Below are 72,089 nucleotides of genomic sequence, written 5' to 3'. Positions count from 1 at the left end.
ATTTATCCACCATTGATTTAACACTCACCCCTTCTCCTCCCACACACAGGGCCGGGAAACAACTTCTCCCTCCCTCTTACATACTCCTCACATTTTCACCACCCGCCGTAACCTGAAATCTCTCTCCCGCTACGTTTGCCTCATCTGTCCTGTCGTCACTACCATCTCTCGTACCATCTTCCCAACTGTCCAACGAGGAAGCCTCTGACACCATACTATCCTTCCTCTCTTCCTCCTTGGACTCCCTCTGTACCTTCCACTCCAGACCTTCGCAATACACACAACTCCCTCCTTGGCTGATAGAGCAGAGTTGCAAGCAGCTGAGAGGAAATGGAAGAGATCAGACTATCCTAATGATCTATCTCACTACCTTCACCTCCTCTCAGACTTCACTTCCACTGTGTCAACAGCCAAATCTGCCTTCTACTGGCACAAAATCATCTCCTCCGTCTCAAACCCATTTTCCATGTTCTCCCCCCTTCACCCCTCCCCCACCTCCCCTTCCTTCCTCCCTCACTGCTGATGACTTTGTTATATACTTTACCCATGGACCTATAAAGAAAAGCACAGCGGATAAAAACATGGCGCCCATTGATTCCTATGAAAACTATTCATTGGTGCAGGGCAACATCAAGGAGAGAATTGCTTCTGCATCATGGGAGCCTAGCCACGCCCTAGTGCATGACGTTCCGGATGCAGAAATATTCTCATTCTCTAGCATTGTTAGCATAGCATCATAAGCGATGCTATGCTGAGCGGGCACAGTCGCATTGTTTACCAACCATTGAAGAATAAGTTACTAATCCCTCCGATGATTCTCTATATGTGATCTTTAAATTACACTCTTCCTGCCATCTGGGCAACAATTATTAATTATCAATTATTATTATTTAACAATTACCATTTATGTTATTATTTTGGATTAGTTTGTCCCTTTTTGACCTTGTATTTATTCAAGAGAAAAATACCTTGTATTTAAATTTTCATTTTTGTATTTTAAAACAAAAATATTAAATATATGTAGTCCTAGAAAAAATGCAGTTAAATGTTACTGCTTAAGAAACAGATTGCTTCCAACAAACTATTAACGAAATATGCAATCAATAATTTATAACTGAAATGCATAGATTAGAGTACTAACAATATTATACAAATGACGTAGATCTCCCATAATCATTCAGGTAATTAATACGTCCGTGCCATTTCAATGATATGTTTGTTTTAGGGTTTCCACACTGGGTAGCGCAAATGGCCTATGGGACCCACAAGAGGTTATTAGAGCTCATGAGCACAGGTGGAGGTGATTGTGAGGCTGGATGAGCAAACAGCAGCGCCCTTTGGAATTCGACATTGGGACAGCCCAGAGCTATAGAGAGAGAGAGAGTTGCGACACTTCCATTGGACCAGAGAATGTCTAATATGAGGAGAACTGGCACTCGCGGGTTAGTTCCGGTTTTCTGGACTGGTTGCAGTAATAATCTTTGACCACGCGGGGCGCTCGTAGGCGAGTCCAGAATGAATGGGAGCCAACGGGGTTTTATCCTCAGAATCCACTTTTCTCACGATGTAATTTTTTGTCAAGTAATTTTAAAGTTGCTATCAAAGGGTGGGGCTAAGATAATAAACTCAGCTGAATATTGCATTTTTTAAGGTCACGTATCTGTTCTAAAAAGGCGTTAAAAACATGCGATGACGTCACACACTGTAATACTGTCAGAGGTACTGCTTTACGGCAGTTTCTAAAGCACTTCCCTTGTCCCGCAACGATAACACCAGCTGTTGGAGGTAAGGCTTTTTTTTTTTTGCCCTAGTTAGAGTTTTAGTGAGCTAATGTAAAAAAAAAGAAATGCGCGAATGTTTTACATATGTATGTTACTTACAGAGAGTGTTTTTTCTAATCCTCACTAGTGCCGATGATAAAGCTTCTTTTTTTTTGTAACGATTATGAGCCATTTCTTTCTCCTAAAATAGAAACCTGGATTAGAATCATAATTTTAAGACTGCATCAATTTAGTTTACATCAGTAAACAATCTGCTAGAGAGCAGTGTTGTGTTGTTCTCCTCATGCCTCTTCCTTTCTTGATCTCTACAGTCGGACCTTGATGCTGTGACAACGGAAAAGTCTTCTTCCTCTGTCCTTTTCCCCTGCCTCTGTTCAGTATGTTCAGTGTTGTTAAATCATTTCTCTTTTTTTTTTATTAGTTACTGTTCTTATTGTGTTCTTGTTAGTGTGATGTTTGAATAAACTTGCCTGTTGCAATGTTGGTATAATGTTTGTATAATTACTGTTATACTACTGTTACTGTTTCAATGTGACCCAGACCATATTTCTCATTTAACAAACATGTGTAGCTTATAATGTGTTGCATGGCAGAGCAATTACGGTATATTCAATGGCTTAAAAAAAAAAAATCTGTAAAGATCAGTGAATGCATAGAAATCAATGACAAGTGGTGTAGATGGTTTTCCCTCTGTGCAAGGTCATTAGCCCAAGTCCTACAAAAAAATAACGACTGTAATAGCAGATGTTGAAGTTGTTAAATCGTTAACTAACCATTTGTATGGAAGAATCGGTTAAGGTAAGTTAAGTGCTTGAGTCTCGACACTTCAGACAATGTCTAGCGCGCAACTTGAATAAGCCAGGTGAAGCCAGGACCATTCATACAGGAGCAAGCAAGAACGTTACCTTTTTCTGTCCTTGGTAAACGAAAAGACGGACAATCCGTTTCCACTGTAAGTGCAGTTTATCATTGCACATTTACGAGGCATTTCTTTTTTAAACTATCTTTATTTTCGAAAATTAGACAATGACATTGAGCGGGATATTGACTGTATTATTTAAGGTGGTCATACCGTACCTACCATGTATATAACACATTGAACATTGAACACAAGAAATGGAAGAAATTCCATTTATGCCCATGTACTTTCACCATACATACTATCTAAAAAATAAAAGGACCTGCAGGAAAACATAAATACAGTACTCAAAAATTGAGTTAACACGTTTCTGATTGCTCTTCAGCTTCAGATGCCGTAAGAGGGGTCTCTGGTCGTAATCAGTCGCAAGTCCGTCCCTGACCAATCAGCATTCATTAGCAGAATGCTAGCGTATATGGCCAACAACGGCCCAAACTGTAAGAAATCGAAAGGACATAAGTACTCACTCATTTGACTTTTGAACCATAATCTATATTGAACTTGCGGAATCTACAATAAAATTTGCGATATTTCAACGACAAGCAGGTGAAAGAGGCATAATTAGCCGTTTAGCCCCATAGACTCCCATTCAATCTGGACTCGCCCGCGATCACCCCCAGTGGATGTCTCATGGAACTACAACCACAATGGGGCGTATAGGGAGTGCCCAGGCTCTTCGTAGACGGGCTCTGATTGGACTCCGTTGTAGCTTTTGAATTGTCAACTGTCTATATTGTATCAGAGGCCCTTTATGATGCATATACTGATCTTTATTTGTAAATGCACAGCGTAATTATATATATATTCATCTTGGTAGACGACCGATTGCTTGCTAGTTTGTTAGCTCAACTTCACCATCTGTGAAGGTATCTCCAGGGGTAAATTGATTAAATAGCTGCCTCTTTTGAATTGTCAACTGTCTATATTGTATCAGGACCTTTATGATGCATATATTGATATTTATTTGTATATGCACAGCGTAATTATATATATTTTTATCTTGGTAGACGACCGATTGCCTGCTAGTTTGTTAGCTCGACTGCACCATGTGATGGTATCTACACCAACAATTACAAAGTTCAGTACTAGTGAATCCAACTTTTATTTAGTTAGTTATTTATGTTGGATTACTAGGATAATTTAGGTTGATTTAAGGACGGGTTTTATGATGCGATAGCTAGTAGAAATAACTGTTTGTTTCATTATATCCTGGAAAGGGTGATGTTCAGCACATGAAGCCCTACAGATGCCGCCGATTCAACAATGCTGATTATGATGGGCGGTGAATTTAACCTGTATGGCTTTTTCGTTTTAACTTCTTGTTGACTGAATTGTTTCTCTTTCTTAGTGCCAAATTGATTCTCTTTCTTAGTGCCAAATTGATTCTTTTTTGTTTTGCAATAGCCGTCTCTGCTCTCCTTCTCATTAATTTTTCCTTTTCTAGTTGCCTTATTATGTCCTCCACAGTCGCCCCATCAGTCCCTGGCAGTCTGGTCCCTGGAGCAGCTGGCCCTGGCAAAAGTTATTCCTTCACTGTTGACCCCTGACTGACTGGCCCTCGGCACACAAATCCCTGGATCACCCGCCACTGGATCACCTGCCCCTGAATCACCTGCCCCTGGCAAAGTGGCCTCTTGATTGCTCTCTCTGTCTCCTGTGATGTCCTTTTCAACGCTCGTGAAATCCACCTAAATTTCTCCCTCAATCTCTGTAACAATTACAAGGTAATGTTGTTGTTATATGTATTTTGCCTTTGCATTTGCAACTACTGTCATCTCCAATGTAAGAAAATGAATTAAAGCTAAACATTTCTGTAATGTGAATTAAATCATCTGCCACAATCAGAAACCAATACAATTTATAAATGGATCTAGCGGCAATTGTTAATTGGGTAGAAATGTGTCGATTATCTACATTGTGTGCAAATCCTCAGAGAATCCCTGCCTTCGGGTTTTTTAAACTGAATGTACAAATATGAATTATGTAATCTCATTAGGAGTGTAGTCTATCCTTGAATTACATGAAATGGGGAATATTGTTAGCTGCATGGATCATACCGAAGTTTAATTTGGCGCAATATGTGTGGTCCGTTGCACTTGGTTCCGGAGGCACCCTCACAGAAGGGGGTTTCCTCCTCTTCGGTTTAGGGCGATGGATGACAACTGTTGGGCCTGCATCGGGCCTCAACTTCAACATCCTATCTACTTTTGTGGCTTTGAATTGGTCATTTCCAAAGTGTACCTGTAGGTAGGCTTTAATATCAGTTTCCATTGCACTTCAAATATCATTGGAAAGTCATAATTCTCTACACTTAGAATTATTATGCCCTTTGAAATGCTAGCAAGTGATCTGAACTTTACGTTACATCGTTTTTGACTGTTGCTGACTGACAATAAGTTTTGACGGCTGACCATTGCCATCCATTTCTCCCTGCGCTCTTGGTCCTTGGGGAAGCCGTGATAACCTTTCTCGGACCGATTGGAGCATCCAAATGCTGCACAGCCAACCATGGTATGACCATTGATCTATAAAATGTTAGTTGTAACCAATGAACAATGACACCATTGAAGATCACAGAGCGGGTAACAACTGTTCCTCAACCACTTATGCCCCGACTTTTGAGAATAGGTTAGAGGTCAGAGTTCATGACCAAACGAGGATCCTCCCTCCTAAATCCATTTTGAATTTCCTAGGGCTATTCTAAGTATTGTAATGGCATAAAGTATAGTCTATTTGCAACGTTATATGTTAATGGTTTGCCCTAAGTATATAGTGTTCCCTGCTGTGTCCATTGTTGAATCTGTTCACACAATCGCAATCACTTGTTCTTGTCACACTAATTGTTTAATAAAAAAAAATACAATTTCATTCATCCAAGCATAATGAGTTGTTATTCTTTAATATATTTGATACTTTGTGTGGCTTATATCTTTAAATGATCATGGTAGAACATCTTGAATACTTTGATTTCAACACAGATGTAAGGTACAAGTTAAGGTTAGGCCAGTATGCTAACACGAACGTGAAGCTTTCCCTCCAAAACTTAAAAACGTATCTAAGTAATAGTACTTATAGATAGCTTTCAGTTGCCCCCCTACCGCTCTAAATGTAAAACTGACATTTACAAATATGCAATAATGCAATAACAGTCAGACAAATACTTGTATGTGATTTTTTCATTCATATTTACCATTTAATATTGAAATCTCTGCTGTCGTCCCAAAGAATAACATTGAAAGCGCGGCGTGTTTGGAACTATTGAGGCTTACATGAACCACGTGACAACCACGTGACCACCCTGTCGGCGAGATCATAGCGTGTCGCAACTCTCTCTCTCTATAGCTCTGGGACAGCCCTAAAGCCTTAATCATTTTGGGAGAACGCGCAGCAAAGTCTGTGAGTCCATGAGTCCGGACATTGCGATTGGGCCATTGAGTGAAAACGTCCAATAACTGAACTAGTCTACAAAATTCCTCTGCGACTTTAAGTGATAAAAAGTCACCACAATGCCAAAAAACAATCAAGGTCATCCATCTTAAGTAAAAGGAAAAACCTCGGACACGAGAAGGTAACGGAGCCGTGCACTGAGCCCTCTCGGATGCCGGGCCAAAACAACATTTGTTTCACTATGACTCCTTTCAGCTGCCCACCCCTCTTTCTCCTGCAAAAAAAAGAAAAAGAAAAAGGCTAATAAAACGCTTGAGGTGGCGTTTTGAATAGAGAAAACTTTCCTTTTATAGTACATGGTATAAATATTACAACAAGTCCGCAAAATTTTACGACCGTATAGGTCGTTTGTACTGCCACGGATTACGACCCACTAGCCGCGTTTACATGGCAGATCTATGCCGCATAGATTTCTATGCGGCATAGATGTGTTCCGAATGAACTGTATACATGGCAGTAACAAAGTGTCCGTTATGTCTCTCGCGCACACCTGACACGTCTCTGGACCGGCGGCGACATAATGGATGTCTTATCACTATCGGGGATTTTAAATTTGATTTTAATGAAAGCACAGCAGGATAGAGCTTTTCTCTGCCTGCTCCTTCAATTAAGAAGGAGGAGGACAGCGCAGCAACGTCAATTTCTCGTCAGATCTTTATGTTTACCCTAAGCGCCGCTGCAAACAAGAGGAAGTTGGATGCGAGTCCGCAGCCAAGACTGGTGGGAGAGAGTGGTCTTACGGGAATTTAGTGACCAGGAATCCTCGAAGGTCCAATTGCGCACTACTGCAGCTGCCATCTCTCTAAGTTAAGAAGTATTTTAACGTTCAGCCTGCAAAAGTACTAGTAGTAGCCTACTCATTTACAGTTATCTCGAGCCATGTCCCGTCGCTTAGCAACCGGACACGCTTACCGGACTACTTTTACGGAGTGATAACAAAGACGTGAATCAGGCAATAAATCCACTTTCCTTGACAGCGGTGAAGTTCGGTGTGCTTAAAAGTACCGACGGAGCTCAGTGAACTACTGCGGCTGCTCTAAATTAAACCCCAATCTATGCGGAATAAGTGAATACATGGCGATTTAAAACGGACTACACCACCTATTCTATGCGGCATAGAATCTATGCCGCACAGATAATTGTATTCCGAATGAGGCGTATACATGACCATTTTCTATGCCGCATAGAAATCTATGCGGCATAGATGTGTCCATGTAAACGCGGCTACTGGAGCGTATCAAAAACGAGCGCCTCTACAGGTCGCGGGAGGTAAGTATGCCACATATATGTTTTTGCTCTGTGCATTTAGGGTTTTAGCCATTTTATTCAGGTGTAAATGATTTAAGATCAAAACTCAAATCAACGGTTGGAAAAAATAACTCACATTTTTTGCTAAATCTATTCATTTGATGAGTAGGCTATAAGGATATAAGGATACAACCCGGTATAAGGACAACGCCCATACACTTCATTATACTTACATTACATACCCGGTATCACGCCAAGGCGTAAAATAGATACGTCTGTCCACATCGCAAGGCATGTTCAGGGTCACGCTTTGCCTGACCAAAGCGTCACCCTGAACACGCGTCCTTCTCCATTCGAAATGAATGGGGGAATAGCACCAACAGGGGGCGATACGTTCTCCTAGCATTTGGTGAAATTGTTACGCAGCCATATTAATCGTTATTATCTGAATGGGAAATGCAATATTTTAGGACAGATACACCATTAAACGTGTTTCTAATGACATTTCTAGCGAGAAATGTACATTTTCCTTGCATAATCTTCAGTCAGTGAATGTGTATGATCTTTATTAATCTTTATTATCTGAATGGGAAATGCAATATTTTAGGATCGATTCACCGTTAAACGTGTTTCTAATAACATTTCTAGCGAGAAATATACTTTTTACTTGCGTAATCTTCAGTCAGTGATTGTGTCTGATCTTTAGTTTTATAGTTATTAGGAAGATTTAATCGGCTCGCTCGCATGTTTCAACAACGTCAGGTTGCTAGGGACGCTGCTTTCGCTAAACTAGCAGCTCACGTGTTTCCTGCGTTTGTGTTAATAAACCGTTACTTTATGTAACTTTTAATGATATTGTGATAACCACAGGCAAGGTATTGAGCGAAGTAAGCTTGATAGCAGGTTTATTGGATTCCACAATCGGACAGGCTGGCACAGCTCCACCGGAAAACTACAACAACCAAAACTCCCGCCCGGAAGGAAACCCCCGGGACCCCCTCTCAGAAGGCCCGCCCCTTCCTCCCAAACCCTGTGACGCTACAATATCATCTTGTTAGAAACACGTTTATCTGAGAGCCAACCCAGTCGCCAAAAGCATACGTTGACAGTGTACGTTTTCGTGAACACATGGTGGATCCAGATCTGTTCCGGAGCATTTCTGCACCTCGGGCAACAGCGCAGGGTTGCCAGGTCCTGCCTGCAAAAAACGTCCTGCCCACATACCGTTCAAAATCCACCCAAAATGTCCTAGAAGCAGCCCAATAACTATAAAACTAAAGATCAAACACAATCACTGACTGAAGATTATGCAAGTAAAAAGTATATTTCTCGCTAGAAATGTTATTAGAAACACGTTTAACGGTGAATCGATCCTAAAATATTGCATTTCCCATTCAGATAATAAAGATTAATAAAGATCATACACATTCACTGACTGAAGATTATGCAAGGAAAATGTACATTTCTCGCTAGAAATTTCATTAGAAACATGTTTAATGGTGTGTCTGTCCTAAAATATTGCATTTCCCATTCAGATAATAACGATTAATATGGCTACGTAACAATTTCACCAAATGCTAGGAGAACGTATCGCCCCCTGTTGGTGCTATTCCCCCATTCATTTCGAATGGAGAAGGACGCGTGTTCAGGGTGACGCTTTGGTCAGGCAGAGCGTGACCCTGAACACACCTTGCGATGTGGACAGACGTATCTATTGTACGCCTTGGCGTGATACCGGGAGAGGGTTAGCTAGGCGCGTCCCGAGCAACCACGAGCGTCCACGAGCGGCCCCGAGACTTCAGAATGTCGTTATTTGCCTGACCGCTAGAGGCGCTACATTTTGATACGCTCCAGTGGGTCGTAATTTGGGGCGGCACAAACGACCTATGCGGTCGTATTTTCTAGGAGGACAGGCTGAAATATTATTATGAGCCTTTGATTGATATCAAGATTGTTTTTGCGGAGACTCATTCCTGTCCCCCGCTTGCATTGGAGTGAACAGGGATCTCTACTTCTGGGCCCCATGAATCGAGTGACAGCCTTCTAAAACAACAGCAATACCAGGCTTGGCCACTTTTGGATTGCGGAAGTATGCACTGCTCCTGGGGGCCTGACCTTACCCAGAAGGTGAAGAACATCAGCTCCTCCTATACCCCTGCCACCATTCTCCCTCCCCCTATCCCCACCCCTGTTTTTACCCACTTTATCCCTCTCTCCACCGAAGATGTAAAATATGATAAGGGGCCATGTGGTGGCATGGTTAGACGTCACTATTAGAATAGTGACGTCTAACCACGCCACCATATTCCCCCTTGACCCGATCCCCTCCTCACTCCTCTTGGCCGTCTCGAGCGAAATCCTGCCATTTCACACCACCCTTATCAACTCCTCCCTCACTTCAGGCCTTGTTCCAGCGTCCTTCAAGATTGCGAGAATAAAGCCGCTCCTATAGAAACTGACCCTTTACTCTTCTGACATCCAGAACTACAGAACGATATCTCTTCCTTCATTCCTTTCTAAAAGAACTTGAACGTGCCATCTTTAACCCAACTGTCCTCCTATCTCTCAAAAAAAATCTGCCTGATCCTCATCAATCAGGCTTCAAGATTGCACAGTCCAATGAGGCAGCTCTGCTCGCGGTGACAGAGTCGCTCCGTGCTGACAGAGCCTTGTCCCTCTCATCGGTTCTCATTCTCCTGACCTGTATGCAGCGTTTGACACCGTGAACCACCGAATCCTCCTCGGACTCTTGCCGAACTGGGCATTGCTGTCTCTGCGCTATCCTGGTACACATCCTACCTGACAGGTCACACCTATCAGGTCACATGGAATGGCTCCTTGTCCAAACCCTTCACTCTTGACATCGGTGTCCCTCAAAGCTCTGTACTGGGATCCCTTCTGTTCTCCCTCTATACCAGATCCCAGGGCTCTGTAATCACATTTCACGGTTTTCCCAATCACTGCTATGCTGACGACACGCTACCTATTCCTCTCCTTCCCCTCCAACACCCTGATTGCAACACGCATCTCAGAATGTCCGGCAGACTTCAGCACTTGGACGACTGCTTATCACCTGAAGCTTAACCTCAACAAGACTGAGCTCCTCCTAATGCCAACGAAAGATTCCCCTCACATGGACTTACTGGTCACCGTCGAGAACATTACTGTATCTCCATCACCAACTTCCAGAAACCTCTGTGTAGTACTGGACAATAAGTTATGCTGCCCCGCGGACATCACCAGGGCCCGATCCTGCAGGTTTGCCCTCTACAAGAGTGATTTACCAGTGTTACCCTCTACCAGTGTGCCGCGGCACACTAGTGTGCCGCGAGAGATCGTCAGGTGTGCCGTGGGAAATTTTCCATTGTCGGGTGTCTGTGCTGTAATAAAGTGTCGCAGATGATGTACCGTAATTTTCTATAAGCCGCGCCTGTTGCAACTTATAATGTAATAAAGACTCATAATGTAATAACGGCTCATAACGGCTCATAATGTAATAATTTCAATGCAATAAAAGTTCATAATGTAATAATCGGCTCATAATGTAATAAAATCACGTACGCATAACGTAATAAGGGCTTTGCGCATAATGTAATACTGTAATAACTTATTACATTAAGAACCTTATTGATACCGCTCATAATATTATAACAGTTCATAATGTAATAATAGCACATATAGTGAGAAAAGTGTTGCATTATCATAATTCTTACTTCTGCCATCCCTGCCGGAGTGGAAGGAAATGCTTTCACCTGTGTCTGTCTCTCAGCAAGATCACACATTTCTGCAAACATGCTGGAGCATTAGCCAACTTAGATGCCATATACTGAACCTCACTCCCAATAAGTGGCAGGCCTCATAAAAAGGAAGAGAAGCCTTATTCTTTAACGCATCATCCTCCATAGGTAAAATACATGGTATAAAGGCAACAACTGCAAACACTGACAACTAATGCACTTTTGGGGAGAGGTTTGTTTTTGAGTTTGACTATGATTTGTACATAGGTTGCGCTACATTAACCAACTCAAAAGCTGTCAGGAGAAGAGGTTGGATTAGGGAAGAAGGAGGGGGACTGTAGTTCATGTAGTTTAATGTTCTTTGCTACAATAACTAATAACTCCTGCAATGAAAACACATTTTAAATTTTACTTTTCAAAAAAGTAAGTAAACACTCTTTCCTTCCATAAAACCTTACGAAGACCTTCCAATAAAAACGTAGCAGTTTTTTTTTGTTGGTCTTTAATGCCAATTTAATAAAGGCTTTTAACAATTATTTTCCTACTACTTGAAATACATGATACAAGTAGCATAACATGTTAATTCAAACTTATTTTATTTTGGAACTGAACAATAACAAAATAGTCATCAAAAACGTTGGAGATCTGAACATCAAATTAGTCTCACAATATATAACAGCTATATACAGTATGTGAGTCTAGAACAGACATAGGGATGTCATAGAAAACATGAACCAGCTCAAAGGTTTTTTAAATGTAAACACAGCCTGTCAGGACACAAAAGTAAAAATATAAGTCAAAATAAATGTAAATAAACAATATGCCTATAAACATGATCATAAATTATAGTTGCCAACAAAAATAAAGTCAAGGGGGCTCCATTTGTCAGTGGTCAGTGACTGTGCCAGTTATCACTCAAATCACTTTATTTCTTCCAATGAATGTCTTTAATATGGAACCATCCAAAGGATATATGTCGAATCACGATCCATGCTGTAATCCACCTGGCATTTTGGCTGAAGAGCTGCCTGATGTTGGATGCAAGGCCACTATTACGGCCAGCTGCTTTGTATAACTTACAAATACTAATGCTGCAGTCTTCATCCATCACAATATTTAAACACTCCACCAAAGAATCACGTATAAAAATTCTTGGTAGGAATGGCAGGGTTAGCTCTCTGAACAAGTTGGAAACTCTGTTGAAGGTGCCCAGCATTGTCATATCCATCAACAGGCAATACTGGATAATGGTTGACAGTACAATCAAAGGCAAATTAGGGCTAGCAATGAAGTCAGGGTCAGCAGGGAAGATATGTTTTGGCACTGTAGGACATGCAGAAGGAACAGTATCAGGGTCAGTGTAACGGACAATGTGGAGGTCACCATGTAGGACATCATTGGGATCACCATAAGGAACATCACATGAGTCACCATGTAGGACATCATTGGGATCACCAGGAGGGTAATTGTTGGGGTCAGAGTGATGGTCAGAGTCAGGGTTTAAATGGTGGTCAGAGTCAGGGACAGCATCAGAGCCAGTATTATAAAGAAGCACCCTCTGCTTCTCTGCTCTCTGAATTCTTCGAATGAATGGTCTGACTGCTCCATCAAGACTAACATAATGGTCCCCACAACCTTCAGCAAAATGGCCTAGAAATGGCAGACTTTCATCGTAGTGACCATGTGGGGATACTATTGCTGTTGCATCAACTCCAAGCGTTGACACAATCATAAACTGTACATTGAATATGGTTGATGTTCTTTGTAGAGTCAAATGATCACCATATGTACCACTGTGCTGCATGCTTTGCACATAGTCATGCCATTGCCCTTCCACAAAATTAGAAAGACGTATTCCATTCATGGCATGTGGGTGAAGCATTAGGTCTGATACAATTTCTTGCCTTAAAGATGTTGCAGACCGAAAAATTTCAAGTGAGGCAAGTTGGTCAACCATGGCAGCGAACTGGCAGCTGCCATCTGAATTAGGGTCCAAACGAGTCCTGAAACCTAGTGATCAAAAGGATTCTAACCTCATTCCATGGGTGATGGGCTGTAACAACTGTATGTGTTGATGTTTTCTGGCCTTGTGCTCAGAACGCTGCTTCTCCCGCTCCCTTGTGATACTTGTCACATCACATACTGCAAACCATTTGATATGTTGATGTCCTGGGTTGCCTAGCATTCGGAACTTAACTTTGTATTTTGACAGATCTGCATTTCTTTTGACAACTATCACAGCGTATCGTTTTGAAAATCTGGGACCTGTGCTGACCCTCACCAACACTTTGTCCTGTAAGTTGTAAACTGATGGTGGTGGATTTCCCCTTGATTTAGTCATACGTTTCATGCAACGCTCCGTAGCCTTTAATGCCCTCCTTCGTATCTTCCTGCGGTTTTGCTCAAACTTACTCATGTTCTGTTCTAAGTCTTCAGGAACTGCATCAGAAACTGAGCTGGGGCTAGCATCACCTGTATTGCTGGATAAGTGAAGAGTCCTGATGTTATTCTTCCGCCCATAATACACTTCAAATGGAGACATCCAGTTGAGAACCTCTTTTTTGTCCAGATTCAGAACTCTTGCATAATTTGGCATATGTGCTGCCCAGTTAACACCTCCTCGTTTGAAATTCACAAAGTCATACATGATTTTTCGACGTAGCACCTGGTGTGTTCTCTCAACTTTACCTTGGCTCTGGGGGTGGTATGGAGAGCTCTGAATGACTTTGACCTGATATGATTCCATCAGCTTCTGGACTGCACCTTTGAATTCTTTGCCCTGATCATGCTGCAAAATGTTGGGTGGGCCATGTTCATTGTAGATTTCAATGAGATGTTTAGCAATCTCTTTGCTCTTCAGAGGGCGTAGCCATATGTATCTGCTACACACATCAAGGATGGTTAGAATGTACCTATATCTAACGTTTCTATGCTTGACAGCCCATCTCCCCATGTCGAGAAGGTCGATTTGATGACGCTCTTGAACTGTTTTAGCCCTGATCGGTTTGGGAATGGCCTTGTTTTGAAAAGTAGCTCTGCGAAGTTGATAGCGCCTGGACCTATCCAATACCTATTATCCTTTAGGTATACGTTAAGTTTTCTGGCACCACAACCCTTGGTCTCTTCAAGCCCTGTCTTCACAATGCCTTTAAAGCTTGTCTTTTTTGCCACCAATTTCCCATCGTATATCAACGTCTTGCCGTCTTCCAATAGCCCAAGTGCTTATTCCTCCAGAGACGAACAAGGGCAGCGTGTTGGACCCTTGTCCTTTCTTTAACAGGAATGCAAAATTCTCCTCTCAGTGCTTTAACAATGACATCATATGTCTCATCATCCATTTCTCGACTTCCATGGCCTTGAATGTCAGTAACCAAAAGGGCCAGTGTGAATAGGACCAAGATTGTCATGCCCAGTTTCATTGTTCCTTTTCTGTGAATAAAACAAAATTCACTGAATCAGTAGACATTGAGGTGGGCAATGCAGAAACTCCTTATATTCAGCATCACTAGATTAATGTAAATATTTATTTTTAACAAATCATTAAACATACATTTTAGGATGTTGTGTACCCCTACAAATAATTTGATAACAAAACGTCTTCTCAACCGCCAGTCCACATCATACTTTTATGGTCCAAGTGGGACTTGAATCTGCGACCTTTAAGTCCCCTAGCCAAGTCCCTACGGACTGAACTATTGCCTCCCCAGCTAAAACAGACAACACTATTCTAACAAACATCTTAATACACAAGAAATAGCTGCTAGCTAAAACACAAGAAATAGCTGAGTGCTAGCTAAAACTCAAGAAATAGCTGCTAGCTAAAACAGGAAATAGCTGCTAGCTGAAACACAAACACATTATCCTACAAACATCTTGATACACATAATTTAAACAGATAAGGTGTATGGCTTGGTTTAACAAAGATATTAATTGAACTTTAAAGGTCACAAATAGGGCTGCTTACCTGCAAAAGTCACAGTAGAAGTGAGCACGGTGTTCTCAGAATCCCAACTAGTGGCTCAACTGTTAGTTCACATCAATAAAATGTGAGAGTGCAATTACTATTAAATAATACTTGGTTTCACCAATTTAGTTTACTAATGCACTGAAGCACATGCATTTTGCTTTTACTTGCAGCTTTGTTTGAGAGGTTAAATTATCATAATGCAACACTTTTCTCACTATAAGTGCTATTATTACATTATGCACTGTTATAACATTATGAGCGGTATCAATGAGGTTCTTGATGTAATAAGTTATTACAGTATTACATTATGCGCAAAGCCCTTATTACGTTATGCGTCCGTGATTTTATTACATTATGAGCCGATTATTACATTATGAACTTTTATTACATTGAAATTATTACATTATGAGCCGTTATGAGCCGTTATTACATTATGAGTCTTTATTACATTATATGTTGCAACACGCGTCTTTTTTCCCATTTTTCGATTCTGCGGCTTATATAACGGTGCGGCTACTCTATGGATTTTTACAGCTAGCGGCCACTCGGAAAATTAGTATTTGAAGCCTAATCAGTATTCGGAGCTTCGTTGTTTTTCTTCCATGTACGTGACGTTACAACAGCGAGGGAGGCAATCTATAAGCGTCAGCGACACCAAGCAGAGGAGCGAGAGAGGTGGAGGAAGAATAGATATCTTGTTTCCCTTTACTTTATAACACAACATTAGCGGGATCTCGGGAGGAAAAGTAATACTTGACGAAATGCTAACCTTAGTTGTTGTTTACGTTCGCTGTACAGCGCCGCGCCAATCAACTGTGCCTGGCTTGCTGCAGAGTGTGAGCGTCTTGGGAATACCCGGACAATATAATGGATATAATATGGACACATAAGACAATCAATGTTTGGTATTTGTTATGGATTTATTGTACAAATTCCCTGAAAAGATGCACGTTCCAGGATGAATTGAAAAGCTCCCGTAAGGGCTGAGATGGCAGAGGACAGCTGATTTGGAACGGAACAACAGCTGTTCGCTTCCACGGGGAAAAACTAAGGAACTTCAACCTACTTAGGCCTACAAATTAACGTTCAAAAGCCATTAAATATTCAACAAAATATGCAGATACTGTCAAAATCGGTTCCAGGGAGTATTTAGGGATTATTAATGTTGTTTTTGATGGTGTTTTTTTCTGGAACGAGTATTTGAATATTCGCTCGGTAAAACCAAAGAGTACTCGAAGCCTGAAAAATGGCATTCGGGCCAGCCCTAATGGTAATTAAATATTGAAACACCTGCGGCTTATAGTCCAGTGCGGCTTATTTATGTACACGTCATTCAATTTAGCTGCTGCGGCTTACTCTAGTGTGCCTTATAGTGCGGAAAATACGGTTGCCAGGTTCCATTTTGTGTTCATCGAAACAGGCCCAGGTTTCACACTAAGTGAGTATAAATACATTTAGAAACTATATTATTAACTATATGTGTTGGAGCTAAGCAGTTCTTAGATTTAATTGCTTAGATTTTTACTGCTGCTTCACACTGTTGCACATTTGTTTTGTTTGCTTGGAAGATCGGAAAATAAACCTGCAGAAATCTAAATTCACGACTGGACAGTTGACTCTTTCCCCTGCACTGCGTAAGATTCGTCCCCCCTGGTGCCTCAGTGGCTATTTTGATTACGTTGCTTTGTTTGATTTCTTAATTTTCAAGTTATTGTTTTATTGAGGACAAATCGCCACTACAATATGTATTATATGTACTGTGTTAGAGTGTCATTTTGTGTCATTTTGGTTGGTGGTGTGCCCCAGGATTTTGTAAATGTAAAAAGTGTGCCGCGGCTCAAAAAAGGTTGAAAATCACTGCTCTACTACATCCAGAGGATCCGGCACTTCTTCATGAGGGAAGCAGCTCAGCTCCTGGTCCAAGTGCTCATCCTCTCTCACCCAGTTTACTGCAATTCACTCCTGGCTGGACTACCTGCCTATGCGATTAAACCATTGCAGCGTGTCCAGAACGCTGAAACGCGCCTCGTGATCAACCTACCTAAATTCTCTTATGTGACCCCCTCTCCCAGGACCTCCACTGGCTCCCTGTAGTAGCTTGCATCAGATTCAAGATGATGGTACTGGCCTACAAGGTGTTCAATGGAACTGCCCCTGCCTACCTTCAAGCGTTGGTTAAACCACACAGCCCAGCTTGAGTGCCCCGCTCAACTACTTCAGCTCGACGGCTGGTACCAGCATTGTTAAGAGCAGGAACGAGCTCCCTTCTAAGGACCGCAGACTTGCTCACCAGCTGCCGCAAAATAATCAAAACTCACCTGTTGAGAATTGTTGTACGTCCTCACCATGTTGTACGTCCTGGCACTTAATGTACGCAGTTATTGTAAGTTGTATTTAGTTATTGTACTTAGTTGTGTAAAATCTTATCCTTGCTATCATTGTTGTAAACGGGGAATGGGTTAGCCTAGCGTTTGTTAGTGCTTTGTTCTAAGTGACATCCTTACTGTACCGACAGTGATGTATTCGCTGTAAGTTGCTTTGGATAAGAGCGTCTGCTAAAGACCATAAATTTAATAGTCATACTATAATAATAAACAATTCGATATTTGCTTTACTTAATGTGAGCTGTGTAATTGGTCAATTTGTGAAAGCAGAAAAAAATTAACAAAACCGACCAATTAAAATTCACATTGCATTTTTATTTTAACATTTCAAGAAGAAAAACAACAAAAGTTAGTCCAAGCAACAAAAACATTTATTTAGAGATCAATTCCACAAGCCATGCAATTGATACCCACATCAATAACAAATGTGCGATGTGATATGACATTATCGTAGAAAACCAAAACAGCCCATACTGATGATTTCAGCCCATTAGGTCGATTAGTAGATTATCAGTAGAGATGAAGAGGGGGTAGGATGAAGATGAAGAAGATAAGCGTGAGGATGAGGAAGACAGTGATAGGGAGGAGGAACGGTGGGAAGAGGAGCAGGATTGGGAGAAGGAGGGAATGCAACCTCGAGGGATGTAATGAGGCTGCTTTGACACTTGCTTTCGGCCGTGTTGTCTAAGAAGGGCTGAAGCCTGACTGGCTGGGTTCTGGCGTACCATTGGTCCTCAAGTGAAGACCCGCCCACATGACAAAGTGCATTGTCACACATCAACACACACAAACACACACACAAGAATGCATGTGAATACAAACATATATGATCATATGATGTGGCAATTGGTTCCACGATGTCAGGGCAGTAATGTTGACCTAATGGACAGACTGGTCCACACTCCGAGTGGTTCCATGATGTCAGGGCAGTAATGTTGATGACCTAATGGACAGACTGGTCCACACTCCGAGTGGTTCCATGATGTCAGGGTAGTAATGTTGAAAACTAATAGGACAGACTGGTCCACACTCCGTCCGAGTGTGGTTCGGCTGGGCGACTGATTGGCCTCCGCAGTTTAAGTCGATGCTGCGTGTAGGAACTGCATAATGCACCTGCAGACGGTGGGAGGGCTTATATATAAATGACTCTCTACACTAATTATAAAATGTTGTATGGTTAAAAAATCCATACACAATATACAAATCTCAATATACCAATCTTAGGTTAACAAATGTATTCTGATGCACACACAAATATGTATTTTCTATTTATTTTTTTGGAACCAAAACCTATTTGGATGTTTTTTAGATGTCATTTATGAACAAACGGTTGAGGCCTCATTTACATACTAGTAGATGTGTGTGAACTGCCTTTGAGTATGGGTTATTTGAGGAACCCCTTCCGTATATTTGTATTATTCTTACATTATCTTCCACGTCAGAAGTATCACTAGCATTGCCAGCAATGGATACATATGTATATCTATGGTGGCTAGTGGGACTTGTGTGACACACTGTTGTACTACAAGTGTCAGAGAAGATTGATTCTCTCTCTGACTCAAAAATCAACCTGGAATACGGATATGGAACCATTAGCATGAAATTTTTTTTTTTTGATGTTGATACATAATGCAAACTTTTTGATAGGCTTTACATAACTGGATGGAATAGACGTTTGTCAGCTTCAGAGCTCATACTTATCTCCTGTAGTTTGGAGTGATTAAAATTCCCTCATCCATATGAATATATTAATGATATATGAATTCAGTATTTGTTTTTGCATCTCAATAATTATTTAGATAGGTATTACTGATTAATTTCCATATTTGTAATATCAATTACATAGTCCTCATATAAGAGTAGCTTGAGCTCTGAAGCTCCACAGACGGCCATTACATTGATTGATTAATCAATAGGTTAATTTGTTAACATATTATACTGCACAAGTGTAATCGTATGTCTTCTTCAGGCCCTCTTTTTTATTCAAACTCCCCAGACCTCTTTCTTTGAGCAAAAGGCACGGGAAAAGATGTAGATCTTGTCAGTGGGCTCTGATGGAGCTACTGTTAACCTGTCATTTAGAGATGGGAAGCGATGCCACAATTCACACACACAACACCACCACCACCACCACCACCACCACCACCACCACCACCACCACCACACACACACACACACACACGTTTATCAGAATGTAGGATGAGAAGGCAGTTTGGAGACGGGCGCTTACGTGGTGCTTAGGACAGCGTGTGATGAATACCAGCACGCGCACACACACAATTAACAACATGAATAATAAAATAAATACCAGAAACTGATGTCCAATTTTTTAATAAGATCAAGTCACAAAAGGCAGCAAACGTGAACATTATTGCATATTTTCATCCATATGTAGGCCTATGATGTAAAAATACAGATTTCCATGCAATGTATTTACACTAATACCATATGATGGATCTGAGATCAATGTATAATCATAACGGCACTTTATATGATGCAGTCGGGAGCCCCCTATCGAATTGGGATTTGCTGCTACAACGTTGAATGATCGGACCCAAGGAACAGGTCAGTTGGGGACCAGTAAACCGACCTGTAAAACACGAACAGAATGCTAAAAAAACGCAGAACTAATCATTCATTGTCATTATTTAATGCTAGGGTAGGACATTTGCGGATATAAGCCAGAGTATACAAAATTTGCACAGTATCCAACCGAAAAAATCCCAACCATCCCTTCAGGCGTCCCTTCAAACCCACTCCCCAAAAACACGTGACTAGCTCGCTAGCTTTAGCAATAGAGTGGCGAAGTCACGCCCCTTCCGGTAGAGCCCATGGGACCTATGAGATCAAAAAATATGTAGGCCTATGGGTTTCAATGGAGAGAAAGTAATTATCTTCTGGTCCAAGTCGTTTACATGCCCTGGATTACACATACATATGTTTGTGGATTTAAATGATAATTTTTCATAAACGGTCATGTCAAGACCGTTTATTGTGCAATTGTTCAGTTAAAGGCTGTAGAGAAAACACAATGAGAAAGACTACATGTCTCGTATGTGCCGTCACGCTCCCTGCAACTGGCGTGGACAAGACCGACAATCTCCCCATCGGCATAACTGAAACTCTCCACATGCCCCGACTTATAATGGTTTTCACCTCTTTCGATGCTTTTATCCTCCCCTTAGAAAAAAGCGAGCAGAGAACTCGCCATGTCTGTACCAAGTGCTGGTTGTGACGCATATCATTCGCGTCAAGAGCAGGGAAGAGCTAGTTTACAAAGCGGCCTCACACAAAACCTAACATTATTAAACTTCTTCGTGAATTTTTTTTCGGATTTCTTTGCCTGAAAAATGAACATTTAAATCCACAAACATATGTGTAATCCAGGGGCATATAAAGAGAGGGACCAGATGATAATTACTTTCTCTCTATTGAAACCAATTCATATTTTTCAATCTCATAGGTATCATGGATTCGACCGGAAGGGGCGTGACTTCGCCACTCTGTAACAGTGTCCGCCACCTTTTTTAACAGCTCTGGTTCCGGAAGTAAATTAAACATTAATTTTCTCACGTTACTCGTATATATATTCATTTTGTATTCATTCAACATAATATATTCGTAGCTTTTAGACTACCCAAATTACTAAGAAGCACTGCTAGTGCTATATCATGTATTTGGTGTGAATGCTGTAGCATTCACAGCTTTGAAATCCTACATATTTAATTTTATTCTTATTATTATTATTCCGCCACTTTTTCTGCGAGCATCTCCTTCAACATACTTCCACGTAGAAACATCATTCAAACATTAAAACGTTCAGCTCCATTAGTAGTATTATGCTATTATTTTTCTCATTGATATTCTTCATAATTCCCGAGATATTCAACTTTATTCACCGAAAATTGCCCCATTCACTCCCATTCAAATTTCAAAAAAACGCTGATTCACCCTTGATCCGATTCAACCCTTCCAACATTCAAACCTTCATAACTTGGTCAAATTTCAACCGTTTACCATCATTCAAAGAATTAAACAGATCTACACATTTGTATCTTCAATAATCTTCAAACAGAATTTCGATATCATTTATAGTTTTTTCAGATTCACAGTTTTAGTTTTAATTCCGGATTCGTTTTCAGTTGCTCTCACTCTAACCGTTTGCCATGGCAACAGCTCGTTGACCAATCAGTGGTCTCCAACAGTCGATATTCAAATGAGGCAGATTCATCCTTGACTCGATTCAACCCTTCCAACATTCAAACCTTCATAACTTGGTCAAATTTCAACCGTTTACCATCATTCAAAGAATTAAACAGATTTACACATTTGTCTCTTCAATAATATTGAAACATAATTTCGATATCATTTATAGTTTTTTGAGATTCACAGTTTTAGTTTTATTCCGGGTTCGTTAACCGTTTTCCACAGCTGTTGCTCGTTGACAATCAGTGGCGAGCGCACCACTCTGGAATCTGGTTAAAGCCAGTGTGGTGGAGGGTAGTGTAGTCTTTGTCATGGACTACAACAATGGACGTTAGCAGTGACGTTAGAGTTGACGTTAGCGCGGACGTTAGCGCTGACGTTAGCTCCGACGTAGGTGTTGACGTTAGCGTTGACGTTAGCGTTAGCGCAGACGTTAGCATTAGCGCAAAAGTTAGCATTGATGGTACCATTAGCGCTGACGTTAGCGTTGACGTTAGCATTAGCACTGAAGTTAGCATTAGCGCTGAAGTTAGCATTAGCGCTGAAGTTAGCATTAGCGCTGAGTTAGCATTGACGTTACCGTTAGAGTTGACGTTACCGTTAGCCCTGACGTTAGCATTAGCGCTGTGTTAGCATTGACGTTAGCATTAGCGCTAACGTTGGAGTTGACGTTATCCCTGACGGTAGCATTAGCACTGAAGTTAGCGTTGACGTTAGCGTTAGCATTAGCGCTGAATTAGCATTGACGTTAGCGTTAGCGCTAAAGTTAGGATTGACGTCACCATAAGCGCTGACGTTAGCGTTGACATTAGCGTTAGCGCTGACATTTGAGTTGACCTTAGCGTTAGCGCTGATGTTAGCATTCAAACATTAAAACGTTCAGCTGCATTAGTACCATCTTGCTATTATATTTCCTAGATTCAGCGTCTTCATTCTACAGGCTTCATTCTACCTTCAAAATGTTCAGCAGATTTCCTAGATTCAGCGTCTTCATTCTACAGGCTTCATTCTACCTTCAAAATGTTCAGCAGATTTCCTAGATTCAGCGTCTTCATTCTACAGGCTTCATTCTACCTTCAAAATGTTCAGCAGATGTCCTAGATTCATTGCAACGATTCTTCAACGTGCAGCTTCAGCAGTAGAGCGGAGCATTTCAGGGTCAGCAGACTTTAGCAGTATGACTTCAAAACCATTCAACTCATTAGTAGTTCATTCTACAGACTTCATTCTACCTTCAAAATGTTCAGCAGATTTCCTAGATTCAGGGTATTGATTCAACATTCAGCTTCAGCAGTAGAGCGGAGCATTTCAGCGTCAGCAGACTTTAGCAGTACGACTTCAAAACCATTCAACTCATTCATAGTTCTTTCTACAGACTTCATTCTACCTTCAAAATGTTCAACAGATGTCCTAGATTCATTGCAACGATTCTTCAACGTGCAGCTTCAGCAGTAGAGCGGAGCATTTCAGCGTTAGCATTCACACCGCAATACCTTCAGGGATTGCAATTCTAGTTGAACTTTATTTTTTATCTTTATTCTATATAAACCTATTTTTCAACATCTAGAGCTCATTTCCTCTACAGCTCTAACCACAACTATAACTTTCCAATAATCAAAATCATGGTTACTGTGGTAAGCGATCGAGTTCAGTAGTAAAAGCTGTAATAGTCATCCACGACTTGACTTTTGCGGGTGCGGATAAACGTTTCCGTGGTAACAGCGAGCTCCAACAATCAAAGAAGTTGTGTTACACTTTAGGATTATGGGTAGTGTAGTGGTTTCAAATTAAATCACAAATAAAACGTGTTTTTCTAAAAACTAGATGTTGCCCGTTTAACTTGTGGCTTCTGCAGGAGCATATACCATTGTTTCACAATATAACGCCGTGTGTTAGGTATACAACATGGTAACAACATTATAGACCTTAATAAAAACCTCAATGGAAAAAGTTAATGGGATTTTTAATTCCGGAACCCACACTGGACATGACTAGGCATGACAAGACAAGGCCTGCTATAGGTCTGCGTAGTCTAGTTGAAGACTCTGTTCATGCCAAATGAGTGCATGGGCAGAGTGAGCAAGGTAGGGTAGGTTGGTAAACAGATAGCTAAGCTGGCTCAAATGAAATGATTGTCTAAACACAGACTTATAATACGCCAGCAGCCCTTGATACCAGAGTTTATTTTGGGGTTTTCAGAGCATTTGGTTTATTGATGGATCTTTTTAACATATCTGACTAAATGCCTCAAAGCATCCTGTAGCAATAGATAATTCTTAGGACTATTGTTAGCTATTTAGGGTAACTTCACATGGGGAGAGGAACTAAATCTTCTTCCTGTGAACAAGAACAAAGCTCCAAAGTATATTGTTGGTCATGTTTTGCTATTATTGTAAATACATTTCCGTAAATAGTAGACGGGTACTTGATGATGACAAAGGGCTATTCAGAGTTGATAAGGCAGTAAGTCTTACCTTGTCAGGGTGTATGGTTGGGCATGCCCAGTTGTACAGGTAGTAATGGAGATAGTCTTTACTAGGGACAAACTTGAGCTTTTCCAGGAAGCAGCTGTTTCCCATTACATCCAGCACGCTGAAGAGGTCAAGACCTTTCTGTAAGAACACAACAGAGATGGGGAGACAGAGAGAGAGAAAGATACAGACAGAGAAAGGTAGGTATAGGTAGAGTGAGAGGCATAGAGAGGGAGAGATGGAACAGCAGACAAAGACAGAATGAGAGAGAGGGAGATGGAGACAGACAGAGATAGACATAACAACAGGGAGAGAGGGATTATAAGGGAACTAGTGATGCGGGAACATACATTGACCCTTAAACGTTTTCCATGCATTTAACTTTTTCCGATCCTATCCTTTATTATTAATTCAGTGATAATAGTGCAGCTCACTTCAACCTGGTTCCTGAACGTCAGCACATAGCTTATAATGGCTGTAGTTTAGCTGTGTATGTGTGCGTGAATGTCCTCTAGCGTGTGCGCGCCCATCTGCGAATAAAGCAGTTTAGAACGCTGTTTTCCGAACACAACATGCAATTATTGCAGGTTAGGTTTATACTATAGCCTATTGCAGCATTTGAGTTATTTCAGAAAGACCGAACAACCACAATTCTATCTGTGATGATGAACTCAGGTTGAGGTTCAATGTTCCCCCTTTTCTGCCTCCTTAGCTAAATAGCTCATTGTGCGGATATGTTTCAGATTATTCTTGTTTACACATTGAACAATGGTTCACACATGTTACAAGAGTCCCAAATGATGTCCTTGATATTTGGATTAAAGTGTTGAATATCAATATCAGTGGTTCATAGTGTGAACGATCATCCAAAGTCTAGTCTTTAGAACAAGACTAATCTGAATGAAGCTGAATTAACCATTAATTTGCAGTATATCACCATGGAGAGGCTCTGTGAGACTAGTTGAGTTTGTCTGAAGCAACTGGGTGATAAAAAAAGAACAAAACTTGTATTATGATAGTCTATTAATCTATTTATTTTTTAGAAAGGTGAAGCTCTTGTTAGGCTCCACCACAAACTCACAGCCTTGGCCAGCACCAGGGTGTCCTCAACAAGGTCTACCGGTTCCGTTGCCGTGGTGACACAGTATAACAGGCGGGCCTCCCTCAGGTGGCTGTGGACAGGATGGTTGAGGACCCGAGTGGAGACGGTGTAGAAACTCACCAGGTCGGTCAGCCCTGTCCCGTCGCTCGCCTAGAGAGAGAGGGGGGGGGGGGGGGGGGGAGAGAGAGAGAGGGAGAGAGAGAGAGAGAGAGAGAGAGAGAGAGAGAGAGAGAGGGAGAGAGGGAGAGGGAGAGAGAGAGAGAGAGAGAGAGGATGGCTAAGCGTTAAAATCATACCTCAAAAAAGCCTTGCCTCTCCTGCCTGGATTAAGGTTGGATCAGCCTGACCCTCCAACAGTGCTAGAGTACAGGGTCAATACAGGTCTGGTAGTACCTAAGGGGTACCATGTCACAAGCCAAATTATATCAGAATGGGCTTTCTCTCAGAACATCGCAAAGTCCTGAGTTGCCTGAGCAAAGTTGAAAAAACAAAGAACAATACCTTAGTACTTGGAACACGAGATCTCCCAAGGTCTCAAACGAAAGACCTGAGCAGAATTGCTTCAACTAATTTCTTTTTTTTTGCATTCATCCTGTTGAAGCCTTAGTTTTGGACGTTTTAATAGCTAAGTCATTCATACACTGAATAACATACATATTCCCATATACATGTTGTAGTTCTATTTATCCATCTATCCATAAAACTACAACCCCCAAGTTTCTCTTCAAGTCAGCTGAGCCACAGGACACACCTCTACCACATAGCTGTCCATCACGTCCTCCCTGGGCAGCAGCCAATGCACAGCCTCCTGGGGCAAGAGGGTGGGGCTTAGACCAGACTCCAGAAAGTGCGTGTGGAGCAGGTTCATGGCTCCGGGTATGTCCTCAAGAGTCAGGGGCCGCAGGCCAGGGGTCTTGGGAAGCTGGGCAAGAAGAGGAAACAGGAATAATACTGTGTTAAGTTTAAGGTCACATTGTGTGTACCCAGTGGTGTCCAAACTGTGGGTCATTAGCCACAACAATAAACAAAACAACCAAATATATGCATGCATACCTACATGCTTTGTGCATTTTATTGGATCTGTATGTTTGAAGAATGAAAGGGGAATACTTTTAACAATAAACTTAGATACATTTTGACAATAGTTGACGTGGTAATGAGTATTGCTTCAACTTATTATTACATTGGAGCGGTATGGTAACTACGGGAAATAAAATACATTATTGTTTTGCTACATTATATTAGCAGACGAGTTGATGCGCTTGACAATGACCAGGTGAAATCGACTGTAATAGAGTTTGTTCGCCACCAGGGGGCAGTGCACACCAACCTTGGGTAGGCGCTGCAGTTTGAGGTGGAGTTTGGTGTTGAGTCTCAGGCCAGGATAGTCAACATCCATTAATTTACGGGGACTCAGCGGCCGATTCCAGAATCTGATCACAGAAATTGCGCCCGCACACGCACACGCACACGCACACTAAGAATTGACATACTATCAAAGCAGAAATGATTCCCCAAAACACATTTTTACTCATGTTTGAAAAGGATAATCTATAATAATTGAACCTATCACCACCTTGTTTTTTTAACAACTCTGACCAACCAATCATAACCATTATTAATCCCAGATCCATGCCTCCTGCTACCATCACGTTTTACCTTCAACACGGACCCAACAAATCCAAACCCAGATTAAAGATCCCTTATAATGCTTTTTTAGTGTTATTAATTGCATTTGGGGGTACTACTAGAATAGGGTTACATACCTGTATGTTAGAAATACCCCTTATAATTCTTCAACTGTTCATTTCTGCAAAAACAATTTCAGTGTCTTTCAAAAACGTTGTTTTGCATTATGTTGCTTTAAGGCCCCCCTCCCAAGTAGCCCAGTCTGCTTGGATTGGTCAGCATGACCCCTCTGTTGCAATTGGTCAAACCCTTTGCACTTAACGCATTTGGTGTGGCGGAAGTAAAGTTTGAGCTCAAACATCCTGTTTCAATCACTTATTGAAGGGCGTTCTCGGTGGAGAGAGACTAAGATTTCTCAAGTTTAGCAGACGCTAAATATGTAAACGTTATATAACAGTTGGGATGTTATATAACAAGAGAGATTGTAACGAGAGAGATTGAGGAATTGTAACCTAGTAAAAAGGGAAAGTCGAAAAAGCATGATATCACCCCTTTGACATGCCAGGTGTCAACATATGGTAAAGGCCTACCGGCAGGTGGCCAGAGGAGTTGGTAGGACCACCGGGGCCGTGTAGACGGCCTGGGACACCCCCTGCTGCTGCACCCTCCTGGTCAGCTCCCGGATCAGAACTGGACTCATCCTCTTCTGACGCAACTTCCTGTGGACACACAGGAAGTTGACCTGTGCCACCATCCTCTCCCTGGAGCGAGAGGGTAAAATGTTTAGAGATTTTATATTTTGTATACATCTGTCATACAGTGTCATATCATATTAAAAAATCATAATATATCACCTCATGTCATATCAATTTATATCACACTTATTCAACTACACTATAAGGTACTGGGTTCATTCCCCAAAGTCTGCAAATCTACACCCTGACCCCTACCTGCTCCTTAATGACCTGTCTCTGTGTTCACTGTCTAACCCCTACCTGCTCCTTAATGAACTGTCTCTGTGTTCACTGTCTAACCCCTACCTGCTCCTTAATGAACTGTCTCTGTGTTCACTGTCTAACCCCTACCTGCTCCTTAATGAACTATCTCTGTGTTCACTGTCTAACCCCCTACCAGCCCCTTTATGACCTGTCTCTGTGTTCACTATCCAACCCTACCTGCTCCTTAATGACTTGTCTCTCTGTAGTCACTGTCTAACCCCTACCTGCTCCTTCATGACTTGTCTCTGCAGTCACTGTCCAACGCCTACCTGCTCCTTAATGACTTGTCATACCACCCTGAATACGCCCGATCTCGTCTGATCGCGGAAGCTAAGCAGGGTTGGGCCTGGTTAGTACTTGGATGGGAGACCGCCTGGGAATACCAGGTGCTGTAAGTGGTGTCGGATGGTGGCCAATAGGTGGCACTCTTCCTTCTCTCATCAAACCCGATGCCCCAGTGCAGTGACGGGGACACTGTACTGCGGAAGGCGCCGTCCTTCGGAGGAGACGTAAAAACCGAGGTCCTGACTCACTGAGGTCATAAAAGATCCCAGGACACTTATCGTAAAGAGTAGGGGTTTCCCCGGTGTCCTTCGATCTGGCCCCCTAATAATCCTCCTGTACAATTGGCTGACTCATCAATTCCCTCACTCTCCACCTCAAGCTGGTGTGTGGTGAGCGTTCTGGCGCAGATTGGCTGCCGTGCATCACCCAAGTGGGTGCTACACACTGGTGGTGGTGAGTTAGGTCCCCCCCTTCTGTAAGCGTCTTTGGGTCATTGAAAAGCGCTATATAATGAATAATTAATTATTATTATTATTGTCTCTGTACTGTCCAATCCCTACCAGCTCCTTAAAGGAGACATATTATACCACCAGGTGTGAGTGTGATTTGGCTTACAAGCCGTTTCGAAAATCTGCCCCATATGACATCACTAGTTGGCGTGTCCATCTAGATCTGTGCTGGATAGATCAGTCTACCAGCCTGCCCAGTTGACTGAAGTAAACGTTGCTCATCTATCCAGCACAGATCTAGGTGGACACGCCCACTAGTGAAAAAAACATGAGCCCTTTAATGGCCTGTCTCCATACTGTCCAACCCCTACCTGCCCCTGCTCACTGATTAGCTTCAAAACTTCACAAAAATATAGATGCATCAAAAATATGACACTCCTAAATATATGAGTAATATTTCTTATATTTTTAAATTGTATACAGATAGAGCGCCTAATACAGTCAGGGGAGTTTCTGCGTTTGCCGTCTCTCTTTCTCTCTGTATGTCCTATAACTCTCTGTTAAGCATACTTTTACATCATGCCGCTCAGATCATTCTATCATTTAATTCATCATACGAAGTATAGCTCTACCTAATGACAGTTATATAACCAAAATAACTTTTATAATTTAGAGGGCTCACTGATAAAAAACATAGCTTTTGCTCACGTATCATGAATACGAAGGTTGGTGGGAGCAGCGGAGATGAACCCAACCAGCTTCTGATTGGTGCTCACCCTGAGTCCACAGAGCCACTGGGCCTGCCAGCCGGGGGGCATTAGGACCCTGGGGAACAACACAATAATCAATTAATATAATGCAACAGGTTTATAAAATAAAAAATGTTAGCGCTAACGGAAGTAGCATGCTTCAACAAATATTAATTGGCAATATATTTATTTTACAATTACAAAGAAAGTACCAATGTTAGACTTTTATTGTGAAGCCAAATATAGTAATAATATGACCAATGGGCAATGCCAGGTTTAAGTAAGGGTACTTCAGCATTAGCCAACGTCACTTTAATTGCTTTTGATTGGGAACAAAACATGTCGATGTTATCCATGTCCTGGGGAGGCTCTGGCCCAGAGAGAAGAGGTGCAGAAATTAGGAGCTACAAAGTATGATGATGCTAGGTTGGGGCAGCCCTACGGCTGGCGGATGCTGTTCTAAACAGTCTCCACCATCCATTACAGAGCCAATGAGGAGGAGCAGCATAGGGAATTGTAACCTAGTAAAAACTGCCCTCACAAATATTGCATTGCAAGCATATAAGAGCTTGAAAAATCACTATAGTACAATTAATTGATTAATCTTGGAAGGGGTTTCACTGCAGCAACAACAGTAACACCTGTAAATCATACGAGCGAGGACAAACATTAAAGAAAACTGTAATATCACTAATGGTAAGACCTATTTTGGAGCTCACCACTTCAGGTATTCAGGGTTGAATTGCCGTCGGAGTGTGTTGTCGTCCTCCTCAATGTAGTTCTCACTGAGCAGCACACACAGCTCCTCCAACTGACCAACCCACCAGAAGAAACACTTAGATTTCCATTTTGTTTAGCCTTTATTTAATCAGGCAAGTCATTAACAACTAATTATTATAAAAAATGGCAGACTGGCGTGTGGCAGAAGCAACTTGAGGGAAAAGGGCTGAAAAATGGCAAAATGGTTGAGAATACAAAAATACATTGAGGTAGACCTGGTGGAAAAGAACCAAACAAATACAGGGTTTAAGATGTTTACACACCTATAGGAGTAGTCTAGTAGCTACGGGTAACCGACTCTCAACCGAAATAGCCGAAAAGATGCCCTGTGGATGTCCTAGCCCCCATACCGGATCGTTAAGGACCTGTATCTTCACTTTGAGCCATTTATATAAAACTGTTCACTTTATGAATAAAGAGTTGAATAGAAGATGGGGAGCACCAGGGTCTATGAATACAGGACGTTGATAACTGAGAACTTAGTATTTCAGTTTATGCATCTGTTTATCAGCTATCTGCCACTGATATCAATGTCCCAGTGAACATATTGACATCAAACCATTGTACTAGTTAGTATAAGTAGCTTGTGGCTCTAAATCATTAAGTCTGTTCAATATAGGAGCTTTATGTGACATGTCAAACCTTTTAATTACTTCGAACTATTAAACTATTGAACTATTATTAACACTATTAAATTTGTATGGCTCATTAGTCAGCTATCGCTACAATTTGTGTTATTAAAAAAAACAACGAATAATACTATACTATAAATATTCTTTAAAGTCATCAATCTATAGCGACCCCCGTATACAAATCAGGGGATCCCACAAGGGGTGTGACCCCCAGGTTGGTAAGCGCTGTTCTAGCCATGGATTCTAGTTCACAGTAGGAGTACATGTGGGGCTGTGTGATATGTAATGTACCACATGATATGGTGGTTGTATTGGTGTGGTTCTGCGTAGGTGACCCACCACAGACAGGCTGGTGGGGTCCAGAGTGTCCCAGGTGAACCCTGGAGGTAGGGAGTATTGTTCCCGGCGTACCAGGCCGTCTGGCTCCGTTATCGGGCCGACATGGGTCCCATCAGCCCCCCCTGATGGTGGATGTCGAGTGAAACATGATGAGATGATGCATACTCTTGGAGAGAAGATGTAAACAATGAAAGAAGACATAAATGTGGTCCTTACAATGATGAGACTGACAGATTGTTTTTCAATGTATAGAAAGGGCTTTTCTAGGAAGTGAAGTGATCAAGTGAAGAGAGGTTATACCATTTATGATTTTGTTTTTTTGTGATTAGGATACATAATTTTTTTCACGATATAATCATCAAAACTTTTCTTTCAAAATGGTTGCATGATGCTTTTGGTGAGAACAAAAATACTTTGACAAGATGAAAAAGGAGTATTCCAGCACCCCGACAGGCGGTGGTTACCCAGTTTGGGGACAGGCTGGGAGTCCCAGAAGCGGTAGGTGTGTCTCAGTGCCTCCTGCAGGGTCCTGGGGAGGCTCTGGCCCAGAGAGAAGAGGTGCAGAGCTCTCTGGATCTCCTGCTGCTCCTCCTCGGGGAGAGACTCCAGCTAATGGAAGATGGTAGTGTAGCACAGTACAGTAGTGCATAAGATAGTATAGTACAGTGTAGCACAGTACAGTAGTGCATAAGATAGTATAGTACACTGTAGCACAGTACAGTAGTGCATAAGATAGTATAGTACAGTGTAGCACAGTACAGTAGTGCATAAGATAGTATAGTACACTGTAGCACAGTACAGTAGCGCATAAGATAGTATAGTACACTGTAGCACAGTACAGTAGTGCATAAGATAGTATAGTACACTGTAGCACAGTACAGTAGTGCATAAGATAGTATAGTACACTGTAGCACATTACAGTAGTGCATATGATAGTATCACACTGTAGCACATTACAGTAGAGAATAAGATAGAATAGTACAGTGTACTACAGTTAAGCCCAGTATAGCATATAGAATGGAATAACATGATATATATATATATATATTAATCTAATGCAATAGTCGATTGCAATAGAACAATTCTTGTTCTACAGTTATTGGGTTGCGGTTGTTTCACTGCTTAATAGTATAAAAGAGAAGAAACAAGCCTAACTATTTAGCAGACACTAATTCAAGTTGACAGTGAGTTCAGATCTAGATCATTAGAAGCAGATCGGGTTCAGGGCATCTTGTTCTAGGGTCCATCCATGTTTGGTGAATATGAGACCAAACTTAATTAAGTTTTTCCTTTCAATATCTTTCCTTTTAATAAGTGTTGTGAAACGAGTATCAAGGAAACAAACCCAGACCAAAATGTATTCATTGTTAGATAAAATAATGAAAAAACTCACTGCTCAGTTTGTCTCTAGAGGTGTTTTATCCGTCAATAGCAAGTCCATACATGTTTTTCATATTTTCAAACAAATATGCACAGGACATATGCACAGGAAAGCACTCAAACATACAGTACATACATTAGATATTTCTTCCCTGGTGGACACACGCACACAGACAGACACACACACACACACACACACACACACACACACACACACACACACACACACACACACACACACACACACACACACACACACACACACACACACACACACACACACACACACACACACACACACACACACAATTTTCTCACCATGGCAAACCGGTCTTTGGCCTCCTGAGGTCTCCAGGACTCCGATTTCTTTTGCTTCTTTTGCTTCTTCTGTTGAGCTTTACCTCCATGGCCGCCCTCCTCAGTCAGCTGGGGAACACTGAGATATAACCCCCCCCCCACCCAGGTCAGGGTACAACACAACAAACTGCATAAAAACCATTACCATGGCTTGGTGAAAGTGTGTATACTTACGGCGAGTTAGAGTCAGTCATTGCAGAGTAGGGGGAGACGTCTGGTTATGAATGAGGTGTGTGTGTGTGTGTGTGTTCCAACATATTAAGGGTTTTGCTTATCTTCGTGGACAGCAGGGGGAGGATAGGGGAGGAGTCGCCCACTTTAACTGTCACGGTAAGCCGTAGAGAGATAACTCTGAATAATACTTGTATTTTCATTTAACAAAGATAAAATAACAACTAAAACAAATCAAAAACATGAAAATTAACACACAATATTGTACATGCGCATGAAGAGGCACACACATTTAAGAATGAAAAATGATATGCATAAAACACAAAGATACATATGAAAGTGTACACATACACCAGATCCACGAAATATTTGAGCTTTGGACGTTGACAAAAAGAAAAGAGATAGTTATGAAGGTGGAGGAGAGAGGAAGAAAGGTGAAAATAGAAAGAGGAAGGAGTTTGATATGGGTTTGAGATAAGTAATAATTAGAGAGAGAAGAGATACAAAGCTGTGGCACTCCAAAGAGCACTTCAAACTGGATCATCAAATCGGAATCATCAAAGCCCACGCATATGGACCTTTAATGAATTAACTAAAGACATCTTATGAACTTGCCTTTCAGTGATTAATTATCCATTTACTGTCATCAAGGTCAAGAATATTTTTTGAAGAATTATAGCTGATGGACAACTTATTTGTCAAAGTCAGCAAATGGTGACCCGTCTAGTCCTCTTTAGAGGACAAGAGAGGCCAGTGTATAAGAGTTTCTTTTTTCACTGAATGTACACACGTATCTGCCTGTAGAGGGTACATCCCTCCACTAAAATACATCACTGCCTGCCCTGTGAAGCAACAGCCAAATGAAACCAGGCAAACCGGATTTTCCTGCTTGTTAAGGCCTGACAAAGTGGACTGACATTCAGCCGTTTGTCAATGTGTGTGTGGTCAAAACTTTGTAAAAGTGGTTGTCACAAAGTCCATTGCTCCACCTAGGTGGTGCCACAGGCTTCACTGGCTCCTCTAGACAAAGGGCGCAGGCTGGTGGGGTTGAAGAAGGTTAATTGTAGAAGAGATGGTTTATGTGTGAATGCACACGTGCGAGAGATCACCTGCTCGCTTGCGTGTGTTTGTGTATGTGTTTGCATTCGTTAGTGTGTCTATGTCAGTATGAGAGTGACAGAAAGTTTTACTCAGTGTCTTTTGGTTCAAACAACAAGATGGTTTTACTTTAACAATGTTCCCACCTCTGTCCTTATACTGTCTCCCTCCCTAGAAGTCTGTCTCAGCATCTGTGCTCTTATTGTTTCAGGCAGAGTCAATTCCCTCCTCCGCCACTGTCTGCCTTGCCTCTTCTTACTGTCATTCAATTTTTCTGATTGGCTGTCCCTTATCCTGGCCTCCATCAAGAAACTACTGAAACCTTTATCACACTTTTCTTTCCACGCTCTCTTTAAAGTGCCGATATTGTACCTTTGAAGTCCGGTAGTAGTACTGTATTTCTGGAAGCATCTCTACAAGAAAGAACCAATAGTGCTATAGAAAAAAGCTCTTCCCATCATTTGACTTTCGGACAAAAAATATATTTTGCAGACCATAAATACCATATACAAACTTTAGAAAATAGTGGCTAAGCAATGAGTGCGGACGCCCCATCTAGACAGAATTATTACTGCAAGAAGGCAATGCTTGGTTGGAGACAGTGGAAAAAAAACACTGCTTATACTTCTGTTGAAATATCAACAAGCCATAATAATACATTCATTGAAAAATATTTATAATAATTATTTTCAAACTGCAAATGTGTGGATACCTATTATATACCTTAGTATACCTAACGCCTATAAATCAGCCCGATTTCGAAAAGTTCGACCACATGTATTCCCAGAAAGCAGATCTCCAAAATATATAAATGTAACCTTGACAGAGAGCATATCAAATGGGTACTACTACCGGGATGACAGGTTGAGGACACTGAACAAAAACGACAACTATTACAACTATTATACTATTTTGACAATCTCCAGCGTCAACGAATCCTACAATGTAAGTTGATCAGCTAATGTGTACAATTTAAATGTATTCATTGTTTGCAAATTACAGAACAGCTCATGTAGCATCCGTCTTGAAATCCTTCTGGGCTCTAAGCTGAATCCATTTTTAATGAAACTTTAAAGCAGATTAAGATTGACCTTTGTTTTAGGAAAGCTTATGTCCCGGAGCTTTTCTGAATTGGCTTTCTACGTCAGGTTGAATCTAGAACAATCTCAGTTGAACCAGTTTGTTTGTTGTTGTTTAAGTGTCAATTTGTTTCTGAGAAAATAAATCCTAGTATACAGGTAGAGTGTATAGAGAAGCCAGTATTTAGACTTAGCTGTTTCCTTTATCTCTGATACATATGATAATTGTATGATTTAGTACAGTGCGTTCGTTACATATCAAACCCTTAAACCCCCAGCCCAGCTGCCTCAGTGGACGGACATTTCTGATACTTGTTTAAAGGCCTTATGTGACATGCTGACCATTTTTGTCTCTCGTGTGTGAGGGACCTATTTTGGGAGAGTATTGCGACTCTTGTACATTGTGTTTAGGATTACTGCAACACTGTAATAGAAGAGCTTCTTCCTGAATAGATTTTGAGCACCTAAAATGAGTTGGAGCAATAGACGGTAGCCACATTCTAAACAGTAGCACCAGAACTATACCCACATGGATTTCACAATAGAAAAGGTTTCCATTCCATCATACTACAGGTTCTTTCTTGCTAGGGTTAGGGTTAGGGTGGAAAGGGTCTGTTCTGGGATGTGCGAATTGGCCATCCGGTTAGGGGTCAGGGTAAGGGCTTTAGGGTTTAGGGTTAGGTTTGGTGCTGTCATCACGACCTCGACTCCCTCATGCAATTATACAGTGGTGTTTGTTAATCAAATCAGTCAAGAAGGGACATTTTGCCTTTTCCTAAATGTTATTTTTAGTGAAGATGAATGGATGACATAGTGCAAAACAGGTTTTTCAAGTAAGGATGTGATTATTTATCTGCTGTTAGAGTAAATGTATTTTCATCAAGACTGAGGCATCGGCAATAAACTAACAGATTAATATTGTGTCTGGAAGATTTGAAGTAACTGTTGGTTAAGCAAATACTGCCCTCCTATAATATAAATATAATAAAAAGATCAGGAAGAATATAAGTGCAAGAACCAGAACACACAATTGATATGCATAATTAAACAGAAAACCTCATGGATCATTGGAATACACAAGTACCCAAGGCATTTGCATCGAAAGGGAAAGATGTATCAACTTCTTTTTTTTATGTGTGGCAAATGCTTTTCAGAGTGGCAAATGCTTTTCAGAGTGAGAGAATCACTTTTTGACCAACAATGTGTCTCTGACCTTAAACGTTGGTGTCTTTTGCAAGCCATGGCAAGCTTACTAAAATGAACCCGTCCAGGATTTTCTATTATTTATTGTACCTTAAGGTCCCCGTCCTGTGCGGCCTCCACCAAGAGGCCAGCCTGCCAAAGACCAGCCTCCGCAGCACAGCCAGCCCCCGCCCCGCTCCCCTTACCTACCCCACGTGAGGCAGGACCATCAGGACCCTCCTCGCTTTCCGGACCACTTTCCTCACGGAGTAAGATTACATTTTTATTTAATAATGTTTAATAATTCATTAAAACCATTCAACTGTTCCAACTCTCTTTCACACACACACACACACACACACACACACACACACACACACACACACACACACACACACACACACACACACACACACACACACACACACACACACACACACACACACACACAAACACACACACACACGCTTATATAACATAAAGTTAACAATATTCTTGCGTGCATTTCATCTTGTGTTCAACAAACCGGTTCATGGAGACAACCGGAGACACGAGGTGGGTCTGGACCCAACGGTCAAGAAGAGGTACAATGTCCACTCCCAAGATCTACCGGATCCTGCCTTTCAATGCCCGCGGGGCCCCGCGGTTGTCCTACCCCACATTCCTAACGAGGAGGAGCGGATCAGGGGGTTAGTGATCAGTCATTGATAGTAGTTGTGTTCAGTATCACTACTTCATTGTGTAGTGTTATTATATTGGCATCGCTCTCTAACTGTAGCTTGTTTCAACGTCACAAACCGGGCCAACTTCCTCAGGAATGTCCTACAGTTCTTAAGGTACGTTAAGGCTCCCCGCCCCCTACCTAGCAAAAGACAGAGAGGAGAGGAGACTGGTCCACACCATCAGCGGCATTCAACTCAAGTCTGTTTAAAGTGAGTCTGTCATCCCCCAGGAGGTTCTGCAGAGCCAGATGGGTGGCCAAGGCGGCTATGGAGGAGGCACTATGTAAGTTCTGAGAAACGAGAGCTGCTGAAGTTGATTCTATCCGTTCAGTCGACTTATGAAGTTGTATTCTGTGTCGCAAAATGCAGAGGTGCAGGGGACCAGCAGCAGCCGGTTCCGCATCTATAGCTTCATGTCTACGCACCTGTCTACGCTCTTTGGCAATAGAGGCGGGTGTTTCAGAACGTGCGGGTTAAAGAGTAGGAGGCGGCACCGAGGGACGAGGCAGCTTTGATCTACCTGATCAACGTCAGCATGCTGACTTTAACATGTCTTATTCATTCGGATGTTCAGATGAGAGCTTCTTTTTCATATTGTACATTAACCTTTGACTTATAGGTGGAGAACCACCAGAACAGCGTGGCCTATGGGAGGGCCAAGATGGCCCAGAAAGGAGAACAGGCGGTTCACTAGCTCCTCTCCCTGAAGGCGGCGCCCGTTAGCCCCTCTGCCTTTACCTTCCAGGGGTCCTGGAGGGAGATGCGACATCCAAGCGTCCCAAACTTCACCCAGAACCGAGTCCCAGAGCAGAGAGTTAGACAGACGTAATGCAGATACATCGGGATGGGCAGCCTTAGTAGGACTAGAACACCTAATGATCTGCAATAGTTTCCAATTGTACATTGGACATTGACAACCGTGTCCCTTCCATCCACCTTTTTTTTTTTGCCATTCATCCTTGGACAAGGCGGGAGGCCGCCCTGTTCATGTTCCACGCCACCTCCACCGCCGACAAGTACTACATGGTGAACCTGAACCCACAGCAGGCGCGATGTTGGAGGACTTGGCAGGGGAGGCGGTGGTGCCCGTGCCAGGGTCATAAGCCGGCCCATCTCCTGCGTTGGCGGAGAAGAAGAGGGAGGCTGGGCCGCAGTGGGCCCCTGCCCCGGCCATCCAGACCGGGAGGAAGAGGAAGTCCCCGTCTCTGACCCTGACCACCTCTGAGGACGAAGCTGAGTTCCCCTACCAGGAGTCAGGGACCTCTTCTTCCCAGCCCCCTTCACAGGCTGAGCTAGAGGAGAGAAGGATCAATACCGTAGCCCTGTGTCACAGAGTTCACCCATGTTTCACGTTCACATCCTACCTCAGAAACATGCCACGACTGCTTACATGTTGGTCTTTCATTCTTCTGTTTCTCAAACAGAAGACTCTCTAACTAAGGAGATAAAAGGACAGGAAGAGGAGGGCCATCCTCACGAGGAGAGATCTGAGTATTGGTAAATAATCTATTTTTGTGGGGCGTTTTAAGTGTAGTTTTAAGGATTAGATTATAGTAATTGTGTAATATATGTTTGTTGTGTGTAAATTTTATTCAAACTAATGTTTGTTTCTAGTCAAGACATTTAAAAAAATATCTAAGTGTTTAAGCAATTCAGACAGTGATTTGGAGGGGCTTTGGCTGTAGGCTATCGAGCAGAAATACAGTGACCAGAACAAGTTAAGTGACAACCAATATAGACTATCGGGTTCTCACTTAACTTCTTCAGGTTGCTATTCTGCTAGATAGCGTACAGGCAAAGCGACAACCCAATAGATATATTGGTTGTCACTTTGTCACCCCCCCCCCCCCCCCATCTTGAGCCATCTTAATAAAGTTAGCAAGGTAAATTCTTACATTAGCTGCAAGCAAATATCTTAATTAGTTATAAGCGTTGTTTATGAAGCAATTACTAGGGCACCTATTATCAGTGCATTTGCAATAGATTACGGTTAATTCTGAAAATACATGAATTACGTTATTATAGTAACAGCTACTCATCTTTGCTAGCCGAATCAATCTCTCCTGCTCAAACCAACCATTAGCATCCGCTCCATCATCCGTTTTTATAAAATTAATTGTACTTTCATTTCTAGTATGCATTTAAATGTGAAATGTTTTTCGAAATAATTATACATCAACACACTTGAAGTAAACCGCATTGGATGGACAACATTAAACCAACCACATGGGCCTGGCGCACCGACCATCTCTTCTGCGCCACATCATCCACAACCTCCAGGGAAGGTCCCTTGTTAACACTCATCTCTCCTCCGATGGTAACCTACTACGTTTGACTGACTTTCTGCCGCGCTCTGCGAACATATGTATATAAATACCTTCATTTATACATTGTCTGCTCTAAAATGTATTATTTACAGTTTTATTTTCATTTAGTGATTGCCCTTTTAATGTTTTTAGGTTTGTTTATGTATCTTCACTATCAATGGTTATTAGTTTAGGCTTTGTAAATAAACTTGCCTTGCCTCATTGACTTTCTAGTAAGTGTTTGGTTCAGTTTTACTGTATTTTTATTCAACTCAAATTATTTCAGTTTTGCCTAGTAAAACATGCATACATTATTTTTGCATATGCAGAAAGAACCACAATCACACAGTACAATGCTATTATAGTAAATACAAGACTAAATAAAATAAGCGTGGACATTAAAAATATTTTTTTCAAGAGGACAACTTACATTTTATCCTCATATAATAAGGAATAGGTTTACCATATACTCTGCTGTTTCATACTGCTGTTGAGTTTATCAAAATCAACTAAATTGTGGAGGCATAGGTTTCAAATTATATCTTGCCACAAAATTCGGTTCCAGCCAAGCAACGCATAATACTGGAGGTGTTGTTTAATGATGCGCTTTATAGCGCTTGTCAAATGTACTTTGAAGAGGTAAATAGTTGACCGACTGCTGATCAACATTACAAATTCAAAGAATTTAAGAAAAATCGACAGCTTTAATTTCTAAACCCCTTTTATTTACATAAGTACAAACTAAATCAAAACTATTTTCAAATGAACCGCTGGTTTGATAAAAAAAAGTTGTATTACAGTATAGTTTTCACAGTTGTATAGTTATACATGTCTGATTAAAAACAATATAAGTTACCAGTATAGATGTAAAAAGATTCATAGTAGTTATTTATAGGGCAAGAAATTACAAGAATAGAAGCATAATGGAAAGTTATTTAAAAGTATACAAATATTTTTCAAACGAGAAAATGTAGAACACATTCAGAATAATTTGTTCCAGTCTCTCGTAGCCTCCATAAGATGCCTCTGACCATGACCAATCCAGTCCTCTTGGCTGTGGAAAAGCCGGCCACAAAACCAACAGTCAAAAATGGGCTTCCCACCACAGCTAGATAAAGTCTTCACGACTTCATACTTTCTCCTTCCTTTTTTCTTCAACTTCAGTTTCAGAAGAAATCGTTCACGAACAGAACTCCGATCCAGTTGCAATCTAGAGCCATTGCTTGCAGGGGGCAGACATTTGGCAATTGGCTTTTTCCCTGTTAACCCCATTTGGTTGTGTACAGATAGAGCCTCTACAGTTTGATGAGAAAGTGAGACTTTAGTGACGGCTCCTCTGTATCGATTAACTGACTTCATGATGCTAGCCACTTCAGGAATATCTGCATCTGGATGGTTAAGCACAACAACAGGTTGATGTCTGCGAGGGCACTTGATCTGCTGTAGTGAACTGAAAGGGTAGAGTCTCAGTTTTCTCTCAATGTCTTTGGATAGAGGATGACATACTTCTGTAGTCAGTGTTTTGTTTGCAAGTCTTCTAGCTTTATGCATTGGAAGCTCGTCAAAAAGTGCCTTCCTCCGTCTTTTCCTTTGGCTTGGTGGCCGAATTGGCCATGGATTTTCTAAATTCGATTGGGACTGAAAAATACCAGACACAAAATCATGTTCTGCAGATAGTCTCTGTACAGGGAAAATACTTTTCACACAAGTGAAAGCCATATCATTGTTTTTTTTTGACTGATCACTCTGTGAACAAGGAGCAAGAAATAAAGGCTCCTCATTGGCAGTTGGTACAATGCCTGCAAATAGCCCACTGGTAGGTGTGACAATCCTATACAAGACTTTGGATCCAATGCTTTCACCATTTTTCTTTGCCTGAGTCCAAGTCTGGCTTTCAAGATTACTCGAAATTTTGCCAGACTTTGCTTGTGCGACATACCTTACCAGGTAAGCTTGACGCCCGTCTGGCAAAATGTTGGATTTTATTGCAGGGTTCAGTGGCATTGCCAGCATTTGACACGAAGAAAGCGGTACCTGTGAGCTGGCCAACGTGAAACCAACATTATTTGGGGGCTTCGCAACTTGAAGTGACCTTTTTACCAAATAGCATGTCTGTTGTGTTTTCCCAGCAGACGGCCTGTCCACTGGTGTACTGTGTCCTGTTTTAGAAACAAGAACAGGTCCATTAAACCCTGTACTATTGAGAAGGTAATGGTTTGAGATTGTGCCAACGTTTGGCGGCACCGCAGAAACAGATGTAATCCCTGTTTTACTAGTCCTCAAGAGGGGTTTTTCCATTCCTACCTCTCTGCCAGTTTTGGCAGGAACCAACCCAGTAGGGTTACTTGAGAATTCAAAACCTGGCTTCATGTAAGATACATTGATCCGAGGACTATTTGACTTAGTTATCAGTTTGAAACTTCTGTTCCCCTTGAGTGGCACTGGGATAGCATATTTGTTTTCTGCAGTTTGCAATAGCATTTGCTGCTTACCCTCTGGGATCTGAAAAAAGCGTAGCGTTGTTTTTGCTTGCTTTCCAGATTCGATGCTATCAGGACAAGTTCCTAGCCTTTCTTTATTCTTCTCTTTATTAAGCTGGTGGTTAATGATTGCATCAGAATGTTGTTTCACTATCAGAATGCTTTTATCATGGCACGGGTGGCCCAAACTGTTGCTTTCTTGTTGAGGATTAGACACAGGTATATAATCCTCTTCAACTTTGATGATATTAAAGTCTTGAAAAATTGACTCGGGTGTCTCTTCAGTAGTTTGTTCTTCAGCATACATTTTGCCCTGGCCATGGTCAGTGTCAATCTCTGGCATTGATTCATTTAACCCATGATGGGGAGGCCCATTAGTCCCTGGATTTGCATTACTCCCATGTCCAGATTTGCTAAATGGTTTTGGAGTTTGTGCCAATTGTAAACTCACCTGAGAGGATTCATGAGCAAACGATTCTGTTGGAATTTCAGTCCAACTGTCAAAGTTAGGTGAATGAGGTGAAATGTCTGATGATTCTTTTGAATAATTATGAAAACTAAATACCTTTTCGTTGGGGGTATTTATAAGTGAGTTTTTACCCGACATGGTATGTTCCATGGAGTAGCTAGCAGAACTAGAATGCATCTCTGGAAGTGGCATTGCACATGTTGAAGTTTTTTGTGTGCAATTCTGATCACCTTTAGTGAGATCATGTTTACTTCCAATTTGGAAAGATATTATCTCCCCACTAGTGCTGAAGTCTCTGTGGTTTTCAGACGACTCTGTTACCAATGAGTTAGTTGCTGTATCCAATAATCTTTCATGGATATCTGTGGGCAAGTCAACCTCAATCGATGTTAAAAGAGGCCTCACATTGTGTATTTTAGATTTACTAAGAGAGGTCAGGTTGGGGTTTGTCTTAACAGGGATTGAATTTGAATTAATATCATTTTTTTCTTTGGGGTGATCCATCTTATTTTCCATTGTAAGAATTGTACTGGATTGAGCAAAGTACTTTGGGGAGCCATTTTGTTCAATTTCTGCCTGTTCTCTACATTCATCTTCCTGGACAGCTGGAGTGAGGCCAATAAGAGGGATTTCTTCCTCCTCAACCTTAACTTTTACTGCCACAATATCATCCTGAAAAACGTGTGTAGAAGCACTGATGTTTTGCGAAGAAGTACAGCGAGGGTTTGTCAAACCCTCACTGTTGCATGTTCGTATATTTCCTACAAAGTCTTTTGTTTGAGAATGATCCTCTGTGGGCAATTCTACTTTTGAAGCTGGCAGGACTTTGAGAACCAAATGCTTTTTGCCATCAACCACCTTGAAACCAATTACTTTAGTGGTGCAATTCGGGGGTATAGATATTTTGTTTTTAAGCTTGATAACAAGTCCATTGGGGTTATTTTGACTCGTCTCTAAAGAGTTCCCACAATCTGGCATGATTAATTGTATTGGTGGTTTTGATTCACTGGCAGCCTGCTGTTCTGTAGCATTATGGCTTTTGCTGCCATTTTTGTTCTTTTTCGCTGCCAACTTGTCAAACTGCAGTGTCTCTTCTGAACTCTTTTCAGGTTTTAACAAATGTACATCTTTGGTCAATTTCCCAGAGACACAATTCCGTTTTGATAACCTTCGAGAACTCCTTGAGTCTTCTTTTAGTTTAATAGCTGCAGATGAATTTGCTGTGGCCTCATCCTCTTGAGCTCTCGGCCCATTTATCCAATCTTCGGTCACTTCACCATGAGTATTATTCATGTGGTTTTTGAAAAAATCAATCCTCTCTGAAACATAGCCACATATTGGACAATTGAATGAGAGTTTACTTGCGTGAACATTCAAGTGTCTCTGGTATTCGTCTTTGTTCAAGCTCACATGGGGGCATTTTAAACATTTGAAGCGTCCCTCGTTATGATGGTGAATGTGCTGGACAAATGTGCCTGCATCCAGAGTTTTAAACTCACACTTTTCACACTGAAAGCGCCCGTTCAAACTGTGGCACATGATGTAGTGCCTGGTGAGCATTAACAGAGAGTACTGAACTTTGTTATTGCAGATCTCACATGTAACCAGGGTATTTCTGTGTCCAATCCGATGGCGCTGAAGATCAGGGAATTCATTTGTGACGAAGCTACACAGATCACAAGGATACGAAGGAAGGCTGTCCTTATGAGACTTTTTAAAATGCTTAAGGAGGTCATTGGGACTGTATGTAAAATCATCTTTACACACGGAACAGCTGAAGCTCAGAATATTTCCTGTGAAAACAGCGCCCTGTGTGTTTTTACGTGATTTCCTAATCACTTTTAGAGTTTTGCGAGTTGAAGTCTCCTCTATTGCGTAGTCATCAGGCTTGCATTGGAGTGTCCCATTCGATTGTTCAGTAACTACTCGTAAATGCTTGTAAACAAAGTCTTTCATCTCATTGCTTTCTTCTTCCGTTTTAGAAGTGTTGTCGTTTAGTGAAGGGTGGTCAGCCGTTGAAAGGTCTTGCTCCATCGCTTCACCACTGCAGGAATCTGAAACAAAGAATAAATAGACAAAGAGCAAAATTGCATTAAAAATAAACGATTTACATGGATACATCTTTGCCGTTTTGAATGCAAGTAAAGCAGTATGTTGTATTCCATAAAATAATCAACTATCTCAACAAGTGGAAGTTTCTCTAAAGTGTACTGCAGGACTCCAAGGCTCCAGCGCCTTTTCAAGTTAAAAAAAAATTAAGACAAAGCATTCCAGGGAAATCTTGGTGACAAAAAGGATTTGCAATTGATAGTTTTCTGTTAGCTACCTCTAGTGGCTTGAGTTGTAGCTAGACATAAGCAGAATGAAATAACATAAAAATCCCATATCATGCTTTATAGGGTTGATAATTGCATTTGGGGGTACTGGTAGAATAGGGTTACATGCCTGTATGTTAAAAAATACCCCTTATTATTCTCCCACTGATCATTTCTGCAATACCAATCTCAGTGTCTTGCAAAAACTTTCAGTTATGTCGCTTTAAGGCCCCCCCTCCCGAGTAGCCCAACCCAACTCTGTTGCGATTGGTTGAACGCTTTGCAAACTTGTCGGCAAATCCCCCCCAAATTTCGCTACCATACTTGATGAAAATAAAGAAGATAAGGATGTCTGCATTGCCTTGGGAGAGTGTAGACTCTAAACTCTCCCCAGGCAATGCAGACATCCTGAATTTAAAGTTGTAAATCCAGGTCTGCTGTGCTTCCTTTGGACAGTTTTTATTTTATTTACCATCTATGTTAAAAAGAAGAAGGAATAATGCCTCAGATTGCACTTTTTTCTTTACATTTTTTTTTATACGTTTTTATTTTATTTCATGTGGACACAAGCTATTTTTTTTCAAAATGTACTACGCTTAAAGGAAGCAGGATTATTGCCTAATTTTTCACTTTATTTTGTTTTTACACATTTTAAGATTTTATTCTAAGTCACATTTGTCTTCTTATCTTTTTTGTTGTTGTTGATCCGAAAATGATCCGACCCGTGACTAAAAAACCGCGACACGATCCGAACGGTGAGTTTTGTGAAGCGTTGCACCCATATTTACTACCTAGCCGGGGTGTTCCTTCATGTTCAACCAATTTTACAATTACCACCGCCAGGAATAGACCTCTGAAGAATAAGTCCCGCCTCAGAGGCTCCGATTCCATCGATCAAATGATTATGCGAATTAACATGGGGTTTTTGAATCGTAGACAAACTCTAGGTAACGAAGAAGTGAAAGCTGCTCACGTTTTGAACAACACCCTTTTTCCATCTAGATTCTACTTGGGTTTTGGATTGTCGGCGCCGTAAGTAGTAAACGATTATAAATGCTACTTTAACGGCACCGACAATCCAAAACCAAAGGAGACTATGCAACCAGGAGCCTTGGAGGCGGGACTTATTCTTTGGTGGTCTATTCCCCGAAATCCAAACGTAAAGTAACATGTATAGAAAAACAGCGCTACGGTGGTGCTGTATTAAAAGAAACACACAGCTCAACAGAAGCTTATGTCACATACATTTCCAGAAAACCGAATAACCATAGACTTCTGCAATTGCTAAGTGGTATAAAAGGAACATCTCCACACACACACACCACAGACACACACACACCGTCCGGGTAAAAAACACTGACAGATCTTCAACCTGAAAACACCTTCAAAAACTTGAACAACATCAACAGGAGAACTGTGTAGTCAACACCAGCTCGCCCAATACATAGATTAATCAAATCTAACAAACAACTGGTCCAGAGCTTGAAATGCACTATTTTTTGTTTATTCATGTTGATTTTGATTTGATTTATTTGGAATTGCTTTTGACAAAATGAAGGGTTGCAGTGCAATGCAAACGTTTTGTTTGACACCAACTTTCACCAAAGGAGGGATATCCTACTTTTAGTTAAAGAACAGCGATCGTGCTTAACAACCATTATAGACCGCTCCAAATGCTCAACGATCCATCATAATCCCCTCATCTGTGAACTGCCATTCGCTACACTATTTAAAATAAATGCAACCCCAATATTATTAAACCCTCTAAATACATAGGATTCTTTGGTGAAAGGATGGAGCTTGGCATCACTGGCTCTACGAGGCTGATCCAGCAGTGTTTTTCAGCCTCCCGATTCTTACTGGAAAATGTTGCATAATCATGTCGTAACTAGGGATGGGGATCATTAATATTTATTGATATCGATACCATTTCCGATACTCCTTAACGATCCGAGTCTTTATCGATACTTTTCTATTAATTGGTGGAAATACGACACGTTTTTAGTAGTGGTGCAACGGTTCACGGGTTTCCCGTGATCCGTCCGGATCAACCATCACGGTTCGGGACGCAAGTGATCCGCGGATCGGCTGATAAAAAAAAGAAAGTTGTGCGTTGACGTGATCAGCGCATGTTTAGAGGACAATTCCGGTATTAACAACGTCATCAAGTATCGTGGCGAAAAACAGTTTCTGTTGTGTTTTATTTGGCGTTCCGTAAATCCCATTGAAACGTAAACCGGAACCGGAACCGGACGTGTTTAGGTTTGGTTGTAGTCTTTTCACTCGGTTCGCCGTATCGACAGTAGGGCTAGAACCGAGCGAAAAGACTACAACCAACCCCCCTTGCAATGAGCAATGAGTCTCCCAACCGAAATCAATGGATTTACAAAATGCCAAATAAAACACCACAGAAACTGTATTTCGCTACCAAACTAAAAAAAAGAAGATAAGGATGTCTGCATTGCCTTGGGAGAGTGTAGACTCTAAATTCTCCTCAGGCAATGCAGACATCCTGAATTGTAAATCCAGGGTTAGGGATTATTTACTATCCTATCCATGTTAAAAAGAAGGAATAATGCCTCAGATTGCACATTTTTTAAATATTGACCATGCTTAAAGGAAGCAGGATTATTACCTAATTTTTCACTTTATTTTGTTTTTACATTTGTCTTGTTATCTTTATTGTTCATCCGAAAATGATCCGACCCGTGACTCAAAAACCGTGACCCGATCCGAACCTCGAGCTTTGTGATCCGTTGCACCCCTAGTTTTTAGTGATAAGGAAAATATTTAGGAAATAAGTAATTATATTTTAAATTAAATATGTAATTCTTAATAAATATTGACATCAGTAGTTTTAATTATATATACTAAAATGATTAGAGCACTATACAACTATTAGTAATACAGAAACATGAGTAATACATTATTCATGTTTCTCACCAAAAACTCGACCGTTTCTTTATCTTACATTTGAACGCATCATGATAACATAACGGTCGTTTTACTGAGCCAACCTCAACACATCATCACGCAGAACGTCTGCTTTAAATGCCGCGACTCGAGGGACACAACATTACGTTACAGGACCTACGGGACATTCTTTTTTTATAAATGAGCGACGGGACTCGATAGTGGTTTCGATAAGCCTAAACGTTAATGATTTTCAGGTTTTGAAAAAAGTGGAACCGCCTGATGTAGAAGGGCCTTTACTCTAGACCCTCGGTTCTCAAAGTGGGGTCCGCGGCGCGTTGCCAGGGGGTCCGTGAAGAGCTTGTTGTTACAAAATAAACATACCGGTATTTATGGAAAAAATGTTGGGCCGGTCGTCATTACTCCCGTCGGCGTAACGTTAAACCAATGAACACTCGGCTTTTACATTATGTCAAACTCCCTCAGGCTTTACCTTCACATCTCGCGCCTAAATAACTAAATAAAAGCCAATTAAACAGGCGCATTGTGTTCAGCCCTCCCCCTGCTTTAATTTTCGGCCAATAGTAACTGTTAAAATTGCGTCAACCTGTCAACGCATGCTCGAGTCTGCCCTGCGTTCACACCAAAAGATGCATAAAGATGCCGCGCAGCACGATCCCATTCAAAGTAAATGTAGAGACGCGTTGCAGGTTTGCTGCCGGACCACTTGCTGCCGAGAAAACCGGCAGCAAAATTTGATTTGCGGCGCGGCAAGATTTGATTTGCAGCGCAGCACGCCCGTGCCCGCGCTGCAGGCGCGTTCACGTATTTTGCGGCGCGTCAAATGCTGCTCGAGTTGAAATATTTCAACTTTTCGGCAGCAAACGCGTGATGACAGCCAATCAGCGTTCAACAGCGTTGCCAAAGCTGTGTTTTGCGTCCCCTTCAAAGCTTCATCCATATATGCATGGCATGCCGAGCAGGCGATTTGTTACGATGGACCATTGGTAACAATAGGTAACGTGTTTACGTGGGTGAATAATTTAACTGTTTTGCACCACTTTACTATCTCTCTTGTAAACCAATCCTTGCTGACATTTGGAAATAAACATGTCCTCTGCCGTTGTCCCATGTGGCAACGTTGCGTGTCATGTTTTTGCTGGTTTTGTTTGGGTTGTGTGTGTGTGTGTGTGTGTGTGTGTGTGTGTGTGTGTGTGTGTGTGTGTGTGTGTGTGTGTGTGTGTGTAAAAAAAGTAAAATCTATTTACATTAGGGCTTTGACTTCGAACTTCGTGATTCGAATATCAAAAAATAAATCAAAATTCGAACGAATGTTAGGCAGCCCTTAATATTCAAACCTGTTATGGGCAGGCCAAGAGGGAGAGACGTCGGAGAACCCCACGCAGTCTATTCATAATATTGTAATGACCACTGAAGAGGCAGTGAATGAAGTATTGATTAGACAGCGATTTATTAGAAACATAATAAACCGTTGGAACACGCAAGACCGGTAACCATAGCAACGCCGGTAAACAAACCTTGCAAACCTCAATCCAGGGCTGAATCCGAATACTCATACTTATAGTATGCATTTTGTAGTACACCACAAATATAGCGCGTCCGAATGCTCAGTGTGCATTGTGTAGTACGGAAAACGTTTCCGAATACGTACTACCGCCACAGTATACAACGGTAGGTCACTACGTTACCAGACTACGAGTCTGGTAACGAACGAAGAAGAGATGGCTGACCCGACACTACCAACAGCGGCTTAGAGAGACGTCATAGAAAGCGGCGAAAAACGAGACATTAAAAAGAGTAAAAAAGTAAAGTAAGTAATTAAGTAAAAAGAGACATTTTTAATTTAATAGCAACGATAGCAAGACGGAAAACAGGTAACTTATCAAGGTAATTTTGCCGGCATCTGAGGGGAGACACGTCATCTCCAAACATCCGGTGGAGTTTCGGCGGTGTTCGGAAGCGTTCAGAGGCGTTCTACGCATAGCTGTAGACCGTTCTAGGCGTTCTACACATAGCTGTAGGCCGTCAAGTAGTAGACACTGAACATAAATAGTATGTACTAAGTATTCGGATTCAGCCCAGGTATTACTGAAGGCATTAAATGGTCAAAATAATATTAATAAATATTCGAATATATTCGAATATTAATATTAATAAACAAACAAACTTCGAATATGATTTTTGGGCAAAAGTCAAAGCCCTAATTTACATATTGTAAAGTTATGCCAAAATACAATAAAATGCTTATTTAACACTATTGTGGTATTAGCACTGAATGATTGAAGCATAAATGAGTTCAAAAGCATCTAACAGAAAAAATAGACATGAGCCTATATGATTATATTTGTGTTGCGGTTATGAGGGGGTCCTTGAAATAATTTCTGCCCTATGGGGGGGTCCCCGGCCCCATATAGTTTGAGAACCCCTGCTCTAGACAATAGTTTGTTTGATCAAAATAATTCACCATCAGACGGAGCTCCACATACACACCCAGGGCTGTACAGTGCGACAGTTTTGATCGCATCTGTCCACTCGCACCGGTGCGAAAGGGTGAGAAGGACCCGTGCCGAAAAAAAATACGTCTTTCTGTACGGCTTTCAATGGCACCACTAAGCAAGCGCGAGTGTGTGGGAGCATGATGGGAGCGTTGAATGTTGGGAAATGTATTTTGAGTTATAGGCTCGCCAGTTCCGCTCGACTAATAAAAAACTACATTTCCAGAACATTTGCACGTTGAGGAAGAGGCTTTGTAACGGTCGCGGGAAATTCCCTTTTTAAGCAAAACCGAAAAAATTAAAAGGTATTTCCCTGTATTCGGAAGTTCTTCTTCATCAAATAAAGATGGAAACTTGGAAAAAAATCCACGTATGGAAGAGATTGACTCGGCGACCACAAGCACGGAACCTTCGGAAGAAGCCGACTCCACCCATGACTCCGTCTCGGACAACGGGAAAACGTACAGGTTTAACCCCCAGTGGTTAAAAACATTAAATTGGCTGGTCTACGACCAATCCAAGAAGTCTATGTTTTGTAAATATTGCCTCGAGGTAGGGGAAAGGACATCAGAGGTTAATAAATAAGTGTTTGTTAAATTTGCAATTACTTAATTTTGTTGAATGTGTTCACCACTTCTGCCTGTTGATGTTTTAAAAGAGGCTCTCGTAGTCACTTTACTATTTAATATGTTCATTGTTACTTTACCGTTGTTAATTTTGTTCATATAGTGTTACTTTTGTATATACGTCCTAGGGATCGACCGATATATCGGTCGGCCGATATTATCGGCCGATATTCGCGTTTTTTACGTGTATCGGTATCGGCCGATACGCGGCCGATTTTCGCCGATTTTTTTTTTATTTTTATTTTTTTATTTTTTTTTTACTTGTTCTACCTCACCTGTTTTTACTATTTGTTAAATATAGTTTTTTATATTGAAGTTCAATAAATGTTCCTTTTTTTTAATTGAGACTTGTAACATTTGTTATCAGTGTAATTTTTATGATTGAGGGAGCAAAAAAAAAAAAAGAAAAAGTAGTATCGGCTCTAAATATCGGTATCGGCGTATCGGCTAAGGCTGATGAAAAAATATCGGTATCGTATCGGCCCTAAAAAATCCGTATCGGTCGATCCCTAATACGTCCTGTTCTGTTCATATAGTATTTTTATTTTTTTGACTGTAGTACGTGTGCTACCAAAATTATTTTTGTGCTACTGAATTTTTTCGCTTGCTAGCACCAGTGCTACCATTTTAAAAAGTATGCGTACAGCCCTGACACTGTAGCATCGCTTTTAACTCTCTCACGGACGTGAACATCAACATAACCGGCAGTCAAGAACGTGCTCCATATACCCTGATATAACGGCCCAGCCTAGTCTTTATGAAAAAAATTCACAGCGAATGACAATAACGTTTCGATATTATTTTTATTCCTCGTTGTAAGAAACCGGAGCAAAAAGTCTACTTCAAGCTCCGCTTTGAACCAGAGGTTGCGAAGCAAGGTTGGTTGAACTATTCAAGATGGCTGCGCCCAGTGTGACTTTGAGCATGAACTGTTTTCATTGTGCTTGGACGGCTTTGGTGGTTTAAATGGCAATTTCAATCACTCGTATTACTTCAATACCTTACTGCGTCCGTATCTCTACCTATGGCCTATAGCCTACCTATTTTGGAGCGCCTGGTACTCTGCCAATGCTACAGCGACAAAAGCTTAGACCGAGCGAAATAAAACGCGTGGGCGAGGCGTCAGATCCGAGTCGGTTCGCAGAGAATACTAAAACGCACCAGCAATGTATGGAGTGACACGCTAATAGTCAATCATGTAACAGTATAAAGTTTGGTTGCGCCATCTCATTGTCTCGTGTTCACAGAAACAGCGTGCTGTGGGATGTGAAAGATGAGTATCGCAACAAGCGAGGAAATAGTCGATAAAAATGGAAATGTCAGCTCGCCAGTATGGCAGTTCTTTGGATTTTACAAGTCAGACCGTAGTCAGACTAATGTTGTCTGTAAATTATGCAAGACCGTAGTCCCCACCAAGACTGGGAATGCAACAAACTTATTTTACCACCTTAGCCGCTCTCACCCTTTGGAGCACAGCCGTATCAAAAAAACGGCCAACAACATCTGCAAATGCAACGCCGCAAAAGCAGCAGCAGACCACCATGGAGAGGTACTCGGCATCAGTGCCTTATGACAAAGCATCCAAACGCTACAAAGACATAACCCAGGCCGTGGCATATCACATAGCTAAGGATATGCTTCCGCTCTACCGTTGAGAAGCCCGGTGTTTCAGTTCAACTCGTGACCGTGTTAACTGGTGAGCAGCCGAATTCGTCGCTTGTTGTCGTGGCTACGCCAGCTGTTGGAAATCGGGACCAGACACGTAGCCGTCCTTGCGAATGCCTCTTTGATTTGTTTTTCAATAAAATGAATAGTTCAGATGTTACAGATGTAAAGGTTAAGTCAACCGCAGTTTTACTTGAATTTCTTCTGTGAAATTGTATGTGATTCTCATCTATCCCAACGGTTTCCAGGTTTGCGCATGCATGCGTTCGACAAGTAGTACTGAAGCGACAGTTTCAGTGCGCCCGCTTGTCAGGACGCTGAGCCTCCTCTCTGCCCGCTCGCCTCTCCATTGAGAATGCATTATCAGGCCCGACAAACCCGTGTGAAAAGCCCTTTATGGCAACTGAAGCCGATTCCTGCACTGGTTCGGGTGACCCACACAATTTGATAGAACGTCGTCGGTAGAGCTGGGACGATTAGTCTACGTAATCGACTTCAAAAATTCGTCGACATGAATAATTTGCGTCCACGCGTCGCCTCCCCCCCCCCCCCGCCACTCTCCCTCCAGTCGTGGCGGTAAATATGCACCAGAACGCTAGTCGCCAATCGTTTAAATTCATAACAATGGCGGCGGCAAGCAGTAGCGGGAGCACAGAGGCTGGTGGTATAAAACTCGGCCAAAAGCCGAGCTCCGAGGGTTTGTTTACCAGCGTTGCTATGGTGACCGGTCTTGCGTGTTCCAACGGTTTATTAGGTATCTAATAAGCCGTCTAATCACTTCATTCACTGCCTCTTCCGTGGTCCTTACAATATTATGAATAGACTTTGTCCGGTTCGGATTTTATACTCTGGTGAAAAGAGAACTTTTGTCATGTTATGTAGTTCTAGTCTAGCTGTTGACTGTCGAAATTCCACGATCTAGCAACCAGTTCTAAGTAGTAAGAGAACTTTTGTCATGTTATGTAGTTCTAGTCTAGCTGTTGACTGTCGAAATTCCACGATCTATCAACAAGTTCTCAGTAGTAAACACACACTACAAGTTGACAATTTAAATTACATAAATCCTTTTCGAAGTTGGGTCTCTGAGGTGGCAGTGCATTATTTTTCAGTTTGCACAATGAGAGAGGGAGGAAGGAGTAGAACAGTATTTTTATATTTGGTATATTCCTCCTGCTTGACTTATTTCGTTCATTTGTTAGATACTACATATGGCATCAAAATGCGCTATTTTGCAGTTTGCACAATTTAAGTGCCGTGTTTGCACAATGTTATTGCACAAAAAAGTGGCATGTTAAAGAAATGTTTAATAAATGTTGATATTTTAACAACAAATGTTTTGATATCCATATTGTGTGAAGTTACATTGATGAAGTAATGTGTAGTAATCGGTAACTGAAAAAATAATCGTTAGATTAATGGTGAAACTAATCGTTAGATTAGTCGACTAATGGAAAAAATAATCGCTAGAATAATCGTTTGAAAAATAATCGTTTGGGACAGCTCTAGTCGTCGGTCATTATTGAAAATAAGCCCCATCAGGTCGGTGTCCTGTTCGCCCTGTCGGGGCTTATTTTCCAGATAATGACCGGCGTTCTTTACATTATCCCTTACATATCTGTTGTTAAAGCACAGCTATGCTTCGTTGAGCAAAAAAAAAAAAGAAAACACTAAATAAATGGTTGATAGTGGCGCGGAGTTAAAACTACACACTTTACCTGTTTTGTTCAAAATATCGTTATAATATCGCATATCGCCATTCGAACAGAAAATATCGAGATAGGGGTTTTGGTCCATATCGCCCAGCCCTACGCCCGCTCGGTAATCTCTAGGACCATCTCCCTCGACACATTAGCCACTCACATTCCATATCCTTCTTACACTCATTGGCCTGCTAAAGATTCCGGATTCATTGACGAGCCCCTTCCACGTTTAACGTGTAAAATATAAAAGGGACACACTTACTGGTCGCACATGCGCGAACAGATGGAAAACTTGGTCGCAAACTCAAATTTTGGTCGCAGTTTGGAGCCCTGCCTAAATCTCATTGAGAATCTGTGGCAAAACTTAAAAATAGCCTAAACACTTTCCTCAGTGCGCTACTTAGTGAGTGATTCCAATAAACAGTATTCCGACAGATGCCATCTCCTTTGTGAGTGATGAGAAAATTTGTTGATGTTCCTTTACGTCTTAACTTATAGAAACGGTCCCGTGTAGAAGAAAACCGTGTAGTTCCAATCTTAAATAGTCTAAACTAAACTCTGTAGTGCTTGCAGTCATCTTTACTTAAAAGGAAAACACACAAACACATTCTTTCGGCTCAACAATAAGACTTGCATAACAGCAACAAACAACAAAAACCCTAAAATAAGAAATTGCGAGAAAGATCCTATTAATTTATATTTCACTTTAAAAAGATTATAGGATCTTTATCAGGTTGGCTGATCACATTAAACAGATCGGTGAACGGGAATGGCCTAAAAAACGTGATTGTTGCATCCCTATTCACAATCTAATATCGTCATAGAGCACACCCTTACATAACACACTTGGAGTGTTCTATATAGGAGGGGCACTCGTTATGACCCAAGGCAACTTTGCGATACTTTTTTAGTGCCAGTGCCATACAGAGCAGCTTAAAGGTCCCATGGCATGTGACTTTATGGACGCTTTAATATCAGTGTTTCCCCTACCATTGTTCAGGCCTGGCGGGCCGCCAGGCCAACGAGCGCCCCCGCCAGGCCAACAACCGGCCGAAAAAAAAAAAAGAAAAAAAAAAGAAAAAAAAAATAATAAATGCGGTGTCGCGCGTGCGCAGATGATGCCCCATCATAACGGACAATCTGACAGCATTAAGTTATATCATCATTAGCATGGCACCACCAAAAAAACGTAAAAGGGATGAAGGACAAAAAGGTATTTCAAGGTTCTTCCTAAACACGGTGCCAAACGAGAGTACAGGTGGGGAAGAAGGGTGAGTGACAGGTGTGGAGGAACAAGTCAGAGGGGCAGAGGGAGGAGATCATTATCTCCTCCCAACACTTGTCAGTGTTGAATCATTATCAACTTGTGATGGCTAAGCAAGTGTTTTATATGGAAATAACCAACAAATACTCTAGCATCCCGTGAAAAATGTATAACAAATCACACTATCAGCTCTTACCACCGGGCCTAAAAAAAAATTCTAGGGGAAACACTGAATATAGATATTAGTAGGCCCCAAACAGTATTTGAAGACGTTCCCGAAATTCAGCCGTGGTGCAGAATTACAGCCTCGCTTGAGCCCTGCAGAAGCGAAACATTCGCGGCCAACAATCCCTTTCTCCTCCATGTCGTGGTTCATGTACTTCAGGGAGTCAAAGCCAAAGTTCCTTTCCCCCCCAATTCATTCTCAACCATGGCTGAGATAAATCCCACTACGAGTCTCGTTGTGGAAATACCAGAGACGAGAGTCTGACGTGTTATGCGCCATAACACCAACAGCAGAACGGTTATCCAAATAACAAGGAAGTGTACAACACTAGCGTTACAGTCCTGGAGCTCTATATCTAAATAATATCTTATCTATATCATAAAATACATATTATCACGGCTAAAAGCTGTGTGTGCCTCCAAACGATATTAAGAATCGCAAACGACATCGTGGGGTTCTCCGACGTCTCTGGTTCTTCCATTTTCACATCAATCTGAAATAGACTGAACCGCGCACTAGGGCTGCACAATATATCGAATTTTTATCGCGATGACGATATTGGCGTCCCCCGATGACGCGTAGTGTTCTCGCGAAATTTTCGCGATATTTTTTTTACATTTTAAATTATTATTATTTTTTTAATTTAAATTGTAAATTTTAAATAATGCATCCGCAAATAAAAAGAAAACGAAAAAAGAAACGAGCCCCGCCCATGCAGTAAACGCTCTACCTCCGCTGCAAAGCAAACCAAGCGCTCCCTGTACACCTGTCTGCGACTGCGTGAGTCCGGCGCGAAGCGTGAAAAGAGGGGGGGGGGGGGGGGGGGCGTGGCCTGGCTGCAATTTGCCGCTGAGCACAGTGTGTGGCTCCTACCACAAGGGGGTGGTAGAAATTCGAAAGATTTTTTTTTCAATGAATAATCGTGGTAAATAATCGTGATATCAATATTGATCAAAATAATCGTGATAATCATTTTGGCAATAATCGTGCAGCCCTACCGCGCACTGCCTGCTGCCGGCTGCCCGCTGTTGGGCGGTGGTGCTTCGCTGCGGTGGTGCCTCGCGGCAACCAGCAGCAGGCAGCATGTTGCCGTTCATGTACTTCAGGGAGTCAAAGCCAAAGTTCCTTTCCCCCCAATTCCTTCTCAACCATGGCTGAGATAACCCGAACTACAGTCTCGTTGTGGAAATACAAGAGACGTCAAAGAACTGACGTGTTATGCGCCATTACACCAACAGCAAACACTTGCGTTACAGTGCGTGTGATCACACACACAGGTGGCGCTCGCACGGTCGCGTCTCATTGGCGGGCCAAATTCTCTGGGCGGGCTAGGCAGAGAAAGGGGAGAAGCTTAGATCCTTTATGACGACATATGGGAGCTAGGGATGCAAAATTATTGAGTAATTCATTAATCGATAGTTGTTTCATCTTATCGATCGATGATCGATTAATTGATAAGTGGCAATTCTTCTGAGAAGCTGAATTTCCTTCTGAATGTGACTCATTTAGGTGGTAATTCAACGAAGTCGTTTAGTTGTACTTTAAAATATATATATATATTGTGCATTTGGCGTCTTTGTCGTCATTAACCAACTTAAAGTGGCTCCATACTGCACTCCGTTTTGCCCTCTTCATCGTGTCAGTAGCTGTGTTCGAAATCGTTCCCCATCATGGACGTAGTGCACTAAATAGGGTGCACGCCATTTTGTAGGGTGTTCGAATTCTCAGTGGTCCACTATATAGGGCACTATATAGTGGACTTAAAATAGGGTACATACGATGTTCCCTACATGTTACTCCCATATACCACAATGCAATGCGGTTGTATTTTTCCAGGGAAGAAGAAGCTGAATAACCGCGAAAACGAATACATTTACATCCGGCTTGTGTTTAGAAATGTCAACAATTTATTTGGGATTTAACATAGAATATTTAACATTCAAAATTTATTAAAAAAAACTTGAACAAGGAAATGTAACATTCAACATCAATACAACCTCCAGCCCGGTTTGTTTAGATGATGTCGGCGCATCAATTCACAAATACCCGGCGCATTTACTGAGGCAAAGTAAATGTTCAGCGTAGTGTCCGAATTCTCGTTCCCTATTCCCTATATAGTGCACTATATCATGTACACTATATAGGGAATAGGGAACGAGTTTTCGCGGTTATTCAGCTTCTTCTTCTCCCCTGGAAAAATACAACCGCATTGCATTGTGGTATACGGAGGTATACGGAGGTAACTTGTAGGGAACATCGTATGTACCCTATTTTAAGTCCACTATATAGTGCCCTATATAGTGGACCACTGAGAATTCGAACACCCGGGCCTACAAAATGTCATGCACCCTCTTTAGTGCACTACATCCATGATAGGGAACGATTTCGAACACAGCTCTAGTGTCCCGCTTTTCGTTTGTCTTGTCCTGCTTCTTCGCTTGTGTTCCCGCGTGTGCGTCAAGTACGTCTGGCGTCAAGCGCGCCCTCACGTGGACGGTTGGGGAATTACGGGTTAAAATGCGATTAATTGCAAGTAATTTATTTGAATCGAGTAATCTCTTATCGACAATTAATCGATAATCGATTAATTGTTTGCATCCCTAATGGGAGCACATTCCAAATCAGCGCGCTTGAACCTCAGTTTTTTCAAAGACGACCAGAACCCCTAGTGCTCGTTTTACAAATGCAAATATTAGCCACTGGGGGAGCATAGGCAGGCTAGGGGAACTCATTTTTATGTTAACCTAACGAGACAGGTTATTTAAATTTTTCTTATACGACCGTCCACATAATATTCTAGGGCCCTATGATATCACAGAATGTGGTACTAAAAATGGAACACGTGGAATATTACAGAATTTGCGAAATTGTCCAAGTCGGTCTAAGAGTTGATCCAAAGCCATCGGCTCAGTAATCCTAGTAGTTGTATTATTTAACAGTTAAAATTAAAATTAAAAGCATTTATAAAAACGTGATTAATTCAGTGATGTTGCTAGGTACGCGTCCTGCGTCCCTGACGCATTAAAATCTGAAAGGACGCACTAAACTCACTATCCATGCGTCCCGGGGACGCATCTCATTTTCCCCATGAAAAACGATACATAGTGAACATTAAACAACTCGTGTTTAATCACAGTAACTGGCCAAAGAAACCTTCTTGTGAGCAGATCGGACAAGCGCTGTTTCAACCCTCTGCACATCTACTCGGCGCAGACGTGATCCCCTGTACAAAGTATCGCGACATGCTAATTTAGCCGCTACCAAAACAACTAGCTCGTCACCGCTGATTTCATTTCAACAACTAAAAATACGAACTTCATAGCAAATAAACCCACGTTTCCACTGCTCGATGCTGTGCTCATTCGTGTCGAATGAGCAAATCAAACAGGCTTTTTGCAATCCTTCTGATTGAATATATGTACATTTATGACAAAATCGTGAGGACTAGGCTTGTGACACACACACACACACACACACACACACACACACACACACACACACACACACACACACACACACACACACACACACACACACACACACACACACACACACACACACACACACACACACACACACACGGCGCTCGCGCGGTAATAGCTCATTGGCGCCACCTAGTGATCATTAGGTGCAAATGCACAGCCTCTCATTAAAATGACTTAGGGGTCATTTGACCCCTCTTGCGGCGCTAGGAGTAAGTAAAAATGGCCCGGCGTTTCTAGTGTTAAACATGAACGGTTGAGTACTCCAGCTCTAACCATATCATACCACCATCAAGGAGTTTAACACTATTAATTTAATTTAAGAAATAGAATAATAATAAAAAAGAAACACATTTTTTAAACTGGGGAGTCGGGACCCATTGAATTTCTCAGGGACCCACCCAACTCGCCACCTGTGGGTCCCGGGGACTCACTACATTGAAAACCTATCAACATCACTGTTAATTGTAAGCATTAATTGTCTCTAGTGACTGAACATATTATTGACAGTATGTATTGTTCACAATACTATTTTTGCGTCACGTGATTGGCTCCTACAATCTGCACAATTTTTAATTGACAGGCTAGTCAATGATTGCATTCTAGGGGCATTCCGGCCAGCTGTGGATAATGCCAGGTCCACCGGCGTTTTCCTAATATCTATACATAAAAATATGCATCACTCCGGTTTCTGAAGTCACTAGCATCCACTGGTCTAGAAACTACCGAATACAATCTGTGATAGGGTCCTTGAGTTTGGTTACATTACCTATAAATAAGCCTGGTTCCAAATTGATCTAATAAAGCAATATTTCCATGAAGGCAGATATTTGTGTCTATAATTCAATATGCCTATTTCATAGTAAATTACAGCTACACAATCAATGCTTGCATTGACCATCTGAAAATAGGCTTATCAATGAAAATAACAAACTCAAATCAAATAACTGTTGGGAATAAAATAAGTTGATTGCCAATCGCATAACAGCAAACTAATCCTCAATATGGCTACCCTGCAAACCCTCAAGACTTGAGGCAGCCATGTTTGAGTTGAAAATGGCTGCCGGAACATCATGACTACTCTCCATCAGCTGGTTGCCGAATACATGACTTAAATGAAGTGAATATCACTTTCAAACATCGGGTTTTGATCAAACTACCATCTCCTTTTTTAGCACATCACATTGGTGAATTATGGTGACTTGATGCGAATATGAATAAACATCTACATGGCTGCTTGTAACCTTTCAACCAAGGAAGTCTTGAGAAAAGACTGAGTTTATAGAGGAGTTGCAGCCGTTCCTCCTCACTAAATAAAGTCACGAGACGAGACACAATATGAACATTACAACCATCACAGGAGACGCGAGGGCACATGTTATTTGTCCCAAATGCGCACGACAATAATGGAATTGCTATGCCATATACGAGCTCATAATAGTGTAATAAGTTTGTGAAACACAGAAGAGCCCGACTATTGCACGGATGAAAAGTCAAACGGCGCGAAAAGCAGACAAAGCGTACTAAAGTACTTCGAAGGGTTTTCTCCGTGTAGTTAAAGGATATTAACGGTACTTCGCCACAGTTCAGTGTCTACACCACAGTTAACCACTCATATGACAACAAAACAAACCTCCACCTCCTCGAACATACACCACCGACACCGTCCTCCCGGTCCCCGTCCGCCGCACATTAAACTGTATTCCTCAACCCGCTGTGTGTGTTACGAAGCAGCGGGTTTCGCCGTGATAAACAAGCGGTTACCTTTCTTTTCCTCCTCACTTTCGCAGGTCAACGATCGCGGCCATGACAGTCTCATCCGGGTACTGCTCCGGTCCGCCACTACGAGGCTCACACTGGGTTCAGGAAACTGGATGCAGAATAAGCAATTAAAACCATTCCAAAGTACTACGTAGGTGGCCTTTTCTTCGGGAAAAGACCCAACGTAACAGGGAAAACGAAATATTTCCGTGATTAGGACGGCGTCGCTAGTGCCTGTGTAGGACCTACGTCACGGTGGGCAGCGGGCGGGAGGCTGTGAGTCATGGGCTGGGACGCCATTTCCTACATCCTTCAACCCTACAAGCTCAGACCATTGTTTTGGCTGGATGATCTGCAGGGCAACGGGACAACTGAGCAAGAATGTCTTTTTAAATCATTCATAGGAGCTGGGGGTATAAACAGTTCTTAAGCTACTCAGGCCTCTCACATGAAAAAGAAATGGCAGAGGCAGAGTAGACAATGTAAGGGGAGGTAGGCCCACCCACAACCAAACCGATGAGCCAATTCTTATGTAACACACTATAGCGTATCAGTTATGGATTACGGGTATTTAAACCCTAACCCTTTTAAAACCATTACAATTATGGCTTGGAATATTTGGAAAAAAAACTAACAAATGATAATTATACAATGAATACATTATAACCAATGCTTTTCAGAATCAGAGCTACTTGTATTACATAGTATAGCCTACAACAGTTAGCTCCGACCAAGTAATTTGATTGGAAAAGAGGCATTCTATGAATGCTGATAGAGTATTACAGCATTGGGACTTTTAACTATACATGTATCACTCCGCTTTATAGGCGTAATAATAATAAACATTAATGTTATAAACGGTCTTTATGTAGCTTAGATGGCAACAAACTTTGCACCGCAGAGATTAACATGTTTCCAGACGTAACATTTGAGTTGAATTACGAATGGTCGTCAGAAGAGGGGGAAGGAAAGCAGCCTGGATACTTCAGCGCAAACCTCCAGGTGTGCTCATATTACATCAGCCGACGTCGACAAATTAGGGAAGAGCAGAAATTAACCTTACACTTTAAGGCGAACAACACGGGCTTTGAACTGCTTTCAGACTTGGCTAAGTCCCAACAATGTAAACTTCGAAATTCAGTCCTTTAAGAGGACCGAGCTGAATAGGCCCTACAGCAGTGGCGGTGGGTCAATAGAGGGCTCTAGGGCGCCGCCCCTCCGTGAAATGTTCACTTGAATTTATCTGTCAACTATTATCAATACGAAATAAATCAATAACAATACTGCCAGCAACCATTTAAATGCGTCTGAACGTCGATGATTTGGGCTAGGCTAGTAATTGGTCATTCGAAATAAAGCCCTCTTCCAAGTCAGGGCGCCGGCCACGTTGAAGTCAATGTAAGCTCGCTAACTTTTTGCAAGCAGAGACAGCTTTTCATTGGCGAAAGAAAATTCGCCCTTGCGTCGCACCAGTGTTCGCCCCAGGCCAATGGTATCGCTTTTCTTTTTTGTTATCACCACATGATTGGACAATTGAGCGAATCAATCAAATAGGCTACCTCCCGCAGCAGCATTCGTTCAACACAACTACATACAGAAGAGCTAGATCGCTAATTAGCAGAGTTGTAAGCACTTTCCATCCTTTTCAGTGGAGGAATTGGACTCCCCAAGCGATGTTATATTTAAAAGGAGCAAGTAAGTTACCTATTAATGTAGTCTTTCGGCCTGTAGCATAAAAACAAAATAAAGCAACTGTTCCATATTTCTAACTGCATTTGAAGTAGACATTGAGACTCACAAAAATGGACGCTATAGGACATTGATCATGATTTGTCTCAATATCAGAATAACACCAATGGGTCAAATAGCAATGGCTGGTGGAATGACCATGAATTAGGTCTGTATATGCAGTGTAAGCTTTTCCAGGCCCTGCAAGTCAGGATGTAGGCTATGAATCTGAATGAATAGTAGTTAAATAGGTAGTGGCCACCCCCAAAATGCACCTGAATACAGGAAATCAAATTTATTACATTCGATTTTTTTCCACAGCATTTCGACGAGCCATGTAATAAAAAAGCAATATCACACTCGAGGTCGTGCTGTTGAACTGAATATCAGCACGGCTGTGATGATCTTCGGAACTCGGCCTACGGCGTAATCACAGCGGTGCTGATATTCAGTACAACAAAACTCCTTCTCATGTGATAAGTACATACGTATCATTTTTAGGCTTAGTTCCTCAACAGCCACATAGCAGCAACAATACAAGCTAAAGTAAGTAAAAAGCAGGTAAAATAAGTTAGTATATATGTAAAAATAAGTAGCAGAAAAATATATTTTAATCATCAATATTAATGGCCCACTATGCAGGATCAGCCTTTTCTTTGCAGTTTTCTCAGTTTGCGCTCACCCTTTTAGTAGTAGTAGTAGTAGATATTTGACAACACTGTCGTAACAACTCATTGACGACCCTTCCCCATCCACTTCTATGCTAGCCATGTGCATTTCAAAGAAGCCGGCGAATGCGTGGAGAACTTTTAACACAAAGGAATTATATTTTGAATTGAATAATCTTGACATCTTGTGAACTGAAAAACGTACTATATTGGGAACTACACTCTCAACAACTGGGGGACATAACCATATAACTTTCTCTTGTCATTAAGCTTTGCTCTGTAACCAGCAGAGCTATTCTTGTTGATACTCAAGTACCTTTAAAGATTGTATTGCAGTAAAAGTATTCTGAAGACATTCAAAAACACTTCTAAATTCTTTATTCTGCACCAACATGTGAATAAATAGTACTAAAAATATTGTTTTGCGGCACAACCAGTCATTGGAACCATATATCTAGTTGTTTTCAAATTATGACTACTGTCTACTTTCCTACTGCCTCAGGATAGAAACAGTGATCCCACATATTTAAAGGTCCCATGACATGAAAATCTCACTTTATGAGGTTTTCTAACGTAAATATGAGTTCCCCTAGCCTGCCTATGGTCCCCCAATGGCTAAAACTTGCGTTTGGTGTAAAACGAGCACTAGCTGTTCTGCTCGCCTTTGAAAAAACGGAGGCTCAAGTGCGCTGATTTGGAATGTCTGTATTCATGACGTCATCAGGAATCTCAGCTCCTCCCCTTACTCTGCCTGGCCCGCCCAGAGACGTTGGCCCGCCAATGAGACTCGACCGTGCGAGCGCCACGTGTGTGTGTGTGTGTGTGTGTGTGTGTGTGTGTGTGTGTGTGTGTGTGTGTGTGTGTGTGTGTGTGTGTGTGTGTGTGTGTGTGTGTGTGTGTGTGTGTGTGTGTGTGAATGCACACACTGTAACGCAAGTGTTTCTTGTCGGTTCTTTGACGTTTCTTGTATTTCCACAACAAGACTGTTGTGGGGGTTATCTGAGCCATGGTTGAGAAGGAATTGGGGGAAAGGAACTTTGGCTTTGACTGGCTGAAGTACATGAACTGCGACATGCCGCCGGTTGCCGCGAGGCACCATCGCCCGGCAGCGGGCAGCCGGCAGCAGGCAGCGCCCGGTTCAGTCGACTTCAGGTTGATGTGAAAGTGGAAGAACCAGAGACGTCGCAGAACCAGACAAAGTCGTTTGTGATTCATAATATCGTCTGGAGGCGCACACAGCTTTTGGCCGTGATAATATGTAGGCCTATTAAATGATATAGATTTATATGTATTATATGATATTATTTAGATATAGAGCTCCAGGACTGTAACGCAAGTGTTGTACACTTCCTTATTATTTGGATAACCGTTCTGCTTTTGGCGTTATGGCGCATAACACGTCGGACTCTCGTCTCTGGTATTTCTACAACGAGACTCATATTGGGGGTTATCTCAGCCATGGTTGAGAAGGAATTGGGGGAAAGGAACTTTGGCTTTGACTGGCTGAAGTACATGAACTGCGTCATGCCGCCGGTTGCCGCGAGGCACCTTCGCCCGGCATCGGGCGGCCGGCAGCAGGCAGCGCGCGGTTCAGTCGACTTCAGGTTGATGTGAAAGTGGAAGAACCAGAGACGTCGCAGAACCCGACAAAGTCGTTTGTGATTCATTATATCGTCTGGTGGCGCACACAGCTTTTGGCCGTGATAATATGTATTAAATGATATAGATTTCTATGTATTATATGATATTATTTAGATATAGAGCTCCAGGACTGTAACGCAAGTGTTGTACACTTCCTTGTTATTTGGATAACTGTTCTGTCGGACTCTCTTCTCTGGTATTTCTACAACGAGACTCGTATTGGGGGTTATCTCAGCCAAGGTTGAGAATGAATTGGGGGGAAGGAACTTTGGCTTTGACTCCCTCAAGAACATGAACCACGACGTGGAGGAGAAAGGGATTGTTGGCGGCGAATGTCTCCAGCTTGAGACCCGCTGAGGGACCACTGCCGGAGGCGGAGGTGCCTTAGCGCTGCCCAGCAACGATCCCTTTCTCCTCCTTGTCGCGGTTCAGTCTACTTCACATTGATGAGGACGTTGAAGAACCAGGAACGTCGGAGAACCCAACGCGGTCGTTTGAGATTCATAATATCGGCTCACACAGCTTTTGGCCGTTATAATATATATTATATGATATAGATATCTATGTAGGCTATATGATAATATTTAGATATAGAGCTCCAGGACTCCCGTGTGTTCTAGAATATTTACAGAACACGGCTAAAGGCTGTGTGCGCCTCGCCATTGCGATACATCCACTGTAAACAGAGCGAGCGCATGGTACCGTGGCTGCAAACTGCTCAGGGCCACACCCCCACCCTCCTCCTTGACCCGCCTCGCTCCTCCTCATTTGCATTATAGCTACAGACACCAAAACAGCGCATTTGGGGGAAGCTCAATGTGCGACTGGCTCGGAGTGGCTGTAACTCTGCACCACGGCTGAATTTCGGGAACGTCTTTGAATACTGTGTTAGTTGCCCACTAATACCTAACTTAAAGAATACATAAAATAGCATGTCATGGGACCTTTAAGAGTTTGCCTTTCTCGGCAATTGGCTGGTTCTAAACAAATGTCTTGATGAGTTCTGTTAAAAGTTCAAAAAGAGCATTGAAGACAAGCAAACATTAGTCATAAATATGATTTAAAGTTATTGTATGTAACTAATTCTTTTTGTATTTTCATTTATATTAAATTGAACCCATGAGTAACCATCTTTAATAAGTCCCTAATATTGTTTCAAACCATGCATCGAAACAAAGGTTTGTGAGATGCAATTCTGTAATAGTAACTTTATTATATTTTATAATATAGAGTATACATACTTTAATTATAGTGTATTACACATTTTTTCTTCAACATGACACAATTCTAACATTAAAATCTAGCATTAGCTACGTTTGCAAACATTAACAGTGGTATCACCTCACATCATAGCAATCTACGATCAATCTCTCAAACTTTCTTATGTGATTAATTCACTTCCTCATTTGATGATTGCTTTAATCAGCCGAAGTAAATGGTCAATGTTCAAGTCAAGTAGATTAATGAGAGCTTTGATTGTGCACCGAAATGTGTGACTTAAATCTAGAAAGAATGAGTAGGGCTGGTTGTCAGCATTTACGGCAATGTGTTACTATGGCAACACCGGAAGTAGGAGTACAAAAGTCATTTGATTTCTAACTGTTATATTATTATGTTTATTCTATTATGTTAATTGTATTACGTTAAATAAGTTAATGATAGCTAAATGCAGTTTAGTTCATGGTTCTGCTGTTAAAATTGAAATGTCTACAACAAATGGATGAAGAGGTCACTTCCTGGTCAAGTTAGAGAGAGAGAGCGGGAGAGAGAGACGAGAGAGGAGTCTACTACTGGCTAAACAGGCGTAAACAGGCTAAACAGGCGTAAACGGTATTATTCTTAATATTGAGACATGTGTTCCGATGTACTAGTTGATAATCTGTGAAAATAATGTATGTGAAATTTGTTTTATTTTACTGCAGTTTTCACGGTGTTCCATAACTTTGGAGAATAAAGTGGCTGTGGACATCAGTACGAGGCGTACACGTTTTTACAGTGAAAACGTGTCCTAATCCATCACGAGGCTTCACGAGTGCAACCATGCTTCACATCCCGGAGCTACGAGGAGCGGCGGTGTCTACATCCTGCAACACGCTACCGGCTAGGAGCTACAACGAGCGGCGGTGTCTACATCCTGCAACACGCTACCGGCTAGGAGCTACAACGAGCGGCGGTGTCTACATTAGCAGAAAGCTAACCGAAATGTCTATGGAAGAAAATAAAAAATGCATACACGAAAATAAACTGTTTTGCATGTCTAACAAAAGGTCACAGCTCTAAAGACTTTAGAAACAGAGCCAGCTGTGTCATATGCAGAAAGAATCACCCAACTCCACTGCATGAGGATCGTTTCTCAGCAGACTCTAGGCGAAGTGCAGTTGAGGAAATTACATCCTCATTATCATGCTGCGTAAATGGAAAAGGTGGGAGCACAACTATGATCGTGCCAGTGTGGATTTCAGCACCTAACGCTCCCAATAATGAAACGCTAGCATATGCCCTACTGGACACTCAAAGCAGTCACACATTTGTGGATTAAGAGGTGTGTGAAAAGCTTCAGGCAGCGATGGAACCTGTGAAGCTGAAGCTCTCCACCATGATGGGGAAAGATTCAGTTGTTAAGAGTCAAAGAGTATGTGATCTCAAAATCAGAGGTCTCTCCTCAAACTTTTCCATCAGCTTACCTCCAGCCTACACGACAGACTTCATTCCTCTTGAACGCACACATATCCCCACTTGTCAAACAGCTCAAAAATGGAAACACCTCGTCAACATGGCCGAGGAGATACCCCCATTGATGGACTGTGGTGTGGGATTATCGATTGGCTATGACTGCTCCAGAGCGCTAATACCAAGGAAGGTCATCACTGGGGGTGACTACGAGCCCTACGCCATCAAAACCGACCTCGGTTGGAGCATTGTGGGAAGCGTGCCACAGAGGGTGCATGCTAAAGATGTGACTGGACTTTGCCATCGGGTATCTGTAAGAGAGCTACCACCTGTCACGCCTTCTTCTATGATCAAGGCTCTTGAGTCCGACTTTGCAGACACCAAATCAGGCGACAAAAGCATATCAAGAAGATATTTGCTTCCTGCAGATCTTAAAGGGAGGAATCCAGCAAAACGAGGCTATGGCCATTGTAAATAGTCGTCCACTCACTGTCGACACCATCAGTGATCCCACAAGTTTGGAGCCGCTCACGCCGAATCATTTGATTACAATGAAATCTTCGGTTCCACTTCCTCCGCCAGGAAAGTTTATCAAGGAAGACCTGTATGCTAGAAAACGTTGGAGAAGGGTCCAATATCTGTCCGAGCAATTTTGGCACAGATGGAGGATGGAATATTATTCCATCCTTATTCCATATTATTATTACTCTGCGTCAGCGATGGCATGCGCCAAGGCGTAACGTGGATGTTGGTGACATTGTGATCATCAAGGACGAGGACGTCCCTCGCAATGAATGGAAACTTGCCAAGGTTGTCGAAGCACCTGAAGACGATGATGGTCTGGTACGGAAAGTGAGAGAACGGAAGTTAGGGAAAAAGGGTGAACGTCTCAATCAGCCATCCATTGTTCAAAGACCCATTCAGAAGTTAGTAGTTCTAGTGAAGAGTAGCGAATAAGGGGAGAAAGGTCAGATATTGATTAAATGTATCCTTTCTAAGTTAAAGGTAGTCGTTATACTGTGGTTCATTTTCAAATGGGTATTCTTAAGTGTTGGGAGGTGAATTATGTTGATTAACTGTGTTGTTGAATTGTTTGTTGTGGAAAATGGTGCTTATGGTCACATGGTTCATTTTCAAATGTCAGAATGTTACGGGAAATAACAGACCAGAGCTTGGAAATTACCATTAATGAAGAGTTTAAATGTATTTCACATCTCCATTTGTGTTATTGAAGGTAATTTGGTGGGAGTGTAGCTGCCCCTCGAAATACGGCAATGTGTTACTATGGCAACACCGGAAGTAGGAGTACAAAAGTCATATGATTTCTAACTGTTATATTATTATGTTTATTCTATTATCTTCATTTTATTCTGTTAAATAAGTTAATGATAGCTAAATGCAGTTTAGTTTATGGTTCTGCTGTTAAAATTGAAATGTCTACAACAAATGGATGAAGAGGTCACTTCCTGGTTAGACGTGAACTGGAAATAGTAGAGAGAGCGGGAGAGAGAGAGCGGGAGAGAGAGAGCGGGAGAGAGAGAGCGGGAGAGAGAGCGGGAGAGAGAGACGAGAGAGGAGTCTACTACTGGCTAAACAGGCGTAAACTATTATTCTCAATATTGAGACATGTGTTCCGATGTACTAGTTAATAATCTGTAAAAATAATGTATCTGATTTTTTTTTTATTTCACTGCAGTTTTCACGGTGTTCCATAACTTTGGAGAATAAAGTGGCTGTGGACATCAGTACGAGGAGCAGGGGCGCCGCTAGGGATTTTGGGCCCCATGAAAAGAATGAAACTTAGTGTCATTATTTTTTCTGTATTATAATTTCATCATCATTAGGGGCCTCTCTGGGCCCCCCTCCATCATGGGCCCCTAGAATCCGTCTCCTTTACCCCCCCTTTTCGGCGCCCCTGACGAGGAGTACATCGTTTTTGTAACCAGGGTAGATACAGTCACACTTTATACAATAATGCCAGAATGATGATTTAATTATTTTCATACGTTTTTTGATATCCCAGCAATATAAACTCATATTTATATTTAGTGTTTCACTGACAAATCCTTCCAGAAATATTGTCTTCTGCATCTTAGCGGTGGTCAGCGTTATCTCCTTTCTACAAACCTGTCGGCAATTTACTTCATCAGCACACAGTATATCAACCACAGTTTTCCAGACATTAATCTCTAGATCATTAGACTTGGTCCTTCACCTTTTGAGATTCTTAGTTATAGTGTTCCGGCACTCACGCTAAGCATCTTCTCCCTGTGCGAAGTCTGTTTAACTGCCTGTTGCCGAACCCACCCCCGTCTCACTGAATATCCACCTGCGGCCGAACCCTCGCCCGTCTAACTGACTACCCGCCTGTTGCCAAACCCTCGCCTGTCTCACTGACTGCCTGTTGCCGAACCCTTGCCTCTCTCACTGACTACCCGGCTGTTGCCAAACCCACCTTCTCACTTACTACCCGCCTGTTGACGAACCCTCGCCTGTCTCACTAACTATCTGCCTGTTTCTGAAACCCTCAGCTGTCTCACTGACTACCCGCCTATTTCTGAAACCCTCACCTGTCTCACTGACTACCCGCCTGTTGCCGAACCCTCGCCTGTCTCAGTGACTATCCGCCTGTTTCTGATACCCTCTCCTGTCTCAATGACAACCCGCCTGTTTCTGAAACCCACGCCTGTCTCTCTGACTAACCACCTGTTGTCAAACCCCCTCCTGTCGAATTACCCGCCTGTTGCCTGCCCCGTCTATTGTGTATCTGACCAGGAGGAGTCTGCCCAGGTACGTGGACTGTGGAGACGTAAAATTGTGTATCTGACCAGGAGGAGTCTGCCCAGGTACGTGAACTGTGGAGTCGTACCTGGGCATACCCCCTCAACCGGGGGTATGCGTACCCCTAGTGGTATGTGAGCAGATTGCAGGGGTCCGTGGAAAGATAGATGAGAATTAAATTTCATTTCCGAAGAATGTGCACTCTCCGCAACACATTCTTCCCCCTCCTAGAAGCTATCAATTGTTACACTGCAAAAACCGGGGTTCAGAGAAAGGGATCTGGCAGGGAGGGGGATGAAAACAGAATGAGACAAAAGCATATTTTGCAGTTTAGTGATTAATGCATTCCTCAACACTGGGTTGTGGTTGACCTGAGATAGGTTTTAATGAGTCTTAAAGCTGAGAAGCTTGTATCTGCAGAAGCAACAGTCACTGGAAGAGTTAATAGAAGTTTCATCAGTAAGGCGGTTCTGTTTGAAGTCCCACAACTAACTCAAAACATGATTCTGAACCTCTAGGAGATATTCCATCAGGAACTCGTTCTTGAAGGATGTTTTCTTTAATCGAGCATTAGCTGCCAATTAAAAGCCATTTATTCGCTCTGTCAGGAATATTTTACTTTTGCAGAAATTGAAGAGGGCAGTGGGAGTGGCGTCATTTACATAGCTGTTCAATAACTGGATCCCCCTCTCCTGGTTATAAAGAGAAAAGCCAGATAGTGTTGACCACTCCCACTGTGCGACTTCACACTCACTCACAGGTTTGAGTATCTTGCCTGCAATATAAGCCTATATAATTTATTTTTGCTGCATTCTAGACACATTCAAAGAAGGAAAAACTCGAAATTAATTCAACTGAAACCCATGGCTACTGGTCCAGGCCTAAGAGAATGGGTGTGAATGAAGCTAAATCGTTTCAATACAACCTTAACCCACCCAAACACTGTTCTATTTATGGTTCAAACAACAAATTGACAGGCTGATGGATTCAAAGGAATGAAATGTATGTGCATGTATCAAGATAAACAGTAAATCATGTAATGGTTCATCATTTCCACACTCCTTTTATTGGTTTATTCAAGTTCTATTTAAAAAAGAGAAAGTTGTCAAAGAATTTGGATTTTTCTGAGCAGTTTTCACTTGGCCTTAATGTTTTAAATGGTTGAATTGGCCATTCAAGGCCCTGATACACTTCCAACTGAATTTTTATTTGCTTGGTTGCAAAGGCTGTGGAACATCTGCCGAATACTACAGAAAATGCCAACTTTTCATCGGATTGCTCCAGACTCGCCATTTCTGCTGCTTCATCGAATCAGTTTGGTGTGTGCATGTGTGTGTGTGTGTGGCGCGCGTGTCCTGGCTTGTGTGTAAAAACACTGCCTCCGATTGGCTATCACTCTGCCTTAGCCAATCATAATCGCTTATCTCGTTGTTAACCCACCCGGGGGGTATTCCATCCACGTCGCTAACGAAAGCGGCACTTAGTTGATTAAGCCCGGTTAGAACTAAAGCCAACTTCCACTTGAGGCAAAAGCCGTTCACTCAACCCAGTTCAGCCGCGCCTTGCTCATGTTATTTCCTGCCATGCTTACTTTATCGTGGATTACGCGGGCTCACGAGATATGTAACCAGCCCAGAACCATGAATGTCGAATCACGGATCAAATATCCGAAAAGGACCGAGCGGGATCTTTTCCAGCGGCGAACCGAAGCTGCTTGTGGAGGTCTATGAGGAGTACAAGCATATAATAACTCAAAAAGGGAACAC

General features: G+C 41.8%; 2 protein-coding genes and 1 pseudogene across 4 annotated transcripts; 1 reads left to right on the top strand and 2 right to left on the bottom strand.

The window, feature by feature from the left end:
- Positions 1 to 19,798: 19,798 nt before the first annotated feature.
- On the bottom strand, positions 19,799 to 33,161 carry LOC115531108 (glycylpeptide N-tetradecanoyltransferase 1). 2 transcript variants are annotated; one of them, XM_030340161.1, is made up of 12 exons: positions 33,035 to 33,161; positions 32,822 to 32,939; positions 31,588 to 31,732; positions 31,124 to 31,245; positions 30,092 to 30,183; positions 29,332 to 29,448; positions 27,482 to 27,652; positions 26,593 to 26,695; positions 26,014 to 26,184; positions 25,242 to 25,412; positions 24,164 to 24,301; positions 19,799 to 20,073 (listed from the first exon to the last, which is right to left on the bottom strand). In XM_030340161.1, the coding sequence occupies exons 1-12, from the start codon at positions 33,052 to 33,054 to the stop codon at positions 20,050 to 20,052; spliced, it is 1,392 nt and encodes a 463-aa protein (XP_030196021.1). In that variant the 5' UTR covers positions 33,055 to 33,161; the 3' UTR covers positions 19,799 to 20,049. The 2 variants fall into 2 exon arrangements, with proteins under 2 accessions (XP_030196021.1, XP_030196022.1); XM_030340162.1 differs by having other exon boundaries at positions 25,383 to 25,412.
- On the top strand, positions 28,168 to 28,287 carry LOC115531725 (uncharacterized; annotated as a pseudogene).
- Positions 33,162 to 40,121: 6,960 nt separating the features above from the next.
- Positions 40,122 to 61,297, bottom strand: si:ch211-214e3.5 (zinc finger protein 518A). 2 transcript variants are annotated; one of them, XM_030340153.1, is made up of 3 exons: positions 61,085 to 61,297; positions 60,839 to 60,944; positions 40,122 to 44,421 (listed from the first exon to the last, which is right to left on the bottom strand). In XM_030340153.1, exons 1-3 carry the CDS (start codon positions 61,133 to 61,135, stop codon positions 40,400 to 40,402), a joined length of 4,179 nt encoding a protein of 1,392 aa, XP_030196013.1. In that variant the 5' UTR covers positions 61,136 to 61,297; the 3' UTR covers positions 40,122 to 40,399. The 2 variants fall into 2 exon arrangements, with proteins under 2 accessions (XP_030196013.1, XP_030196015.1); XM_030340155.1 differs by lacking the exon at positions 61,085 to 61,297 and having other exon boundaries at positions 60,708 to 61,078.
- Positions 61,298 to 72,089: the final 10,792 nt, after the last annotated feature.

Source organism: Gadus morhua, chromosome 18, assembly GCF_902167405.1.
Source record: "Gadus morhua chromosome 18, gadMor3.0, whole genome shotgun sequence".
NCBI classification, from domain to species: Eukaryota; Metazoa; Chordata; class Actinopteri; order Gadiformes; family Gadidae; genus Gadus; species Gadus morhua.
This window is presented reverse-complemented; position numbering and strand designations above follow the sequence as displayed.

What these genes read in the sequence shown, in the direction of transcription:
- si:ch211-214e3.5 (XM_030340153.1), bottom strand. Translation starts at nt 61,135, where the DNA reads ATGGCGTCCCAGCCCATGACTCACAGCCTCCCGCCCGCTGCCCACCGT. An exon ending in CGCCCGCTGCCCACCGTGAC is followed by an intron (nt 60,945 to 61,084) that starts GTAGGTCCTACA and finishes TTCTGCATCCAG; the next exon opens with TTTCCTGAACCCAGTGTGAG. An exon ending in AAGTGAGGAGGAAAAGAAAG is followed by an intron (nt 44,422 to 60,838) that starts GTAACCGCTTGT and finishes TCTTTGTTTCAG; the next exon opens with ATTCCTGCAGTGGTGAAGCG.
- LOC115531108 (XM_030340161.1), bottom strand. Translation starts at nt 33,054, where the DNA reads ATGACTGACTCTAACTCGCC. An exon ending in ACTCCTCTGGCCACCTGCCG is followed by an intron (nt 26,696 to 27,481) that starts GTAGGCCTTTAC and finishes TTCTGTGATCAG; the next exon opens with ATTCTGGAATCGGCCGCTGA. An exon ending in CCCTGGTGCTGGCCAAGGCT is followed by an intron (nt 24,302 to 25,241) that starts GTGAGTTTGTGG and finishes GTGTTCTTACAG; the next exon opens with AAAGGTCTTGACCTCTTCAG.